General features: G+C 39.3%; 2 protein-coding genes and 1 long non-coding RNA gene across 4 annotated transcripts; 1 reads left to right on the forward strand and 2 right to left on the reverse strand.

Moving 5' to 3' along the window:
* Positions 1 to 17,346: 17,346 nt before the first annotated feature.
* LOC124387600 lies at positions 17,347 to 18,516 on the reverse strand. Of its 2 annotated transcripts, none has more exons than XR_006926179.1 (4): positions 18,377 to 18,516; positions 18,232 to 18,296; positions 18,077 to 18,152; positions 17,347 to 17,574 (listed from the first exon to the last, which is right to left on the reverse strand). It is a non-coding gene; the product is annotated as an uncharacterized LOC124387600 (long non-coding RNA). The 2 variants fall into 2 exon arrangements; XR_006926178.1 differs by lacking the exon at positions 17,347 to 17,574 and adding an exon at positions 17,773 to 17,986.
* Positions 18,517 to 23,315: 4,799 nt separating this feature from the next.
* On the forward strand, positions 23,316 to 41,869 carry LOC124386749 (CD48 antigen-like). Its single transcript, XM_046850704.1, has 7 exons — positions 23,316 to 23,486; positions 25,194 to 25,508; positions 25,774 to 26,034; positions 27,871 to 27,972; positions 41,015 to 41,091; positions 41,328 to 41,402; positions 41,560 to 41,869. The coding sequence occupies exons 1-7, from the start codon at positions 23,423 to 23,425 to the stop codon at positions 41,635 to 41,637; spliced, it is 972 nt and encodes a 323-aa protein (XP_046706660.1). The 5' UTR covers positions 23,316 to 23,422; the 3' UTR covers positions 41,638 to 41,869.
* Positions 41,870 to 45,103: 3,234 nt separating this feature from the next.
* LOC124386733 lies at positions 45,104 to 54,381 on the reverse strand. The gene is made up of 8 exons (XM_046850684.1): positions 54,245 to 54,381; positions 54,024 to 54,190; positions 49,624 to 49,947; positions 49,109 to 49,384; positions 48,362 to 48,505; positions 47,823 to 47,861; positions 46,920 to 46,968; positions 45,104 to 46,832 (listed from the first exon to the last, which is right to left on the reverse strand). The coding sequence occupies exons 2-8, from the start codon at positions 54,076 to 54,078 to the stop codon at positions 46,829 to 46,831; spliced, it is 891 nt and encodes a 296-aa protein (XP_046706640.1). The 5' UTR covers positions 54,079 to 54,190; positions 54,245 to 54,381; the 3' UTR covers positions 45,104 to 46,828.
* Between the last annotated feature and the right edge of the window lie 10,539 nt (positions 54,382 to 64,920).

Below are 64,920 nucleotides of genomic sequence, written 5' to 3' on the forward strand. Positions count from 1 at the left end.
TAATATGCATTTTCACTACATCATACTCTGAGGGTGGCAAGCGCCTGTACCGCTGCCGAACCGGAACGTCATCTGTAAGGGGAATGTCGTGTGAAATCAAGTTTGTACAGCCCAAGTCACTCTCATGAGCTGAAAACACAGACTGATATTTCTGTAACAGGGTCCTAACCCTATCCTGCTCCTTAATCTCCAAGGCGGATAAATCAACCGTATCAATCCGCTGCTGTAGCGAAGGTTCTAACACACACTCTTGAGCCCCTACCATTGCAATGGTCTCCTTCACCTCAGTGACCCCAGGAGGCAAACTTACAACAAACACCCCATGTAGGGTACCCAGCAGGGTATTTGGATAGAGTACCACATCTAACAACCCTACATTTACAACTGGAATGTAGACTGTACCTCGAACTGATGGCACCAAGGCAGGTGAGGCCAGAAGGCCAGCCGGGAGTCCCGACTCAAGCGGCTCAAACAACACCGTGCCCTGAGAGTACTGCTCGGAACAGGTGGCAGCCACAATCTTCATGGTGCCACCTGGAATACGACACTGACGACACCCTCGCACCTTTACTCGCCCTACCTGTCCAAGTCCTGGCTGACATGTGTCCTTGTGACACTGCTGCAAAGCCTGCATCACAAAATCAGGAACCTCTACTACCGGTGGAGAGTCAAACAACGCTTGGCCATGTTGACCAAACAGTTCCTGGTAACACCGGCTCAACACATTCATTCCCAGTATTCCTGGGACCTGAGCACACGTATCGCCGGGGGGATCCTTTACTACCAATATCCCACACCCTGGCACTATCTTACCACACAGCTCAACATCCAATTCCATATAACCAAGATATGGAATAGCGAGCCCATTAGCTGCCCGCAGTTGGAGCCATTGGCAAAGTTTTAGACGCTCCTGACCCCAAGGTTCAAAATGGCTTAAAAACAGCTCTCGGTTATTGTAGACACCATAGAGCCTGTGTCAATCAAGCACGGCACCCCAACTCCTCCCATCCTGACCACCAATTGTGGGCAGCCAGACATTAAATGAGACATCGAGCCCCCCATTACCCCTGCCGAGCTGTGGCTCAACAGCCCGGCGGGCACTAGTTTCCCGACGGCTGGCTTGGATGCCGTTGCCCCCTCGCTAATGACGACGTGGTAGGGTCATGACGCGAGCGATCAGAAGACGATGAATCAGAAGCCGAATTAGCCGGCAGTGACAAATTACACTCCCTGGCAAAATGGCCAGGTTGATGGCACCGCCTACAAACCCCCGGTCCATAACGCGGAGAATGACTACGCGAACGTACGCCCTGAAACTGGGCGAAACTTTGAGTCAGCTGATTTAACTGATTCTGTTGAGCTTTTAACATTTCTCGTAATTTGCGCAATTCGGACGATGAAGACTCATTTGTAACAGAACGCTGACCCCCCTGCACACCATATTGAATCCCATATGAAAACGGGACAGACTGGCTACGAGCCCGCGCACCCCCTGGCAAACCCTCCTGCTCCCACCGTATCGCCTCACTACGTACTTCCAATAGCGTGGCACTTGGTTGACGGCGAACTAACTGTTTAAGTTCACGCCGGAGGGCATTATCAACAACATGCTCGACGAACTGGTCACGCAGCAATATTGGAGCATTTAAAACAGCCCCAGGAAATCGCTGTTTAACTTTTTCCATAAGACCCATCAGAGCAAGAGAAAACTCCAAAGACTTTCCCCTCCAACTGTCGCCTGGAAAGAACGCTTCCTGTAATGCTACGTGGGACTGCGAGCAGCCAAAAACCTCACGTAGAGCGGAGAAAATCTTTTCCGGATCCCCTCGTTCAGCCTCGGAACGATATCGGATTTCGTCTCAGGCCTCCCCCTCTAAATGATCGAAAAGAAAGAACGCCTGCTCGCCCACCGATAAATGACGGGTCCGAATACAAGCCTGTGCCTCCTCAATCCATTCACTGATGCCAATACCAGATCTACCATTGAACCGGGGACACTTCCGGTCACGAGGCACAAACAAATCTTCGGATGGATTGGCACCAGCAATGCCTGGAGGAGGCACAACCCGCTCTGGATCGGGCACATGGGAAGATGATGCGCTGGGGCCAGGCAACGCGAAAGCACTTTCTTGGCGCAAACGCTCATTATCCGCCCTCAACTGGATGACCAATTCTCTAAGTTCCCCAAGTTCTTCTTCCATTTCTTTGAATCACGACTTACCACTACGATGGGGTCACAAAAATAGGAAGCTGCTCACCACACTCCAGCAGACACTGTTGCTTTGCCTAAAAACACTAAACACAACAAAACAATAGCAAAAACAATAACAAAAACAATAACACAAAACAATTATAATTCACCTTAACAGAAAACTACTAAATACCCGTCTTCACCTAAATAAACACTGATCCTGCCGACTACGCCAAAATGTGGCATGACACACCGAGGGCTGACACAGGTTCGTGTATAAGAATCAGCGGAAGACGTGGGTAAAATTAGTATGGATTTTTATTAATGATAAAAGTATCTGATGCACCTAATGAAAACCAAAACAGAAATTACTCAACCATAACACAGATAACTTCAATAATCAGACACCTTTATAGATGTGAATGCAGGAGCCAAGGCGTAACAACGGGATCAAGGGCACTAATCGGCCTCCACAGCACCACACAACTTTTGGTTGCACCTGTGTAGACACTCACACACACCACTGCACACAGCACAGCACTCGTGAAGCAAAACCACCACCACAATCCGCCCGCCTTGCACTCAGCTCCTGTAACCACAAACAGATGAAGTTACACATAAGAAGGTCAAAAGGCCACTGATGGGATACTGTGCAGGTCACAAACATATGAATAGTGTGCACAAGTAACACACAGGAGGTGAGGGCAGCTTTAGCTCTTTTAACTCAAGATACAAAATGTAAAAATAATAACAAAATAGTTCAAGAAACATTAAACAAAACAAAACCAACCTTTAACATTTAAATGTAAACACAAAAGAAAAAGGGCCACAAAACCCAAAAGCAACCAATAAGCTTCAGACACACACACACACACACACACACACACACACACACACACACACACACACACGCTAAATTATAGGCAAAGCAACAGCGCCTCCTGGGCGATAATTCCACGTTAGTCACCCATAGAAGCGCAAATCTGTAATAAAATTAAAATAAACGTTAAACAACTCACCATACATGCGAAATGTTTATTACCTTTAAAACACATACCTTGGGATGAGTGATCCGAAACACAGGTTACTATAAGGGTAAGCCCGAAGCTGCAGGCTCGTTCTGTAGATCTGAGATTATAGTGCACAGGGGAACAAGAACCGCCGATGAGACAACCGATCTATAATCCATTTAACAAGATAATACAACCCACTATTTGGAAATGTAGCACGGTTAGAACTTAAAACATACCGTGTGGGGTCTTCCCAGAAATCACAGACACAGCACTTCTGTGCACCCGTAGGCTCACTCGATTTAATAGCTCTACCACACCATAGTACAATGTGTAAAGGCAGGCACTGTCGGTATTATTAACGCCGCTCTCTCTCCGGCTCACCTCGGACTATACACTAACACAGACGCATAGAATTACATACGCAGTCTTCCACAAGAAATAAAAGTATTATAGCCGTTTCACTTACCTGCCGCGAGGAAACACGTCAACCCAACACCAGCCGCAAGGTTTACCTAAACAGACAGCTCTGACTGGCGACTCGTGATGACGCAGACAGGGGCGTAGCACCCGTGACAACAAAATGCTCCCCAGCCAAATTTATACATCCCCCTTGCCCAAGGATAGGACAATCAATGAGCACATCAACCGACCAATCCGGAAGCAGGAAGGGACTCGCCAATCCTATCACATTTAGATGTAACTTTGCAAACCTAAAAATCCTGCCATGTTTTTTTTTTTTGGGAGCAACCCTTCCAAACATGTCATACTTGTTTATTCTTGAGCTTCTCATGAAGTTTCACATTTAATATGCTAACTAAGGCCTAGAGTTGTAGGTGATAATTGTTACAACTTTTCTGAGCAGGGATGGAAGGTTGCTGGTAAAAATTGCTTCAACTGCTAAAACTTCAGCTTTTATAGAGACCGTCACCCTCGATAATTATCAGTTAATTAAGGGCATTTAATTATCAGCACCTGGCTGCTTCTTACCCCTAACTCCTATTGAAACATTAATTGGCATACCTAATTTTTCACTCATAGTTTCTCTTTTTTCAAAAAATAAAACATGCAGTATGTGCCGTTTTTCATCTTAATGTTATATTTACATAATTAGAAACCTGATAAGAACCAAGCTATTTTTATTTTGTCCTGATAATTAAAACCATAAAATTCAAAAAGGGTGTATGTTATTTTTCAGGTGACTGTAACTCTCTAAGCTTTTTATTGTCTATGTGCAGAAAAAAGATAAGAATGGGTACAGGAAACTCAACAGGTTCAATTGTAAAAAATTAAATAATTTGTGTTTGTGAATGACATGCACACTGTATCACCTATTTGGCTAATTTTTGTCTAATGAAATAAATTTATAAATGATTAGTTGAAATGTACTTGCAAGGTATACAGGTCTAGCAAGACTGTGGGTAATAAGAAACAGTATAACTAAAAATTATCCTTTAGAATTAAACATACAGTAAATGGCATAAATTATTTTACATATTTGTCATGTTGACCTGATATGTTCTTCAAATTCTCTGAAATTGTACATATATGGGCTTAGTATATCTTAAGTAATGTACAATAACAGAATAAACTGTAAGTGGTGTGTATTTGACATTGTAATTGTAGTCTGATATTAATTGTTTTCCCCTGCTGCAGGTATGTGTGCTGTTTTAGCTGATACACAGTGATGGTGCTTAAACGTGAAAGTTCCCTGAATCTAACACTCACACATCCAAAAAATTCAGTGTCATTTGTTCATTGGGACTTTAATGACAAATGTTTTGCTGAATATTCTCCAAGCAGTAATTATGCACTTTAGGGATCTCAATTCAGGGGAAGAGTAAAAGGTTTCCATGACATTGTTGGAGTAACTTTACAAGATCGTCAACTCCAAGATTCTGGAACATTCACAACTGTTGCATTTGGACCTGATGAACAGTATCCAACACAAAAAAATCCAAGTTTATATTCAAAGTAAGTTTCCATTTGCTGAAGAGTCAAATGAGTAACCTCATCTACATCATTATGATTATTGTATATACAATGGAACCCCGTTGTACGAGCAACCTATAGTACGAGCAAACGGAGATACGAGCAACCTCGCTCGCAAAATTTTACCCTGTTTCACAAGCAAATTTCGAAGGCACGAGCAAACTCACGCTGCCGGTTCCCCGTTTTCGGCGGAGGGTCGCATCAGTCGCTTAGTTGATGACGTATCACTCAGTCGCTCTCGCTGTTCAGTGCAGCAAAAATACGTAACTGTGGCAGACGGGGCGTGGCCAAGCGGCGGTTTGTGAATGGAGGGCGGGTCCGGGAGCAGATAGGCAGTGGATTGCCTCACCTGAAGTTAATGTGACCTAATGATTGTTCTCGCTTTTCGGAGTGATCGGAGGGTGCATTTAAGGAGGAGACTGGGTGTGTGTGTGTGTGCGTGCGTGGGCGCGTGCTTGCGCCTGAGACGTGCTGCGTGGGGCACTAAGAAGACCGACACAAAAAAATTATAAAAATAAAAGTGGATGTGAAGCCTTTGCACCTGACCTGTTGTGGCGTCCTTATTCCCGTATTCATACGCTCTCCCACAGTAACTTTTTTAGTTTTATATTTTTATTTTACTAGAAATCTTGAAAAATGTCTCCCAAGAAAATCAGTGATGGTGCTGTGAAAACGAAAGTAAATAGAATTACATGGAAACGAAGAAGGTTATGAGCGTTTTGTGCGTCTCACACTCGCAATCAACCACTATCACATGAGTAAGTGTTAAATTATGTTTATATTACGGTCATTCGCTGTGTAATTGTTTTTAAAAATAGGCTACAAATACTTTTTAAGTGCAGAAATAAGCGGTCGGATGAGGTCTCGGAACGGATTAAATCACTTTTACATTCATTCCTATGGGGAAAATCAGTTCGAACATACGAGCAAATGGACACACGAGCAATTTTCAAGAACTGATTATGCTCATACAACAGGGTTCCACTGTAATACATTAAAGAACAGCAACAGGAAGGTTTGGATAGAAGGCTTTGCGTTAAGCATAGACATAGACAAACAGGCCGGTTGATTTATTGCTTGATTAATTGCTTGATTGATTGATTGATTGATTGATTGATTGATTATTTGGTTGGTTGGTTGGTTCGTTCGTTGAGGTGATCTTAAACATTTTGCAGCTAGAAACTCTGCCCAACTCAGTACAATATCCAGCAATATCCAACAGTACAATATCCAACATCCATGATATATGAAATGTAATCTATTGATTTATGTTTTCCACCTTTTATTTTCCATGTCACTGAAGATGACTTTCCATGTAATGGATTTCAATAGGAGTTTTTTTGTGCCTTCGCAAAAGTTTTCTTTCTGCCACTGGATACCACAGACGCTGTATTGTTTTTTCTCATTTGTTATTGATTTTTCAAGCTTCAAGCACCCTTACTCAACATTTATTTATTAAATTTTATCCTTGTTTTTATTGGTTTATATTTAGTAAACTATTTGCTATTATAAACTATCCTCAGTGGTTCCTTCCAGTCGAAATACAGTGAATATATTCTTTTGATTAATTAAGGAGACTGTGTTAATTAGAGACACACACACATTTATTACAGTATAGAAACTATAAAATATATTTTCTGCTTTATTCTCTGATAAAAATGGGGGAAAAAAGATTACCTTTGGCATTTCTATAAGCATTACCCATGATCCTCTGCCTCCTCTGATTGTTGCAATATCAGAACTATTCAGATTATTAGGCTGATTATTTTTAGACTTAAAAATCTACTTCTTTACTGAAGGTCAGATACATGTTAACTATACTAAATTCATCAGACCAGTCAGACAGGATAATTTAATACTAAAAATAATATACATCAATAGCTATAACATTTAAACCACCTACCAAGTATTTAATATTGTAAGGGCTCTGCTTCAGTCTCCATAACAGCTCTAATTACTTAAGGCCAGGACTCCATAATATCTCAAAATTTGTGTTGTGTTGTCTTGCACCACAAGATTCAGTATTATACTTTTTATATTTTGTAAGTAGCAAAGTGGGGCCTCGTGCCAGGGATCCACCTGCCATGCCCCCTTTGGTGGCTCTCTATGCCTCCGCTCTCCCTGGAGCTCCAGGCATAACCACGCACACCTGGAGCTCGTTGTCACTCATGCCTCCGCTCTCTCTGAAGCTCCAGACTTAACGATGCACACCTGAAGCTTATCATCACTCCACCGCGCTATTGTATGTGTTGGTCTCAACGTACGGTCTATGTTTTCATGTCCAGGTCTTCACACAGGACTCCTTCAGTCCGTTCCATTCGGACTCCACAATCCCGTACCGGCTGCGCTTCTCCTCCCCTTCTCCCAAAGCGCACCTCGGACTTACTGAAGGACTGCCGTGCGCATGTGTGTGCGCGTGTGTGTGTGTGTGTATCTCCCTCCTTCACACTTGTCATTAAAACCCGAGCGAGATGTACTCCTTCTGCACGACTTCCGCCTTCTGTTTCGCTCGCACCATGACACCTCGATTGATCATTATTGTTTTACAGCAAATACCAAATATGCTCAATCAACAGCACCATTTCTAGGCATAGATAAACTAGGCAGCCGTTCAGTAATTTTTGCTAAATTGTGTTTTCATGAACATAAACATTTAACATGCTTGCAGAGGCCTATAGGTGATATTATATAGCTCTTTTTTTAATAATCGCTGAGCAATGGTATAACATTGGACTGGTTTTGCTGGAAGATTGGAAACTGCCTTAAAAGCTACTTATTTGACCCATGATACTTTGAATCACTCAGAGCAAGCCATGGCACTGTGGCAAGGAAAAACTCCCTTAGCTGTTATGAGAAAGAAACCTTGAGAGGAACCAGACTCAAAAGGGGAACCCATCCTCATTTGGTCATCCCAGGTGATTCCTCTCCAGGTCAATATCTCCAAATAACACTTCATGACTCTCTGCTTCCCCCTTCAGACACTGCTTGTAACCTTGGGGTAACTTCTTGTAACCTTGGGGTAATTTCTTCTCTACAACATCTGAAGAATTCGACCATTTCTGTCCACACAGGCTGCCCAGGTGCTTGTTCAGTCTCTTGTCATTTCAAGACTTAACTACAGCAACTCTTTGCTGGCGGGTCTTCCCCTGAATGCTATTCGTCCACTGCAAATGATCCAAAATGCAGCTGCTCGGCTTGTGTTCAATCAGCCCAAGTTCTCCCACACCACCCCACTGCTGCGCTCCCCTCACTGGCTTCCAGTAGCTGCACATATCAGATTCAAAACACTGATGCTTGCCTACAAGGCCAAAAATGGACCAGGGCCCTCTTACCTCAGTGACCTCATCACATCTTGCACTGCACTACGCTGTCTGAGATCCTCCAGCACTGCTCGATTGGTACCACCTTCTCACAAAATAAGAGGTAAGTACACTTCAAGGCTCTTCTTTGTTCTTGCACCGAGGTGGTGGAATTAACTTCCCCTAGATGTCCATACAGCGGAGTCCCTGACTATCTTCAAGCATCGAATGAAGACCTACCTCTTCCTGAAACACTTAAATTAGCACTTTCCAAGTTTGCCTTGTAGAATTTAAGAGTTATATTTATATCAAGTTTGTAATCTTGTGTACCAGTGTAAATTTATTCATTGCTTGAGACTCAAAGCAGTTTTATACGTCACTCTGGATAAGGGCATCTGCAAAATGCTGCAAATGTAAATGTAAATGTATATCTTAGTTCCCTTTCAGAAACTTCAGCTGCATCAAAACACACGTTTAAAATCCGGCCAATACGCAAGTCGTGACGTCATCGGCGGGCACGTCGCGTAAACCAGGAAGCTACAAAATTGCTGAATGATGGTAGCTACATTAGCTTCTGTTGTTCAGGTAAGCACTTTGTGTGTGAATCTGTGCAGCCATGAGCTTTACATGCAAGCAGAATTCCAACTGTGCATTCCTTCTTGCCCTGCTTCATTCGGGGGGGATACACACAGCTGATGTGTTGTTTGCTTAGCTTAGGAGCATGCTTAAATGGCTCTTGATAAAGTCAACTGTTAGCATTTTTAGCCGTGCAGCTATGCGCTCCTGGCTCAGATCCCGCTCAGCCGTCAGCCGAAGGTCGCAGGGCTCGCAGGCTGACCTAGCAGAAAACATGGAGAAGGATGTGTCCTCTCCAGCCTCTCTTGCTGGGCTGAGCTCCCTTTACATTTTAGTGGTACTTCCCCACCGCTCTCATGGGGCTGTTTGGCGGGCGTAGCCCCAGCCCGGCACGGGCATCGTGAAGCCCAGAAACAGAGAGTTGCCATCCGGCCCAAGTTGTAGGAGTCGGCCAACCTGAGGGTGGTCCTCTCCTCGAACAAACGATTGGTGGTGAAGCCGCCCTGACAACCAGAGCGCCCTGCATCGAGGAGGACGGTCTACACCTTGCGCGGTGAACGTACCTCCTAGTCACCACCAGGAGGCCAGGTTGTTAGTTCTGCCACATGATATAAGATAAGATAAGATAAGATAAGATAAGATAAGATAAGATAAGATAAGATATACCTTTATTCGTCCCACAGTGAGGAAATTTCTCTGTTACAGCAGCAAAGAAAAAATAAATGCAAATATATAAAGAAGACACATACTGTAGTATACAGTATATACACAACACAATGTATAAATACAAATAAGGGAAAAAAAAAAGGAGACCACTAGTAATTGGTTACGCACGTATTGCAGGTAATATTGCACACAGGTGGTATTGCACGTATTGCAGGTAATATTGCACACAGGTATTATTATTAAGTATATAAGTATTATTACACAGTTGAACATGAATAACTGTGTATTTTGGTGACTGGTTCACTGGGAGCAGCTTTGATTGTAAAGTCTAATAGCAGCAGGGAGAAAAGACCTTATATAACGGTCCTTCAGACACTTGTAACAGTCTGTCACTGAAGGAGCTGCTCAATGATGAAACGGTTTTATACAGGGGTGAGAGACATTCTCCAGCAATGATGATAGTTTTGCTACCATCCTCCTTTCTCCCACCTCCTGTACAGTGTCCAGAGGAATCCCCAGGACTGAGCTGGCCTTCCTGACTAGCTTGTCCATTCTCTTCCTGTCTGCAGTAAAGATGCTGCTGCACCGACAGACCACACCATAGAATATGTCTGAGGCCACCACAGAGTCACAAAAGGTCTTCAGTAGATCTCCCTGCACTCCAAAAGACCTTAGTCTCCTCAGCAGAAAGAGTCTGCTCTGCCCTTTTTTTATAAATTGCCTCAGTGTTATCTGTCCAGTCCAGTTTGCTGTTTAGATGAACACCCAGGTATTTGTAAGAGTCCACTCTCACAATGTCCTTTCCCTGAATGTTCACTGATGGTAATAATGAAGTGTGTTTGTGTCTATGGAAATCCACCACCAGTTCTTTGGTTTTTCCTGCATTTATCTGGAGGCGGCTCCATTAGCATCAGTCCACAAAGTTCTGTATCAGTCCTCTCTACTCCCTTTCATCATCATCCATGATCAGACCGATGATGGTAGAGTCATCAAAATGCGTTCATTAATACATATTACAATGCATTCATTAATACATTCCAGGTGATTTCTCTTATATTTCAGTACATTTTGTACATTTCTTACATTCTGTAATAATAAAAAAGAAAACACAGGTGCTCTGAAAATTGTGTTTAAAATTGCATTGCATACATATAACCATGGAATCTTAATTTATACCAAAGGTATTTTATAAAAAAATGGAACCATAACCTGAGTCTTATTCAAGTAAAACAAATTTAAGGTAGATTAAGTATGGAAATGTCTGCCTGTTTTACTTTATTTAAATTTATGCAACTTTGTAACTTCAGTATTGTCCATGCATTCAAAATATAACTGCCTTTTACACACACACACACACACACACACACACACACACACACACACACACACACAAACACCATAGCAGGATATTACCATCACCATGCTTCACTATATATATATATATATATATATATATATATATATATATATATAGAGAGAGAGAGAGAGAGAGAGAGAGAGAGAGAGAGGAAAATAAGTATTTGAACACCCTGCTATTTTGCAAGTTCTCCCACTTAGAAATCATGGAGGGTTCTAATATTGTCATCGTAGGTGCATGTCCACTGTGAGAGACATAATCAAAAAAAAAATCCAGAAATCACAATATATGATTTTTAAACTATTTACTTGTATTATACAGCTGCAAATAAGTATTTGAACACCCGAGAAAGTCAATGGTAATATTTGGTACAGTAGCCTTTGTTTGCAATTACAGAGGTCAAACGTTTCCTGTAGTTTTTCACCAGGTTTGCACACACTGCAGGAGGGATTTTGGCCCACTTCTCCACACAGATCTTCTCTAGATCAATCAGGTTTCTGGCCTGTCGCTAAGAAACAAAAGATTCTCTATTGGGTTTAGGTCTGGAGACTGGCTAGGCCACGCCAGAACCTTGATATGCTTCTTACAGAGCCACTCCTTGGTTATCCTGGCTGTGTGCTTGGTCATTGTCATGTTGGAAGACCCAGCCTCGACCCATCTTCAATGCTCTAACTGAGGGAAGGAGGTTGTTCCCCAAAATCTTGCAATACATGGCCCCGGTCATCCTCTCCTTAATACAGTGCAGTCGCCCTGTCCCATGTGCAGAAAAAACACCCCCCAAAGCATGATGCTACCACCCCCATGCTTCACAGTAGGGATGGTGTTCTTGGCATGGTACTCATCATTCTTCTTCCTCCAAACACGTTTAGTGGAATTATGACCCAAAAGATCTATTTTGGTCTCATCTGACCACATGACTTTCTCCCATGACTCCTCTAGATCATCCAAATGGTCATTGGCGAACTTAAGACGTGCCTGGACATGTGCTGGTTTAAGCAGGGGAACCTTCCGTGCCATGCATGATTTCAAACCATGACGTCTTAGTGTATTACCAACAGTAACCTTGGAAACGGTGGTCCCAGCTCTTTTCAGGTTATTGACCAGCTCCTCCAGTGTAGCTCTGGGCTGATTTCTCACTTTCCTTAGGATCATTGAGACCCCACGAGGTGAGATCTTGCATGGAGCCCCAGTCCGAGGGAGATTGACAGTCATGTTTAGCTTCTTCCTGTGTAGCCACCTTTTGCTTAGATTATTGATTTGCATACTCTTGGCATTCTCTTGATGCCTACTTTGAAGAACCTACAATATGACATATTTTCAGTTCAATTTTGTGTTAATTCATAGTTTTGATGCCTTCAGTGTGACTATACAATTTTCATAGTCATGAAAATAAAGAAAACTCTTTGAATGAGAAGGTGTGTCCAAACTTTTGGTCTGTACTGTATATATAATATATATAAACCTTTGGTCTGTACTGTATATATAATATATATACAGTACAGACCAAAGGTTTGGACACACAAGGTGTGTGCCGCTGTAAATATGGCAACCCTCCCACCTCTATGTGGCATTCTTTCAACTCTAAAGAAAGAAACATGTGTTGTCAGTTTTACAATACAGTAACAACTGATTTGAAACCAATAGACTACTTTCACAGGCTTGTAAAATTGTATTGTGACAAAGAAAGCAATAGAGTACAATACCTGTTGTGTTGTCTGAATGCCCTGATAATGGTGGCCACGGTGAACCTACTCAGGTTTGGACGGACTCGTAGTCCTGCTTCAGCCATTGTCATGCCATGGACAATGACATGGTCAATGACTATTGCTCGCATCTCGTCCGTAATGATGGTGCGAGGTTGTCTTGCTCTCCCTCCTGGACCTTCTCCTCTCCCTTGTTGGCCTGCTCCTCTTACTCCTCTGATTTGAACTCCTCTTCCTCGTTGGCCTGCTCCTCTTCCTCCTCTGATTTGAACTCCTCTTCCTCGTTGGCCTGCTCCTCTTCCTCCACTGATTTGAACTCCTCTTCCTTGTTGGCCTGCTCCTCTTCTTCCATGGCCAGCTCTTCTCCCTCCTCTGACTCGAATTCCTCTTCCCCTGACTCTGCCTTCATCCATTGAGTTTGTTTGGAATTTCAGCAAACTGTGCACTCTGAACTTGCTTTTGTACATGTGGTCACAGCATTAGCAACAAGTGTCTTCAATTTTGAGTCGTTGTGTGTAATGAATGACACCAGGTGTGTTCATTGTGTTCAAATATTGCTGACTGTGGCAAGCATTTTGCATCACATGAGCTTTCATTTGAGAATATGAGCAGAGTTCTTTTGCAACTTGTGTTTTAGCAAAAAAAATGTGTTAAGATTTATGAGAACGGAGGATTGTGTTTTGTGAATTGTGTCTTCATGTGAAATGTGTTTATGATATTGGAAAATGATGGCTAGATTTAGTAAATGTGTTTACAACTGGTCATTTGGTTTAGAGGATTGGCTTTTGTGTTTTAGCATTTAAGAAAAACTGTAATATGATGTGAGGTCTAGTTAACAGCTAAAACGGGTAGAAGTAATAACTACTTTTTACTTAAGTACATGTCAGAGCCAAGACTTCTTTACTTTCACTTAAGTAAAAAGGTATAATCAGTACTTCAACTTTTACCCTAGTATTTTAAAACATGAGTATCTGTACTTCTACTTAAGTAATGGATGTGTGTACTTTTGCCACCTCTGCGTCATTAATAAACAAGCTTCAGTTAGTCCAGAATGCAGCAGCCAGAGTTCTTACAAGGTCAAGAAAATATGATCACATAACCCCGATCTTATCTTCCCTACATTGGCTTCCTGTTAAGTTTCGAATAGACTACAAACTACTGCTACTCACTTATAAAGCACTAAATGGTTTGGCTCCCATGTATCTATCCAGTCTTTTAACTTGCTACAATCCGCCATGCTCCCTAATATCTCAAAACTCTGGGCTTTTAGTAGTTCCTAGAATAGCAAAGTCCACTAAAGGTGGTAGAGCATTTTCACATTTAGCTCTAAACTCTGGAATAGTCTTCCTGACAGTGTTCGGGGCTCAGACACACTCACCCAGTTTAAGTGTAGATTAAAAACATATCTTTTTAGCAAAGCCTATACATAACACATATCACATATCATAACCTTGTGCTCCAGAACATCTGATCACATGCACATTATCAACTTGTGCTGTTAATATCATGAACAGCAGCTACGCTAATTCTCTCCACTGCTTCTCTTCTCTCCCCATCCCGAGACACCCTGAGGTTTGGCCAGCTCCAGTCACCTCCCACCATCTTGATGATTACGGACCTTTGAAGAAGTAGATGCCGAACTCGCAAACATCCCGAACCATCTAGAGACGTACCAGTGCCATTTGGATCCCGCTACATGTGTGGAGTTTGACATTGGACCTCCTGGAGTGTTTAAAGGCTCTGGCATGGAGAAGCTGATGCTGGATCTGTGATGATCACAAATGCTGAGCTTATAAAACTAGGAGCTACTAACCATATAGACTGTATAAGACTGCAGAAAGAACATCACTTATAATCTTATACTCCAGTAATCATGTTAGTTCTCACTCCAGTGTTCTGTATTGTTGAAAGATTTATGATCAAACTCTTGATGTCACCCAAATGAGGATGGGTTCCCCTTTTGAGTCTGGTTCCTCTCAAGGTTTCTTCCTCATAACATCTAAGGGAGTTTTTCCTTGCCACAGTCGCCACGGCTTGCTCATCAGGGACAAATTCCAACCATTCACCTTAACTGTTGATTTGTGTAAAGCTGCATTGAGACAATGTCTGTTGTGAAAAGCGCTATACAAAGAAACCTGACTTGACTTGACTTGACTCTGCTGGTTTGGGAACTGCAACCCACTGTCTCAGATTGCAAGACCCTACAGAGGATAGTAAGGACAGCTGGGTCAGCGGCCATCTTGCCGTTTTTCCCGTGCCTCCCGGTATATAAGGACAATCAAGACTTTAGCTCCTGGCCAGATTATCTTACCGGTTTCCTAGCCCCTGAGATCATTCTTGCCATATTGCCTGCGCTGTATCCTGATCCTGATCCTGACCCTGATCCCTGTTCTTCTCTGCCACCCTAGTTTCCTGGTTTGGACTTTGGACTGTTTTTGGTTTGTGTTTTGTTCTGCCCTGTATTGCTCTGTTTGCTGGTATTTGGATTTTCTGGACTGTTTTTGTTTTTTTGGTTTTGCTTCCCTGTATTGCCCTATTGCCTGTGCCTAGACCCTGGACTGTTTTTGGATTCTGTTTTTGCCTTTGCCCCTTTGCTTTACTTAATATATTAAATTCAGTTTTTTTCCCATAACCTTGTGTGCATCCTGCATTTGGGTCCTCCCATCCAGTCACTCTGCACCTACCCCTGCACCTGAATTTCTGACAGTTCAGAAGCATTCGGGCTGCCACATCCATACTGTGTAACAGCGTCTTTCCTCAAGCCATCAGGCTTCTTAACAAATAACTGAACTGGAACTGAACTCTCTCACACACACACACACACACACACACACACACACACACACACACACAACTGTGTTACTGATCTGTACAACCCCGACTTAACACTTGTCTTGTGTTGTCTTTGCACTGTCTTGTGTTGTCTTAGACTTGAAGAATGGCCAGGCCACTCCAGGACCTTGAAATGCTTCTTACAGAGCCACTCTTTAGTTGCCCTGGCTGTGTGTTTTATGGTCATTGTCATGCTGAAAGACCCAGCCACGACCCATCTTCAATGCGCTTACTGAGGGCGGCACGACGTCCCGTTCGCGGCCGAGCGGCGGCACAGAGTCCTTCTTGCAACTAGGCGGTGGCACGATGTCCCTGTCGCGGCCAGGCGGCGGCATGACGTCCCTTTCACGGCCTTGGGGCTGCGCTGAGTGCTCTGGGGAGCTCTGCGGTGGAACGGAGCTGTCCTGGAGATCTGGGAGCGGAACTGAGCTCGCCTAAAAACCTTGGAGCGGAGAGGATCTCTCGGGGACGCTGTGGAGCGGAGAGGAGCTCTCATGGAGGTCCTGGGAAGGAGCTGAGCTCTCCTGGACACACTGGAGTGGGGTGAAGCTCTCGGGGAAACCCTGAAGCATAGCGGAGCTCACCGGGATGTTTTTGGAACAGAGAGGAGCTCACCAGGAGGTCCTGGGGCAGAGCTGCGCTCACCTACAGGCCCTGGGGTGGAGCTGTGCTCTCTTGGAGGTCCTGAGGCAGGCTGAGGATCTCCTGGAGGCCCTGGGGCGGAGTGGAGCCATCCTGAAGGGCCTGGAGCAGGACGAAGATCTCCTGGAGGTCCTGGGGCGGAGCAGAGCCATCTTGGAGAAACACTGGAGCAGATCCGTGCTCTCGGTAGCGATGGTGGAGATCTGCGGTGACCATCCCTAGTTTTCTGGTGAGAAGCCGGATAAACCGGGCGCACGAGCCGAATTCCCCACCAGACGCGCTCCACAACTCACTGGCCAAAAAGAGGGATTCTCCAGACAGCAGATAAATGTGAAGTGCGGTCTTGTCTGCTTCAGTGGGGTAAGAGGATGAATAAAAGTCCATGTATTCACCGATGCTCCGTATAAATCCGCCCCACTCAGCCCTGTCGCCGGAGAAGCGAGCCGGGAAATCCATGACATCATCACGGGGGCATGGCGCTGCCAAGCATGATCCGCGTGAAATGGCAGCGGACTTCCGGGTTTTCTCCGAGGCGAAGCTTGGCTGCCGCTTCATCGCGGCAGAGCGAATCCTACCTCTGAGGTTTGGTTCGCGCCTGGACCACAACGATAAGCCGATCATTTTCCTTAACTATTTTTTATTTTTATTTATTTTTTTTTTTTGGATATTCCTTTTCAGGGGTTTGTTATTCTGTCAGGGTGTGAGTGAAACAGGAGGCGGAGGCAACGGTGAAGCCATGCAGCAGTATGTGGCGCGAGGGGTGCGGATGGTGCAGGGAGGGAGAGCCGAAGGGCTCGTCACACCCAAGCTCAACTTTATATACTAACCAAGTCGACTACGCCACCTGGGAGGGTTATACCCAGGAAATAAAAGTAAACCCCAGAGTTTATTAGGTCACACAAGTTCGATTCCCTTATTATTGAGTGTAGGCAGGAAACGTGGGCATCGTATAAAACAATACAGAGTTTATTGAAAACTTAGCTTTAAAATATAAAAACAAAAAGAAAATGTTCTCACTGGTGAATATGGTCCGGTGACAATTACACAAATAACAAAAAATAAACAATCGGACACAAAGTATTAAACAATAAATTTACACAACTTCCAAATGAACAAAACAACATAAAATCATTGCATACAGGGCTGGAGTTACCCACCGGAGTGATCAGCACTAATTATCAAAAAGCACACTTCCACACACACCTCACCGTGAACTCAAAACACCCACTCATACACGTCAAAAGTGTCGTACAGCAAATGTAGAAATAGCACCACCAAAGACCTTTCACCCGTGGGACCCCAGCTCCTGAAAGAAACCAAAAGCAAAATAAATCTCAGACAGAAAGGAAGGAAACAGCGAATTAAGGTCACAATTCCACCGTAATATGATGGATAGTCACCAAGCACAATATGATTCACCATATACACCGCTTAAACAAAAACCAATGAAGAACTTGATTAAAAGGTTGAGGAAGCAAAACCCAAAAGGAGCGGCCACGTCGTCTTCAAGCCAGCCCGATACTTGCACGTTGCTCGACCCCACAGTAGACCAGACAATACCGGTTAAAACAAATCACAGAAGCCAAATGGCAGCAGCAGAATTCCCCTTTTAAATAGTTGTAAGCCGAGGTTGTTCACTCGGCACGCAGCGAGGGAAAAGTCGAATCGCAGCAATAATCACCCAGGACGAAAAAGAAGAAAAGGAGAGAAGGAGGATCCTATAATACAAACAATGATACAAGATATAAATGACACAAGTAATTGCGCAACTACATGCTGTAATTCCCCTAACAAACCAAGCAACTTACCAAACGCGGATAGATAAGTTCCTGAGAATCAATTCACCGCTCAGGATACGCAGCCTTCAAATAACCTGCTGTTAAACTGAAGTTCAAGGACTGCACATTACTCACGCCACCTGACACGCGTTAAAGCTAAACATTGCTAAACAACTTCCTCATACCTGCAGGGAGGGCAATAAACAGATCCAAAGCAGCATCCAACAGGGACACACACTGAAAAGACAGGCTAAGGATACACAAACGAGCCATTAGTGCAATGAGCAAAGAAAAACTTATTAGCCAACGCTACGTACTAGCAGCACATACCTGAAATGTCTTTAGCAACCGCAAAAGGGGAGGATCCGGGCGTGACACATGCCAGGCTCAAACCAACCCACTCTAAATAGTGCCTGCTCGCTACTGATTGGTGGTCAGGAGTGTCAATCACCACCTGAACCTCATTCATTCTGTCACAAGTACATAACATCTAACACATACAATAACGAACGCTGGGTGAATGTGAGAGAGTGGTTTATGTAGGAGCGGGGTGGAGTGATGAGGAGCTTGAGGTGTTCGGATTAGACCTGGAGTTCTAGGTAGAGCGGAGGCATAGAGAGCCACCAAAGGGGGCGTGGCAGGTGGATCCCTGACATCTTCAGTGCTCAACAGCATGTCTATACCATGCTACCAGAACACCGCTACCAGAACACCGTTTCCACAAATTAACTAAGGCATTTAAAAAAAAACAAACACACAAATCTGCGGCCACTGGACAGCACTAGTCTCTCACACTGCTCTGGTGTGATTTTGGTCCACTCTTCTTCCAGTCTCCTCCAAAGTTTGGTGACTGTAGTGGGTTTCTTGGCTATTACTTTGTCACCAAGGATTTTCCAGATGTTCTCTATTGGGTTGAGATCAGGACTCTGGGCAGGCCATGTCATTATTTCAATGTTTTCATTTTCAAGGAACTGCTTTACCCGTTTTGCTGTGTGACATGGAGCGTTGTCCTGCATGAACACTGCGGGCTGATTGGGTGATGAACGCATGGAAAGAACCATATGTTGTTGAAGAAGGTTCTGATAAACATTTGCATTCACTCTGCCATGTAGCTGTATAAGAGGCCCAACTCCTGCTGCAGAAAACATGCCCCAAACCATGACACTTCCTCCTCCACTTTTCACTGACTTCTTTACACACTTTGGGTTCAGTCTTTCTCCAGTTTGTCGCCAAACATAATGTTTCCCATCGGACCCAAATAAATTAAACTTGCTTTCATCACTGAAGTGAACTTTGGACCAGTTCTCCTCTGTCCACACAACATGCTTAGTCTAGCCTTTTGATTCTTTCTGCTAATGAGAGGTTTGGTCACTGCCGAGTGGGCTTTCAGTCCAAATGCTCTTAAACGTCGAGACACTGTATGACGAGACAGATCTTACCTTACCCTGTTCAGCGCTGAACTGGTGAGCAATTCCAGCTGCAGTGTGGAAACGATTGCCCATTGAGATCCTCCGCAGTATCCTGTCCTCTCTTGTATTTGTCTTCCGTGGACGACCAGCCTTCTTGGCAGACTTGAATGAGTTTGTGATGTTGTAAAGATTCAATATTCTTGAAATCACAGATTTGTAATGACCAACTTGTCTTGCTATGGCTGATAGCTTTGGCTTCATCCCTTTGGCCTTCATCTGGACAACGTGCTGCCGGAGGCTTTCAGTCACTTTAGAACCATCTTGCAGAGGCAGTGAAACTGAAAGTTAGGCTGCCAGTTAAATAGGGGTTGACAGATAATCAAGGAAATTAGCACCAGGTACCAGATTAACACCAATAACTGGGAGGTATCTGAAAGTGTTCTCTAATTTTGATCAGTGTGTTTTCTGCAAAATAATGTTTTTTTTTAATGCCTTAGTTATTTTGTGGAAAAGGTGTTCTGGTAGCATGGTATAGACAAGACAAGAACTCCTTCAACTGTTGAGGAGTGAAGATGACATTATTTCAGAATTTTTCAAGTGTTTATAAATTGTTCTCTAATTTTGATCGCCAGTGTGTATGTGTATATATATATATATATATATATATATATATATATATATATATATATATATATATACAGGAGTGCAGAATTATTAGGCAATGAGTATTTTGACCACATCATCCTCGTTATGCATGTTGTCTTACTCCAAGCTGTATAGGCTGGAAAGCCTACTACCAATTAAGCATATTAGGTGATGTGCATCTCTGTAATGAGAAGGGTGTGGTCTAATGACATCAACACCCTATATCAGGTGTGCATAATTATTAGGCAACTTCCTTTCCTTTGGCAAAATGGGTCAAAGAAGGACTTGACAGGCTCAGAAAAGTCAAAAATAGTGAGATATATTGCAGAGGATGCAGCAGTCTTAAAATAGCCAAGCTTCTGAAGCGTGATCATCGAACAATCAAGCGTTTCATTCAAAATAGTCGACAGGGTCGCAAGAAGCGTGTGGAAAAACCAAGGCGCAAAATAACTGCCCGTGAACTGAGAAAAGTCAAGCGTGCAGCTGCCAAGATGCCACTTGCCACCAGTTTGGCCATATTTCAGAGCTGCAACATCACTGAGTGCCCAAAAGCACAAGGTGTGCAATACTCAGAGACATGGCCAAGGTAAGAAAGGCAGAAAGTCGACCACCACTGAACAAGACACACAAGCTGAAAGCGTCAAGACTGGGCCAAGAAATATCTCAAGACTGATTTTCTAAGGTTTTATGGACTGATGAAATGAGTGAGTCTTGATGGGCCAGATGGATGGGCCCGTGGCTGGATTGGTAAGGGCAGAGAGCTCCAGTCCGACTCAGGCGCCAGCAAGGTGGAGGTGGAGTACTGGTTTGGGCTGGTATCATCAAAGATGAGCTTGTGGGGCCTTTTCGGGTTGAGGATGGAGTCAAGCTGAACTCCCAGTCCTACTGCCAGTTTCTGGAAGACACCTTCTTCAAGCAGTGGTACAGGAAGAAGTCTGCATCCTTCAAGAAAAACATGATTTTCATGCAGGACAATGCTCCATCACACACGTCCAAGTACTCCACAGCGTGGCTGGCAAGAAAGGGTATAAAGAAGAAAATCTAATGATATGGCCTCCTTGTTCACCTGATCTGAACCCCATTGAGAACCTGTGGTCCATCATCAAATGCGATTTACAAGGAGGAAAACAGTACACCTCTCTGAACAGTGTCTGGGAGGCTGTGGTTGCTGCTGCACGCAATGTTGATGGTGAACAGATCAAAACACTGACAGAATCCATGGATGGCAGGCTTTTGAGTGTCCTTGCAAAGAAAGGTGGCTATATTGGTCACTGATTTGTTTTGTTTGGTTTTGAATGTCAGAAATGTATATTTGTGAATGTTGAGATGTTATATTGGTTTCACTGGTAAAATAAATAATTGAAATGGGTATGAATTTGTTTTTTGTTAAGTTGCCTAATAATTATGCACAGTAATAGTCACCTGCACACACAGATATCCCCCTAAAATAGCTAAAACTAAAAACTACTTCCAAAAATATTCAGCTTTGATATTAATGAGTTTTTTGTGTTCATTGAGAACATGGTTGTTGTTCAAATTAAATCCTCAAATAAAATTAATCCTCAAAAATACAACTTGCCTAATAATTCTGCACTCCCTGTATATATATATCTTACACTGCATGCATAGCAATGTGTAAAGCCTTGTGGTCACATATGCAGCGTTCACTTGATATGCACAGAAACCTTGTAGCAGCACTTAACAGGAAGTGAGACAGCACACGTCCCACTGGTTAATCCACTAAACAGATCAGTTTAGAGAAATTATCATTCAATTTAAAAGCATTATCAAAGGTATGGAAGTCTGCTTTTAAGGTATGGAAGTCTGCTTGTTTTGCCACTTTTGAAAGGAGGTTACCCCACCTTGCTAAATAATTATAGACCTATTTCCAAACTTTGAGCTTTGGCCAAAGTGTTGGAATCTTTGGTTAGTGAACAAGTGAAAGAGTATTTAAATGCTCAGTCAATTTGATCTAAGTATCAATCTGGTTTTAGAAAAAAACACAGCACTACAACTGCTGCTATAAAAGTAATTAATTATATAGTCAAAGCACTTGATAATAAGAAGCACTGTGTGTCTATGTTCATTGATTTGTCCAAAGCATTTTACACTGTTGACCATAGTATATTAGTGCAGAGACTGATCAGTATAAGTTTATCTCAGCACTCTCTGGGCTGGTTTATTAACTACCTTGCTGATAGTACTCAAGCTACACAAGTTGATGGCCTAACGTCAAAATATTTATCAATCTCTAAAGGGGTCCCGAAAGCTCCATTCTAGGGCCACTTTTATTCACTATTTATATAAACTGTCTACGGGAAAATGTTCAACATGCATCTTTCCATTTTTATGCAGATGATACGGTCATTTATTGTTGGGCAGCTACCATTAGGAAGGCGTATGAATGCTTGCAAACTGATTTTGATAGAGTGCAAGCACAGCCTTATCATTTAAAGCTTGTGCTTAATGCAGAGAAGACCAAAGTAATGGTCTTTTCAAACCCAAGGAAAAAAGAGTTAGACCTGAATATTGTTACTGACCAGGGTAAAACAATTGAGGAAGTTTCATCTTATAAATATTTAGGATTTTTAATTGATGAGCACCTTTCTTTTGAGCTTCATATACAGAATTTAGTAAAAAAGTTGAAATTGAAGCTAGGTTTTTTCTTTAGAAACAGATCTTGTTTTACCTTTTCTGCTAGAAAAAGGCTAGTTGATGCCACATTTATTCATCTATTATTGATTATGGTGATCTGTTGTATATGAATGCCCCATCAAAGTGTCTTCAGATGTTGGATGCTTTAAGCTTTAAGGTTTATTTCAACATACATATTACATATTAATTTATAAAAAATAAAAAAATTCTCCTCATCTGCTTGCTTACTATATGTCGATGAAGTTAATTTACTGGCATTCAGAGAGGAACAAAGGCCAATGATGTGAAAGAGTTTATCCACAGAGTCACACAGGAGTCATGCCAATAAAAGAGAATTAAAAAAATAACATTATAACGGTACAGTAAACATGCCCACCTTCATTGGGCTACTGCAATTTAGCTTTATCCACTTTAAAAGTGCGATATTTTGTCAGAACCACAGTAAGTTTCCTTGACACAGTATAGGAAGTGAGAAAAACTTCTAAACCACTTTACATGTGAAAATATTTTAAGCCTTTACTGCCACCCACAGCAAACAGTTTATAGACCATGAGATCAGACACTGAGCAGTCAGGAAGTGTTTTGGTGTCTTGGACTGACTACTTTTGTATCAGAAATCTACACCGAGTTGCAGCAGGACAAAAACAGGACTAAGACTAGAACAGCAATGCTGGACTACCGTGCATGTCGTGTTTTCATCTTTAAAGCGCTAATGTTTGTGATTTTTAAGGGTATGTACAGGGATGAATCTGGGATTTTTAATGCATACTGTACTTAATAATTTCATTTTAATGAACTGTTTTAATGGTGTATGTCAAAGACCATAATAATTGTTTGCAAATTTACTGAGCTTTCATAATGTTGTAAGTGAGGGCAGAGAATTCATTTATTGTCTTTGACATTAAACATTATAAGCTACATAGCATAGGTGAAAGTATAAATTAGATGCTTTGCAACTTATATTGTATAAAGTTTCCAAATATAAAAATTCATAAAAAAGTTTAAATTGTAAATGTTTTTCTGTGGATACATTTGAAAAAGTTTGAGCTAACTATTTTACTAAATGGACTGTTAGAACTGTTGAACATTAAATGTGCTGTTCACTTTGTATTCAGTAAATTTAAAAATCTTCTGTAACAGTTTTATTGCCTAAAATTTTCTGCTATTTTGTATTTGTCCTGACAATCACAGGGCCCAACTGCATTTTATTAATTTTTCATATAACTGCCTACTCTTATCATTCTTTATCTGCTTTGGTTATATTTAGAAAACCTCTGTAAAAAATGAGTGGATTGCATAGTGAATACATTTTAGTAGTTGGCTACTGTCATAATGACAAGGGGTAAACAGAATTCTAGAAATTAATGTAAATTTGTAAAAATAATAACAATCACATGCACATAAGAATTCAATCCCTTTACTCAGTATTTAGTTGAAGCAATTTTGGCAGCATTTACAGCCTCAAGTCCTTTAGGCTTTAACACAACAAATTTTGTACACTTGGATTGGGGGATTTTATGCTATTCTTTAGAGTAAATCCGGTCAAGCTGGGTCAGGTTGGATGGGGTTTGTCAGTGGACAGCCTCTTTCAGGTCTCTCCAAGAGATGTTAATAGAGTTCATGTCAGAGCTCAAGCTGGGCCACTCTAGTACATTCACAGAGTTGTCTCTAAGCCACTCCTGTGTTGTTTTAACTTTTCTCTTAGGGTCGTCATGTAGGAAGAACCCATGGCCCAGAATGAGGTCCTGATCGCTGTGGAGCAGGTTTTTATTGGGAATATCTCTGTACTTTACTCTACTGAGCATTCCCACAATCTTGACCATTTGCACAGTCCCTGTTGCAGGAAAATACCTCCACAGCATGATGTTGTCACTGTCATGCTTCACTTTTGAGATCTGTTTGGGCAGGTGATGAGCGGTGCCCGGTTTCCGTCTAACGTCTAGAATTCAGACCAAACAGTTAAATCTTGGTTTCATCAGACCAGAGAATCTTGTTCCACACAGTCTGAGAGTCCTTCAGGTACCTGTGGGTTTCCATGGGTTTTGCCCCAAGGAGAGACTTTTAGCCACTCTGCCATTTAGCCAGTCTGCCATAAAATTCTCTGTTCTTGAGGGAACTCAGATTTGAACTATGTTCCACATTTAAAAATGGATTGCATTCAGTCAATGTGCGACGAACCAAAAGCCCTGTACCAAAATAATTTGTTTAAAAATGCTGTTGGTGCCAGTTTGAATTTGCAAAGGATTACTGCTTTGATATATGTTAGAATACTATTATATTATATACTATATATGATTGATGGCACGGTTGTAACATTGTCCTTGGTTGTGGCATTGTGTAATTGCGTTGTGTAGAATCAACATAATATACACACGGTTCCATATATATACACACATATTTATTGCGCACACTGATTGTTATATTTTCCTCTGCTGCAGGTGTGTATGTTGCTTTGGCTGACACAGTGATGGTGCTCAAAGTTGGGAGCTCCTTGGATCTTCCTTTTAATAACCCAATAGAATCAGGGTTAACAGTTCAGTGGAAGTTCAATAGAAACACTTTTTTTGAATACAGAACAGACCAAAATTTCACATTTCTAGAATCCCAGTTCAGTGGAAGATTAAAGGAGAACTATAATCCATTTGGAGTCACTGTACAAGATCTTCAGCTCCAAGACACTGGGACATTCTCAGTGGTTGCAAAAAGCATTAGCAGACAGTATACAACTCAAATATTTAAAGTTTATGTTCAAAGTAAGTATGATTTACATTATGAATTTAATTTTAATATGTAGAATTCATTACTTAAATATATTTATTGGGAATTGTTTAAACTCTCTGAAGGCAACATGTTTATTATTTTGCATTGCTAAATTATAAATTAAGCTTTTTGAATCGATTTGTTTCAACAATTCGTTTTAGATGTCTTTTCGTGTGTGTGTGTGTGTGTGTGTGTGTGTGTGTGTGTGTGTGTGCTTTTTATTTTTTTTGTTTGTTTGTTTTGTAAATGTACGAATAGGTCCCATAACCTCTGTACAGATTGAGAAGTCACAAACATGGCCGGTGTCCACAAACAGCTGTAATGTTGATGTGAAGTGTGCAGCGCTCGGAGCTGAAAATGTCTCCTACCAATGGAGTGGTTATAAAACAGCGCGTGGAGCTCAGCTGCAGTTGAGTCTCTCACCAGCAGAAGGAGCTGTTACACTGAACTGCACTGCATCTAACAACGTCAGCTCAAGTTCTGCCTCAGAGACACTGAGCTGTGAACAGACCAGAACAAGTATATTTTACACCTACACGTACCTACTTTGTGTTCAGTGTGCTATAGCACTATGTAATCAATTACAACTATAGGCTTACAAGTGTTTAGGTGTGTCATTAAAAAAATGTCTTGTAATGTAATTTTATTCATAGATACGAATTTCCCTCTTTTTTCGTGTCACTGAGCACGACTTTCTATGTGATGTATTTCAATAGAAAGTATTTTTGGTGCTTCCGCCATCTTTTCTTTCTTCCACTGGCCACAACACAAACGCTGTATTGTTTTTTTTCTCGTTTGTTATTGATTTTTCAATCTTTAAGCACTAATACTAAGCAGGAGATTTTGTCCTTGTTTTTATTGCTTTATATTCTGTAAGCTACTCTCTATTATAAACCGTCACTGGTTTCTTCTTAATTAAGAAGACTGTGTTAATTAGTGACACACACATTAATTACAATATTACCCTCACCCTTACATTTGCTGTATATTCTCTGCATAATTCTCTGATAAAAATTTGGAAAAAAATTACCTTTAGCATTTCTATCAGCATTACCCATGGTCCTCTGTCTCCATTGCTATAGAGACAGAGACAAACGGCGGCAGTTGTGCTGAGTGACACGAAAAAAGAGGGAAATTGGTGTCCATGAACACAAATCAATAGATTCGAATTTGTGACTATATCAGAAAATGCTGTGAGACTGGGTTGAATGGGAACCTTAAATCTGGAATTTCACTTCCATATGAGAAAAAATTAAGTGTAAAATTGAGTCAGAATTCAATTATAATAAAATGTAATTATTTTCTTTTTAAAAAACATTTACTCACAGGAGCATATATACAGCTAGTTATTCCTAATATTCCAGATCCACTGTGGAATTATTTGATATATTTGTAGAATCTAGTATTTCTAGGATAATCCCGCAGTAGAATGTAGTGAGAATTGGTGGTATGAGCTTTCCTCACCTTTCAGAGAAAGTAGAGATTCTGCTGGACTTTGTTTGTTATGGTGCCGCTATTAAGGCATTAAGTGAGGTTGTCAATGAATTCTTGATAATCTACATAGAGGAGCCATTGATATACAGTGGAGTAGTTGCTATGTGTCCTTCTGAAGTCATCAACCATCTTTATGTTTTATCCAGATTTAGAGACAGGTTGTTAGCGTTACACGACTCCATAACCTCTGCACTTTCTCTCTGTATGTGCACTTGTCATTCTTGCTAATGAGATCGACCATGGTCATGTCAATGACAAACTTGATGATGTTATTTGACCTGTGCATTGGTACACAATTATGTGTCAGCATTGTGAACAGCAGTAGACTGAGCACACCACCATGAGGGGCCCAGTCCTCAGTGTGGTGGTGGTGCTGGGGATGATGTCTCCTGAGGACCAGAATCCAGTTGCAGAGGGAAGCTCATGCCTAACATGCCCAACACTTCCCAATAAGATGCTGAGGAATTATGATTTTGAGTGCTTAGCTAATGTCGATAAACAGCTTTGTAACAATTATTGGATATATTGTATGAGTGGTCACTTTTGTGGGTTGTTTGAGGACATTTTTGTTATCATGTTGAGTTGCAAAGTAAAGTTGATACAGACAATTGGACAGTGTGTCTGCTTATGTTCATCATGAACACTTACAATGTAAAGAGTGCAAATAATCATCTGTCAAACAAAAAATAATGGTTTTAAATTCAGAAGAAAGATATATATAAAAATTGTAGTTGAATAATTTGTCCAAACAGTTAAGTTAGTATATAGTATATAATATAAAGTGCACAGTAGTTGAGGCATTACAATGAGCCAAAATGGAACAATTTGGATTTCTATATAAATCATATGATGTGTTTGCAGGTACCATACCATTGTACATCTGGATTACCACAGCAGGAGGAGGTCTTCTTTTACTTTTTGCTGTTATTGCTGCACTGATTTATTGTTGGAAATCTCGTAAAAGTGAGTTAAATGTTAACATACACAAGCACACACAAAGTACATTATACATTTATCGAATGTTCCGAATAAATGATAAATCTGTTGCTCTGAAATTTAAAGTACAGTCAGTTAAACTGCAGTAAAAATACCAGATCAATATATGTTTTAGCTTAACGCCTAATCCACAAGCACACACACAAACACATAGTATATACAGTAAGGAAAATAAGTATTTGAACACCCTGCTATTTTGCAAGTTCTCCCATTTAGAAATCATGGAGGGGTCTGAAATTGTCATCGTTGGTGCATGTCCACTGTGAGAGACATAATCTAAAAAAAAAAAAATCCAGAAATCACTATATATGATTTTTAAACAATTTATTTGTATGATACAGCTGCAAATAAGTATTTGAACACCTGTCTATCAGCTAGAATTCTGACCCTCAAAGACCTGTTAGTCTGCCTTTAAAATGTCCTCCTCCACTACATTTATTATCCTAAATTAAATGCACCTGTTTGAGGTCGTTAGCTGCATAAAGACACCTGTCCACCCCATACAATCAGTAAGAGTCCAACTACTAACATGGCCAAGACCAAAGAGCTGTCCAAAGACACTAGAGACAAAATTGTACACCTCCACAGGGCTGGAAAGGGCTTTGGGGAAGGGGCTCCATGCAAGATCTCACCTCGTGGGGTCTCAATGATCCTAAGGAAGGTGAGAAATCAGCCCAGAACTACATGAGAGGAGCTGGTCAATGACCTGAAAAGAGCTGGGTCCACCGTTTCCAAGGTTACTGTTGGTAATACACTAAGACGTCATGGTTTGAAATCATGCATGGCACGGAAGGTTCCCCTGCTTAAACCAGCACATGTCCAGGCACATCTTAAGTTTGCCAATGACCATTTCGATGATCCAGAGGAGTCATGGGAGAAAGTCATGTGGTCAGATGAGACCAAAATAGAACTTCTGGGTCATAATTCCACTAAACGTGTTTGGAGGAAGAAGAATGATGAGTACCATCCCAAGAACACCATCCCTACTGTAAAGCATGGGGGTGGTAGCATCATGCTTTGGGGGTGTTTTTCTGCACATGGGACAGGGCGACTGCAGTGTATTAAGAAGAGGATGACCGGGGCCATGTATTGCAAGATTTTGGGGAACAACCTCCTTCCCCTTAGAGCATTGAAGATGGGTCGAGGCTGGGTCTTCCAACATGACAATGACCCGAAGCACACAGCGAGGATAACCAAGGAGTGGCTCTGTAAGAAGAATATCAAGGTTCTGGCATGGCCTAGCCAGTCTCCAGACCTAAACCCAATAGAGAATCTTTGGCGGGAGCTCAAACTTTGTGTTTCCCAGCGACAGGCCAGAAACCTGACTGATCTGGAGAAGATCTGTGTGGAGGAGTGGGCCAAAATCCCTCCTGCAGTGTGTACAAACCTGGTGAAAAACTACAGGAAACGTTTGACCTCTGTAATTGCAAACAAGGGCTACTGTACCAAATATTAACATTGACTTTCTCAGGTGTTCAAATACTTATTTGCAGCTGTATCATACAAATAAATAGTTAAAAAATCATACATTGTGATTTCTGGATTTTTTTTTTTAGATTATGTCTCTCACAGTGGACATGCACCTACGATGACAATTTCAGACCCATTCATGATTTCTAAGTGGGAGAACTTGCAAAATAGCAGGGTGTTCAAATACTTATTTTCCTCACTGTATAGGAGAAGCAGTTTGCAGGAAATAGCATCACAGAGACTATTATTATATCTTTACATACTCTTCTATTATGTTTTTATACAATATTTGTTATTTAGATATGTATTTTCCTTATTTAATAATATGAAACATAAAAATAGGGTGCCATTTTGAGGGTTGGAACGGATTAAGGGCATTTTAAGTACAAGGGAACCCGGTTAGGTCGATGTCCTAGGGGGTTGACAAAAAGCGTCGAGATAACCGATGATCAAGATAAACAAAAACCAATATGGCGGCAATATATTAACATGCTTGAGATTTCTTTATGTACATGTGCGTTAATAAATAAGAATGTACATGCACGTGTTTTTGGAGGTCTTTTTACACAACAGCGTTGCAGTGAATTGTTTGATGAAGGCATGCTATAAAAATGTACATACATGTTTGTTAACTGTCAGGAAACCACCTGCCATGCCCCCTTCGGCGGCTGTCAAACCTCCGCTTTCTCTGAAGCTCCCGGCTTCAATTGCGCACATTCAACACTCATCACCAGCTCCTATTTAAACCCCTCACTTCCACACGCTCACCTCTCGCCATTATTGTTGGTATATGTTGCTTCACGGCAGCCGTTGTTATCGTGCATGCGTATTCTGGTACGTGCCTTCGCACTCGGACTCCGCACTCTCTCATCCTGGATTCCGCCGATCATGCCTTTGTTACTTCTATGCTTTTTCTGCTAAACCCATGTTTTCCAACATTGCAAACACAAAGATCACTCACAAAATCACAAAAAATTTGTGGGGTGTAGTTCGTTTTTACAAAAAGCTAACCAGTGTCAATATTTAATTTCTCGAGTCATTTCACTCTGACACACAGCTCTGAAAAGTGTCCTACACCTGTAGCATCTGTAAGGCTTGATTTTTCCGACACTTCTGCGAGTTCTTCTGCGGCTGCACAGCGCTGATCGAGATAACCGACGTTAAGTGGCAAATTATTCCCCCCTTGTGCTTGAGATATTAGGGTTTGGCAACATAAAAGAATCGACATAACCGATTAAAAAATGCTAAAACAAAGCGAGAATTTGGTGGTTTCACTTCAAAAACGTCGACTTAATAGGGTTGGCGAGTTAACCGAGGTCGAGATAAGTGGGTTTGACTGTATTTTCAATGGGGAAAATTGATTTGATGTGCGAGCAAATTGAGCTACGAGCTCGGCGCGGAACTAATTAAACTCATGGGTCAAGGTACCACTGTATATACAGTATATATAATGTTGTGACGGCGCAATTAAATATTTTGTTTTCAATACAGTTAATGAGAAAAAAACAGCCACAAGCAATAACTGTGGAAGAAAATAATTCAGTCTGATGTTGCAAAAAGCTAACAATGCAAAAATGTTAGTTTGTTTACTAATCTTTGACACATCCAAGACTGTGGTAAATGGTTAAAGAAAATCCAGTCCATGATCACTTTATATATTAAAATTAATATTATTTTTAAAAAGAAAACAATATTGAGCCGAAATACTTTATTTTTTTGTATATTTTAACAGACGTGCCACCAATTTTGCATACAGAGAATCGCTGACATAGCAACATTTTTAAAATCATGGTTGGAAAATATATGTCAAAATAAGTTTATCCACTGAGACAGACTCATTGATGTTAAGATCTGGGCACTGTGGGGCCCAAAACTATTACTTCCAGGACTCCTTGTTCTTCTTTACACTGAAGAAAGTTCTAATTACATTGGCTGCATGTTTGGGCTTGGTGTCCTGCTGCTGGATAAATTTAGGGCCATTAGATGCCTTCCTGATGGTATTGCACGATAGATAAGTATCTGCCTGTATTTTTCAGCATTGCGAACACCATTAATCTTGACCAAATCTCCAAACTTATTTGCAGATATGCAGCCCAAACTTTCAAGAAACTCCACTGTGCATCACTGTTGCCTGCAGAGACTCTGCAGAGATTATTGTATCATACTCAAAATAGTTTTTTGCTACAGACAAATATTTTAGATTTTGTCTCATCAGTCCAGAGCACCTGCTGCCATTTTTATATATGTTTTAATGCATAGTTGAGTCACTTATACATGTTTCAGTGTCAGAGGTATAGCTTTTCATCCATAATTCTATGTTCTATGAAGATTACTTCTGGACAGGTGGCACTGTTGGAAATCCACCAATATCAAAGGGAAGTAAACATGATGTGTCTTTCATCTGCTGCATTAAAATTCATTGGCTTACCACTTTTTTGTGCTTTTTCAAAATAGCGTGAACAGTACATCTTAAAACCCTAGTCTGCTTTAAAAATCTTTTCCTGAGAGAGACATTGTTGATGCAATATATCTACCTTGTATCTGGGGGGTGCAAGATGGCGGACAGGGAGTAGCAGTGGTTTCCTTTAGTTCCCGCACCAATCAGCTAATTACTTAAATATTTTTCATTTATTTGAGACTCAACACCACAGTTTTGGTTATGCTAAGTAGCATTATGTCTTTGGAAACTTTTTTGGCCACACTCATTTTTAAAAATGCCCCGTGCTGCAAAAAAAAATTAGAAGAAGGACAATTTGTGAGGGTGATGCTAGTGGCGATCTTGAGTTAAGTCCGGCCATGATGAAGGCGCGTAAACACATGACTGAGACGATTTCGAAAACAATAAACACCAAACTCGACCCTCTAGCTGAGCTTGTACATATTCATTCTCAGCAATTGGAGAACTGTAAGACTCACCTGGATGAGGCTTAACGAAGAAGTGCCTCATGGGAGGAGTTAGCAAAGAGTTGGCAGGCTCGTGTTTTGGCCCTTGAAAGTCAAACTGCATTACTCGTTGATAATGTAGATTATTTAGTGAACAAAGGACAGGGCAAAAATGTTTGCATTCTCGGCTTAACAAAAGGGGCAGGAGGTCCTAACACAATGTAATCTATTCAAAAATGTATCCCGGAGTTTCTGCATTTGCAGAATAAAGGTGATTTCTTCAAGAGTTAAAGGGCTCAGCGCACTCTAGCTTCCAAACCAGGTGTCAAGGAGAGACCCAGACCATTGGTGGTGCGCATGCATAACTTCGGAGACAAGTTATGCATGCGCACATTGTGAATAGAAATGTAATTTTTAAGATCTTGAATAGTGTTAAGGATATGCGAGGCTGTTATTTTGTTGTGAGAGGGTTATTGAATGGAGAGAAGATAATGTGAGAGAAGATAATGTGTACCTGCTGAGCTTTGCTCCTGAGTTTCTTACTAAGGCTTTTTATTTTTAGATCTGTTGGACATTGCATCCGGCACAGTGATTATAGAGGGGAGTTTAACTGTTTGTTGAATTCTTTATTGAATAGACTCCCTTTTAAGAATTGCCCTCCCACTAAGCAATCTAAATCTTTATCTGCTTTGTGTGAAGAGTTGGGCTACAGTGATGTCTGGCATACTCTTAACCCACTGTAAACAGAATTTGCATTTTACTCCCCTCCTCATAAGCCATATTCTAGGATTTTTTTCTTTTTTTTGTTCCTAGCAATTTTGCAATATATCTCCAGTTGTACAATAAGTAATACTGTTGTTTAAGATCATTCTATGGTAATACTGGACATGTTAGTGGGAAGACCTTCAAAATCTACTAAGCGATGGAGATTCAACACGTTATTGCTCAAAGATTTTTTTTATTTATTTAATATCTTTATTCTGAATTTAAGATTTTTTTGGTCACTTAATTCGGTCAATTGAAGGTCATTTGATTTGTCCCTGTTGTGGGAGTCTTGTAAAGCCTACATCAAAAGATTGGCTATACCCTGTTCTATTAGAAAAAATGGAATCAGAACTCAGAATGGCAACCAAAGATTTAAAGGGAGAACAATCACTTGATTCTGGGGTTATAAATTCTACATTTAAGCAGTTTTACTCAGATTTATATCAGTCTGAATATTCTCCTCAACATGATACAGATATAAAACGTATTTTTGACAGGTTAACACTCCCACTTATATTGGATGAACAAAAAATAGTCTTAAATGCCCCCATTTTAAAGAAGCCTTAGTGACTTTACATAGGCTACAATCTGGTAAATCTCCTGGTATGAAGTGTATAAAGAATTTGTGCTCTTTTTTGTTAGCTATGTATGACCATTCATTTATGATAAATAGGTTGCCTCAGTCACTGAGAGAGCCCAGTGTCTCTTTTATTTAAAAAAAGGAAAAGATCCAGAGAGTTGTGGGTCCTACAGATCGATCTCTTTTCGAACATAGATTTAAAGCTGCTCTCCAAAATCATCGCATTGCGAACAGAGAAAATACTTCCCTCTATAATTGACTAAGACCAAACAGGTTTCATTAAGGGTAGAAGTTCCAGTAACAATATTAGGCGACTTCTTAATGTCCTTAAGCTTTCTCACAATTGCAATACTGACACCCTTGTCTTATCTTTAGATGCGGAGAAGGCCTTCGACCGAGTGGAGTGACCTTATTTTTTTACAGTCTAGAAAGTTTTGGCCTTCGTAATAACTTTATTCAATGGGTTTGTCTACTTTACTCTGCACCTCTTGCAGCCATTGTCACAAACGGCCACATCTTGGACAAGTTCAATCTGTTTTAGGGCACTAGACAGGGATGTCCCCTCTCCCCGCTGCTTTTTGCCTTAGCGATAGAGCCACTGGCTCAGGCACTTAGGGGGGACACGATCGTGTCTGGAGTGTCGGTGGTGCTAAAGAACAAAACTATTTTTAGAGTGCTCTCTGTTCGTACACCAAGCAGCTTAAAAGACTATGGGAGAGGGAGTTACTTTTAACCATCACAGAGGAGGAATGGGAACTGATCTGGAGTCAGGCAAATAAGATATCTATTTACAACAGGGCCAAAGCTATTCAGCTCAGGATTGTGCATAGATTGCATATTACACCACTTCTTAGAAGCAAGTTTGAATCAAATAATTCACCATTATGTGTTAAATGTAAGGTGGAAATGGGAGATTACACCCACTAAATTTGGAATTGTCCTGTAATTATAACTTATTGGTTAAAAGTTGTTGTTTTTATGAGCAGTATGTTTGGACTGGAGATACAGATAGACCCATTGTCTTTGATTTTGGGTCTCCCAGTCAGACACCTGCGGAACAAATTTAATAGCCATTTATTTGATATTCTAGCCATTGCTGCTAGAAAAAATTTATTACTAACCTAGGTCAATCTTTGAAAGGATGGTACAAGATTATTAGATAAATGATTCTCTTAGTTCTTGACCCGTGTTACTCATCAGACTACTGAAGCTTTTCACCAAGTTTGGACTCCATACCTCGATTATATCGATGTCTTTTTAAGTAATATTTTGAGTTTTGGCATGATTTGTTATTATTATTATTATTACTAATATTATTATTATTATTATAACTACCTAAAATCCAGTGTAAACACAAACATACAGAGAGAGAGAGAGAGAGAGAGAGAGAGAGAGAAAACACAGATTAGTATTCATTATTTAAATTAAATAGAGATTGATACTTGCTACAAAAAAGTTACTAAGAAAGCTAAGAAGATTATTCAGTCAGGAGCAGTAAGTGATTTTATCCTGAGTGTCTGTCATGCCACCCGTGGGTAAATTAGAAGTCCTTATTGTCAAGCCCTGTATCATTTCAGGTTTATCTAAACACACTAACTAGGGTAAGCTGGTAAAAACACTTAAGGTGTTTAGCTTTTCATAAATTTTAGGAAGAGCCATCTGCATATAGTACTTCAAGTTTGTGGTGATTTTTACAAAGATTTTTACTCCACACGGTTTACAAATGTTCTTTTTTATCCACATTTCTGTTGTTCTCTTTCTACGGGATAATGAGATTTTGAAAGTTTTGTGCAGCATGTGTATGTGTGGCGGGTAGATCAGTGCACATGTGTGCACCTGAAGCTATCACAGAGGAGCTTCGTTTTTATTTGATCTCTTATTCATTACTCCCTAACATTTTGTCTGGTTTTTTTTCATTGACAAAAGTGTCAATTAATTTACCTTATTGTTTTCAATACCTCATTAACAACTGATTTTTATTTAGTTTTCTTCTTATTTTGGTCAGTAAAAAAATATCATTGACGAAAATTATGACGGAATTTATTATTCAACGAATTAACACTGCTTGGTTCAACCTCCATATAAGATAAAATATATATTAATTGGTCAAACAGTGGGGAAATTTCTAAAATGTATGATAATTAGCACCTCCCCTGATCCTACAAAATATCCCTGACAAAAAAAAAACAACAAAAAAAGGATCAAATGTAATAAAACGATAATCAAATGGGACAAAACCACGTGATATTATATTTTGCTGCTTTAAAATCTGCTACAATTTTAATTTTTTTAGGAAAAAAATACTAATGACTAATATATCTGTAATTGCACTGCAATTCCACGGTTGGTTTTATGATGTAATGTTAGATCAGGACTTTTCTACCTCTTGTATCATACATCACTAAATGTTCTGATAATGCTGTGTTGGGTGGGTGGAAATGGCACAGGAACACAGCCTTCTTAGAAATGTTTAATTTGTTCTTGAGAATTGACTGAAGAATCTTTTGAAAGTCAGCCCTCGCTGATGTTTCTTTCATGTGTGGCATCCTAAAGGAAGTCTTGCCCTCCCTGTGTACAATTTTGATAGCCCCTTTTCTATTTTTTTTCTCGTTTTTTGCAGAGAGCAGTAGATAAGCTTAAATACATTGAGGATTTAATATCAACCCCTTACAAAGCAAATCTAGGTCAAAGAATATTGTTCCAGGTCTCAAACAATTTTATCTCTTAGATTGGTTTATAGGAAAGCAAGAACTGCTATTCTACAAAGTTCTACCATCTATTATAACACTTTAAAGCCATAAGTTGTATTGGTTTTGATTATCTTAAGTAAAATTTGATAACGTATAAACTACAGGTTTATATGAGTTAACCAGGTTGAGTACAGACAAAATACATCAGAGTATTCTGCATCAGGTTTCTCTGAAATCTGAGTTTATCTGTTAGTGTCTATAAGTTTATCTCTAATGGGAATGCCATTGGATGACCGTGGCAAGAAAAACTCCCTGAGATAGAATGAGAAGAAAACAATGAGAGGAACCAGACTCAAAAACGGATCCCATCCTCATCTGGGTGGCACAGAATATCCATTGATTGTGAAAAAGTGTTTGCCCCCTTCCTGTTTTCTTGTTTTTTTTGCATGTTTGTCACACTTTAAACTTCATATCATCAAACAAATTAAAATATTAGTAAAAGATAACACAAGTGAACACAACATGCAGTTTTTAAATGAAGGATTTTATTATTGAGGGAAAACACAATCCAAAACTACATGGCCCTGTGTGAAAAAGTGTTTGCCCCCTGTTAAAACTGTGGTTTATCACACCTGCGTTCAACTTCTCTAGCTACACCCAGGCCTGATTACTGCCACACCGGTTCGCAATTAACAACTCTCTTAAATAGGACCTGGCTGACAAAGTGAAGTAGACCAAAAGATCCTCAAAAGCTAGACATCATGCCGAGATCTAAGAAATTCAGTCTGGAAAAGGTTATAAAGCCATTTATAATGCTTTGGGACTCCAGCAAACCACAGTGAGAGCCATTATTCACAAATGGCAAAAACATGGAAGAGTGGAAAACCTTCCCTGGAGTGGCCGGCCGACTAAAACTACCCCAAGAGCACAACGACTACTCATCCAAGAGGTCACAAAACATTTTTTTGCTGAGCAAAAAGAACATAAAGGCTTGTCTCAGTTTTGCCACATCTTGATGAGCCCCAACACTTTTGGGAAAATACTCTGTGGACTGACGAGACTAAAGTTTAACCTTTTTGTAATGTGTGTGTCCCATTACGTCTGGCGTAAAAGTAACACCACATTTCAGAAAAAAACATCATACCAACAGTAAAATATGATGGTGGCAGTGAAGTTGCTGCTTCAGGACCTGGAAGACTTGTTGTGATATACGGAACCATGAATTCTGCTGTTTACCAAAAGATTTTAAAGGAGAATGTCCGGCCATCTATTCCTGACCTCAAGCTGAAGCAAACTTGGGTTCTGCAGCAGGACAATGATCCAAAACACACCAGCAGGTCCACCTCTAAATGGCTGAAGAAAAACAAAATGAAGACTTTGGAGTGGCCTAGTCAAAGTCCTGACCTGACTCTTATTGAGATGCTGTGGCATGACCTTAAAAAGGCGGTTCATGCTCTAAAACCCTTCAGTGTGGGCGAATTACAACAATTCTGCATAGATGAGTGACCAAAATTCCTCCACAGTGCTGTGACAGACTCATTGCAAGTTATCGCAAACGCTCGATTGCACTTGTTGCTGCCAAGAGTGGCCCATCCAGTTATTAGGTTTAGGGGGCAAACCCTTTTTTTTACACAGGGCCATGTAGTTTTGGATTTTGTTTTCCCTCAATAATAAAAACCTTCATTTCAAAACTGCATGTTGTGCTCACTTGTGTTCTGTTACTGTTATTTAAATTAGCTTGATGATCTGAAACAGTGTGAAAACCTTGCAAAGAAGAAGAAATCAGAAAGAGGGCACACACACACACATATATATATATATATATATATATATATATATATATATATATATATATATATATATATATATATAGTGCCTTGCAAAAGTATTGACCCCCTTGGCGTTTTCCTATTTTGTTGCCTTACAACTTGGAATTAAAATTGATTTTTATTTGGATTTCATGTAATGGACATACACAAAATAGTCCAAATTGGTGAAGTGCAATGAAAAAAATAACTTGTTTCAAAAAATTTTTAAAAATAAATAATGGAAAAGTGGTGCGTGCATATGTATTCACCCCCTTTGCTATTAAGCCTCTAAATAAGATCTGGTGCAACCAATTACCTTCAGAAGTCACGTAATTACTTAAATAAAGTCCACCTGTGTGCAATCTAAGTGTCACATGATCTCAGTATATATATATATATATATATATATATATATATATATATATATATATATATATATATATATATATACCTGTTCTGAAAGGCCCCAGAGTCTGCAACACCACTAAGCAAGGGGCACCACCAAGCAAGCGGCACCATGAAGACCAAGGAGCTCGCCAAACAGGTCAGGGACAAAGTTGTGGAGAAGTACAGGTCAGGGTTGGGTTATAAAAAAATATCCACAACTTTGAACATCCCACGGAGCACCATTAAAGCCATTTTTAAAAACCACAACAAACCTGGCAAGAGAGGGCCGCCCACCAAAACTCACGGACCAGGCAAGGAGGGCATTAATCAGAGAGGCAACAAAGAGACCAAAGATAACCCTGAAGGAGCTGCAAAGCCCCACAGCGGAGATTGGAGTATCTGTCCATAGGACCACTTTAAGCCGTACACTCCACAAAGCTGGGCTTTACGGAAGAGTGGACAGAAAAAGCCATTGCTTAAAGAAAAAATAATCAAACACGTTTGGTGTTCGCCAAAAGGCATGTGGGAGACTCCCCAAACATATGGAAGAAGGTACTCTGGTCAGATGAGACTAAAATTGAGCTTTTGCCCATCAAGGAAAACGCTATGTCTGGCGCAAACCCAACACCTCTCATCACCCGAGAACACCATCCCACAGTGAAGCATGGTGGTGGCAGCATCATGCTGTGGGATGTTTTCATCAGCAGGGACTGGGAAACTGGTCAGAATTGAAGGAATGATGGATGGCGCTAAATACAGGGAAATTCTTGAGGAAACCTGTTTCAGTCTTCCAGAGATTTGAGACTGGGACGGAGGTTCACCTTCCAGCAGGACAATGACCCTAAGCATACTGCTAAAGCAACACTCGAGTGGTTTAAGGAAACATTTAAATGTCTTGGAATGGCCTAGTCAAAGCCCAGACTTCAATCCAATTGAGAATCTGTGGTATGACTTAAAGATTGCTGTACACCAGCGGAACCCATCCTGCTTGAAGTTGCTGGAGCAGTTTTGCCTTGAAGAATGGGCAAAATCCCAGTGGCTAGATGTGCCAAGCTTATAGATACATACCCCAAGAGACTCGCACCTGTAATTGCTGCAAAAGGTGGCTCTACAAAGTATTGACTTTGGGGGGGTGAATAGTTATGCACGCTCAACTTTTCTGTTTTTTTGTCTTATTTCTTGTTTGTTTCACAATAAAAAATATTTTGCATCTTCAAAGTGGTAGGCATGTTGTGTTAATCAAATGATACAAACCCCCAAAAGATCCATTTTAATTCCAGGTTGTAAGACAACAAAATAGGAAAAACCCCAAGGGGGGTCAATACTTTTGCAAGGCACTGATATGCACTGATATGCACTGATATATAGTGGTGATCAAAATTAGAGTATACAATGTATAAACAATTGAACAATTCTGAAATAATGTCATCTTCACTGCTCAACAGTTGAAGGAGTTTTTGTTCTGTCTATACCATGCTACCAGAACACCTTTTCCACAAAATAACTAAGGCATTTCCAAAAAAAACATTATTTTGCAGAAAACACACTGATCAAAATTAGAGAACAACAATGACTGTAGCATGGAAAAAGATTACAACATAATTTTCTGAAGGTTACAACAGTCAGCAATTAGTAGGAAGTGTACAGGCCTCTGCTCTGAATGACTTCAGCACATCTGCGGCCACAGGACAGCACTAGTCTCTCACACTGCTCTGGTGTGATTCTGGTCCACTCTTCTCCGTCTTCTCCACAGTTCGGTGACTGTAGTGGGTTTCTTGGCCATAACTTTGTCACCAAGGATTTTCCAGAGGTTCTCTATTGGGTTGAGATCAAGATTTGCTGTGTGACATGGAGCATTGTCCTGCATGAACACTGTGGGCTGATTGGGTGATGAACGCAGGAAAGGAACCATATGTTGTTGAATAAGGTTCTGATAAACATTTGCATTGCCATGTAGCTGCCATATAGCTGTATAAGAGGCCCAACTCCTGCTGCAGAAAACATGTCCCAAACCATGACCATGACCTCCACTTTTCACCGAATTCTTTACACACTTTGGGTTCAGTCTTTCTCCAGTTTGTCGCCAAACATAATGTTTCCCATCGGACCCAAATAAATTAAACTTGCTTTCATCACTAAAGTGAACTTTGGACCAGTTTTTCTCTGTCCACACAACATGCTCCTCAGCAAAGCTTAGTCTAGCCTTTTGATTATTTCTGCTAATAAGAGGTTTGGTCACTGCAGAGTGGGCTTTCAGTCCAAATGCTATTAAACGTCGAGACACTGTATGCCGAGACAGATCCTTACCCTGTTCAGCGCTAAACTGGTGAGAAATTCCAGCTGCAGTGTGGAAACGATTGCCCATTGAGATCCTCCGCAATTTTTTATTTATTTTTTTTATTTTATTTAATTTTTTTTTTTATTAGATATCATTCCCCATGAAGGTGGTAATACAGTGTATGCAGATGTTGATGTCAACGCAGGACACTCGGGGCAGAAGAATGTAAGTATGCATTTATGCTTCTGGGTATTTTGCTTTGTGGTTACATTCCTAGATTTTAGCAATTTCCCATCTAGCAAACAAATAATTGTTCATAAATGTTATCAAATACCCTTGAAGTAATGTATTTTCCAAATAGCAAACCTACATATACTTTTTTAAACAGACAGTTAGTTAGATTGAATACAAATTGGCTTTATATGGTTGTAATGTACATTGAGTTTCTATTTGCATTACAGAAGCGCTCTGACAGTGTTGTAAATGGAATGACAGTTTATGAAACTGTGGATGATCTCAGAACAGACCCAGAAATGGTAGGTTTTGGTAAACATAGACATATGTCATAAAATGTTTTATTTTTATTATTATTATTATTATTAATAATAATATTATTATTATTATTAAAGCTAAGCTTAATTGTATTCTTTATATATTGTGTTAAAAAAATTTTTTGGACATTTTCTATTACAGACCATTTATGCAAAAGTAACACTTCCACAACAAACAAATGTCAGTGCCACTTCCTCTCCCTACCAGAAAGTCCTCTGAACCATTAAGACATTAAGCAACTTTAATTATTTAATTGTTCCTTGATTTTTTTTTTCTTTTAGTATATTTTATGTTCATTATATGTTATTGTATATGTCCATGTAACCTACTGACTATTATTTTTTACAGTTATTTAGTTATAAGCAATGTAGATAATAATAATAAAAATGATAGAATTCTGCATATTTGTAAAACCCTCAAATGTTAATAAAGTCTGAAGTTATATTTAGAAGTTGTGTAAAATATTGTAGCTTCAATAAGTGCACAAATTACTGTTGAAACAGCATACAAAAAATGTATATACATATGTAAAATGTAGAAATGTATTTTATCGAGTGCTACTCAATAAGCTGTCTGGTAATATGATTATAATACACCAAAATTGTAGTGATTTTAATAGGAAATCACAACAAGATGTATTAATATTTTAGAAAAGTAACTGAACTCAAAGAAATATATAAACTTCAGGTCTTGCCATCTTTTCATTCATGTAGTAATTTTTTAATCATCTAACATTTTTTTTTCTTTAAGCACTCATATATCATTGTCAAAGTTTACAAACAATAAAAACCATTATGACTGTGAGAACAGAAAGATGGTTCACTGTCCATAGGACTATTGATATAAAACATACTGTGAAAGCAACCCAAGAGCTGCTAAAAGCCAATAAACTAAAATTGGCAGCTACTAAAGGAAGTAAAGGGCTTGAAAAGCATCTCAAGGGAGAAAACTAGCGCATGGTAAAATTCACACAATCCAGATTTTTAGACAGACAATCTTAAGAAATTTCCCCACTGTGGAACAAACAAAGGTATATCTAAAATTAATATTAGCAGTTTTTATATATATATTATATATAATATATATATATATATAATATATATATATATATATATATATATATATATATATATGTATATATATATATATATGTATATATATATATATATATATATATATATATATATATATATATATACACACACACACACACACACACTGGCGATCAAAATTAGAGAACAATGTATAAACAATTGAACAATTCTGAAATAATGTCATCTTCACTGCTCAACAGTTGAAGGAGTTTTTGTCCTGTCTATACCATGCTACCAGAACACCTTTTCCACAAAATAACTAAGGCACTATAAATTGTTCTCTAATTTTGATCGCCAGTGTATATATACACTGCCCCTCACATACCTCTCTGCCACACCTTACTTCCTAATACAATACCACAACTCCACTCTCGGCAGCCTGTTGTATGCTTTCTCTAAATCCACAAACACAAACGGAACTCCTTCTGACCTTCTCTATACTTCTTATATATGAGTTAAATTTGTATTAAGTTTGTAATCTAGCGTACCAATGTAGATTTGTTAATTGCTAGAGACTCAAAGCACGTTTGCAGGTCGCGCTGAACAAGGGTGTCTGCTAAATGCTGCAAATGCTATTTGCTCGTTGCACAACATTTTGTTTACATTTTTGTTACTTTTCACTTTATGTCTCTTCACAACAGGTTTACCAACGGAGCTATTTTTTATTTTGTGTTTAGTGTATTTGTCTTGCACTGTCCTGTGTTGTCTTTGCACTGTTTGCACCAGGTTGCACACATGCACTTTATGTGGCGAGGACACCTACTAGTCTTTAGCCCTGTGTTTTCTGTTTTCTGTGATTGTTGTTGTACGTAGCACCAGAGATCAGGAGGAACATTGTTTTATTTCACTGTGTAATGCGTCAGCAATATATGGTTGAAATGACAATAAAAGCTCCTTGACTTGACTTGACTTGAAAACCATACTGGTGCTCACAGATGGTCACCTCTTCTCTCAGCCTGGCTTCCACTACTCTTTCCCATAACTTCATTGTGTGAACGATCAACTTTATTCCCCTGTAGTTGCCGCAGGTCTGCAGATTTCCCTTATTCTAAATTTTGTTGAACACTCAGGTTAAAAACTGCACTGCCATTTCTCCTAAACATCTCCACGCTTCTACCGGTGTGTCATCTGGTCCAACCGACTTTCCACTCTTCATCCTCTTAATAGCTGCTCTCACTTCCTCCTTACTAATTCTATCCACTTCCTGCTTCACCATCACCACATCATCCAAACTTCTCTTGCCACATCCCTCTTCACCTGCTGCTACATCTCCTGCCTACTTTTCTCATCACAATGATCCCAATCCTGTTTTGCCAACCTCTTTTTCCTTATACTTTTTTTGCACTTCCTCATTCTACCACCACGTCTCTTTGTTTTCTTTTCTAAATCCAGATGTCACACCAAGTACCTTTCTAGCTGTCTCCCTTATCACTTCTGCAGTATTTGCCCAATGATTCCGCACCTCTTCACCACCACGAAGCCCCTGTCTGACCTCTTCCCTGAATCTCTCACTACAGTCTTCCTCCTTTAGTTTCCACCATCTTATACTTTTTTTAGTACTCACTCTCCTCCTTTTTCTTCACATCCAAAACCATCCTACAGACCACCATCCGAAGCTGTCTAGCTACATTGTCCCCTGCCAACAACATACAGTCTCCAATCTCCTTCAGGTTGCATCTCCTACATAGAACATAATCCACCTGTGTGCACCTTCCTCCACTCTTATACGTCACCCTATGTTCCACCTTCTTCTTTAAATAAGTATTCACCAGTGCCATTAACATCCTTTCAGCAAAAGAGGATGATGGTCATGTGATCTGGAATGTCTCTGTTCTCAGTCATGTTTACATAGTTGACTCCCTCTGTCTCATCCCAGACTTCTTGTTGCCTTCTGCTGTGCTTATAGTTTGCTTCATAAACTAGTCTTTGTCTGTGGTGTGTGAGCGCCAGGAAACAATACAACAGTGGTAGGTTAAAAAAAAGCCACGAAATGACATAAAAGTTGATGGTCTGAAAATGGCATGCAATAAGGAAAAGAAATATTGAAATTTCACCAAATTTATAGATTTAAATAGCGAGGCTGTTTTGAAAATGTAAGGAGTAAAACGTTCAGATAAATTGTTTAAAAAATGTATGAGTGAAAGTAAAAAGTTGTCTGAAAAATAAATAGTGAAGTAAAGTACTGATACCAGAAAAATCTACTTAAAAAAGTATTCAAGATTTAAAAAAGTAAAGTAAAGATATCACCAATCTCTAACACCCACTGAAGTCTCAGATCTGATCCAGTTTGTTCCTGGAACTAATTTTTTTAATAAATTTAATTCACATATCATTTTTACGTGCTTTATAACATTTTTGCATAAAGGTTAATAGCCTAATGGGTGGTAGTAATGGGCCAAATTCAACAAGCAATGTTATTTCTTAGGAAAAAACTACCCTGCATTGGCTACCTAGGAAACAAAAAAACAAGACACACCGATTAAATATTTTTCACAAAAAAGGGACCAGGAGACTTACAAAAAAATACATTTTTATTGAATATAAACAAACAAAAAATAAATAAATTAAGAAAAAAAGAATAGAATGTCTCAACACAGTATACTGTACAATACAGTAATTGACACGTTGGACCATAGACGTGACACTATATTTCGTAATGTCCATTGGATTTTTCTTGACAGAAAACTTTCTTAATGTGGCACCCAAAGCAAAGAATTGAGATGGAGCAATGGCAAAGTAAAGACATGGAAGATGGTTTTATCATGGTCAGCCACCTTTTCCTGTTGTTCTTACATCAAGCTGTTCCTCTGTATGAGGTCCTCTTAGTTGATAGCAGATGCTGACTGGCTTGCTAATTGTTTTCTGTTAGTATAAACATTTTATTTACTTGAAACAAAACAAACAAGAACTGGATACAAATGGACAGCACAACATGGGCTGAATGACATGCAATGTAACCCAAAAGACAAACGTTTGACAAAGAGACCATGTTACCTACCATTGTTGTTTTCCAGTCAGGGGGAATCCAATAGATTAGACACAGTTCAATGCCAATTGAGCAAAACTACAAAAAATGTTCTAACAAATATTAATAATAATAATAATAACTCCTCATAAATATCCTACTTCATCATAATATATTAGAAATAACAATTCCGAATACACAAAATATTTTGACAAAAATAACTTTTAAGCATCTTTTGTTGGGACAGAGCAAAAAAGTCTAGAAAATAAAATTAAACAGTAGGAGAAACATTTGCAACTAATGAGGTTAATTAACAACTGCATAATAAGATGATTGGGTATAAAAAGTGTATTTTAGAGAAGTAGGGTCTCTCAGGAGTAAAGATATGCAGAGCTTCACGAATCTGAGAAAGACTGTTTACAAATTCTGAAAAAGTTTCAGAATAATATTTTTCAACATAAAATGCCAATAAATTCAATATTACATCATTTATAGAACATAATATCATCCAAAATTTCAAAGAATTTGTAGAAATCTCTGCACAATGGACAAGACAGAAAATCAATACTGTATGCCTGTGATCCTCCTGTGATCAGGAGGCACAGCATTTAAAACAGTCATGCTTCTGTAATGCAATTTATTGTGTGGGCTCATTATCACCTCCAGAAATCATTGTCTGTGAACACAGTTTTCTATGTCAGCCACAAATACAGGTTAAATTCTATCATGTAAAGGAGGCAAAGTTAATTTAAAATGTACTGAGGTGAAGACGAATCGAAATTTACCTTTCTTTTTAGAAACCATGGACACCACATACTCCTGGCTAAAGCGGAGAGGGACCATCTGGCTTTGTTATCAGTGCTCAGTTCAAAAAACATTGCATATTTGAGCAAGACAATGTTAACTGCATATACAATAGCATGACTTCCTGCTCTCCTTTAGCTGTCCAACTGTAGGCCAATATCAAACCTCCCCTTTATCTCCAAGATTCTTGAAAGGGTTGTAACACAACAGTTACACTCAACTACAGAGAACAACATTTATGAAATCTATCAGTCAGGATTTAGGCCTCACCATGGCACAGAGGCAGCACTGGTCAAACTGGTAAATTACCTGCATGTTATCAGGGTTGTGTCTCCTTACTTGTGTAGCTTGTTCTTACTGTAGCTTTTATCACCATGATCATAATCTCATAGTTTTTCTAGTACCACATGCAGCTAGAAGTAAACTTTCAGATGTAGCATACATGTATGTATTCCATCTCCATGTGTACAGCAGTCAAAGACTCCAGCGTGATTATTGACTCTTTCCTTAGAGGGTCACGTGAAAACCATTACCAGCATCCCATTTTTCACCTTAGAAATATTGCTAACATTAGTTATACCAGAATCAGAAGAATCAGAATCAAAAAGAGCTTTATTGCAAAGTATGTTTGCACTTACAAGGAATTTGTATTGGTGAGAGAAGCAGAAGCATCCAGTTGAACATTTTCTAAAGGAAGTAAAAAAAAAAGCAAAATAAATAAAAAAGAATAAAAGTACTAAAATGGAAGTCTGGGTGTACTATTAAGTCCATAAGTAAGCACAGTTAGCACAGAATGCAACAGAAGAAGTCCTTGCCATATTACAAAATATTCCTACTGATGTATAAAGCGTAAAATGGTCTCATGCCACAGTAGCGGGCAAACATTTGTTACATTATGGTCCCCTACACCTACTTAAATAAAAAAAAACAATGCAGGGTATTTGTTACTACTTCAAATAAGATTGACTACAGCAGTGGGCAGAGCTTTCACTTACAAAGCCATAAAATTATGAAACAACCTTCCAATTACTGTTTGGAATTCAGACACAGTCTCTGTGTTCAAGTCTAGGCTGAAAACATTTATTTAGTCAAGCGTTTTGTTTAGTTTTGGTGAAATTTGAAATGTGGATGCTGTCATCCCCCTACTCTTACTCATCCACTCAGGTTTGTTTGGCAGTGGTGTGTTGGGACATCTCTTATCCATTATTATTACAAAAGGTAACACAGACATGAGGGATCTATCCCTCATGTCTCTGTTACCTTTTGTCTCTCCCTTTTAGTTTTTCTGCCATAGCTTGTCATGCCAGAGTCCCTACTTACACCCTGATCACACTTACGTGTCTTAAAACATTTAAGAAACAATGAGAATGCTTAACTATCCTTATTTCTATCCCCCTGTCACCCTTCTTGCTTTTTCTCTCTCTCTCTCATTAAACATGTGCCTGAGGTACCAGCAACCAGTGTTCCTTTTCTCTCTTCAGAGCTGCCTGATTCTTTCCGACACCCCACCTCTGGATGGAGTTCTCTTTTTCTCTACTGACCTTGAGCTGGGGTGCTGTCATCTGGTTCATTCCCTCCACCTTTTTTGATAAAGAACAACATTAATCAACCACAATGCAATGCAATCCTCAAAGGATTATAAATGTAAAATTTTTAATTTCTGACAAGTAAAATTTTTATTTAGAGACTATAAATTATATACAATAGTTTATAAGGTATAATTTATCCTCTATAAAAGATGCCATTTAAAACAGAAAAACATTTCATTGGCCATATAAAAAATATTTTTCTAGTTACATATATGTAACTACATTAGTAAATTAAATTATTTAATTAGTGCAAAGTCACTATCCAAATAGACCAGTATTGAGAATTAATGTTTGCCACATTTGACTTATATTAACACATTTTTTCCTTTTGGTCTATAATATATATATTATATATAATTTTTTTTTTTTATTTTATTAATTTGCTAGCGCAATTGCAGGAAAAAGACAACATATTAACTCAATCAGTCTGGTCTTACTATACTCTTCTATATTTTAAACCACTTCAAAGCATGAAAATGTAAATAACTCACCCTGGTTTTTATATATTATCACCAGTGCAACATTGAATCCAATAACAATAAATAGTAAAAAAGTAAAACAGATTCCGATTCTTAATCTTTCACATATTAATACAGTGGGTCCAGGCTGAGTGTTATTTCCTTGAGGTTCTGGCTCTAAAAAAGTAAGACACATATGAAAAAGTTTACATACACCGATTCTAAAACAATAGTGCTTAAATCTCTTAGTATCTTAAGGGTTATTCAGGACTTTACAAAAAACAGCATCCTTATTGTAACATTTCTGTAATAATAAAGAAGTCAAAACACATCATATCCTAAAAAGATGGCCACAACAAACTACCAACAAGTGTCAGTGCCTACAGAAATGGCTGCCACTGCTACCAAGACCAAACACACAAACTCTTTTAAAATCTCTGTTGCCATCTTGCTAATCTCACATATTTTTTACCTTATCTTATATAACACTTTTTTTGCAATGTATCTGCTCACTGTATTTTTGCCTGACATTGCAAAGCTTTTTATTATGTGTGTTTTTGAAATCCCAGATTTTAATTCTCATCACTTGCAAAGATTTAGTCACTGCCTCTGACAATGCTTAAAGTCTCACAGCTATTATAAAAAATAATTGGTTTAAGACCGCTAAAAAGCAATAGTAAATGCATGCAATTTATCATATTTAGACATTTTTAAATATTGATTATGATTGAAATCATTTTGATGTTCACAATCTTTTTTCATAAACAAAATAAATCATACCTTGACATGTTACATTCTTTTCTCTTAATTCTCTTTGACTGCCACCAACAGCAATGCAGGTGAAAGTTACTACTCGGTTGGGTGTGAAAGCTGTCCACAACACTGATTCTCCAGCCTGTCCCTGCTGGCCACTCCAGAAGGGCTCATTGAAGCCAGGCTTGGATTCCCAAGACAGAGAAACTGTATTGTTCGTTGAAACACAGCCAAGCGAGATCACACAGTATCCTGAATCCAGAATACTGTGGCGTAGACGTATGCTTGGTTTAATGAGTCGTACTGAAATTACAACAAAATTGCTAATTATAATGAAATCCCAATAAATAATATTTGAATCTTTAATAGCTAATGTCCCTGATATGTTTCCAAAACTTAAAACCTATCACTGGTTTAAAATTAAAATTCTATATTTTAAGAAATAAAAGATCTGTAAATGTAATTTCTTTTTTTGTGTAAATGGATGAATATCATATAATATTAAATCATGTATTTAATGTAGAGTACAATTAATTTCTTACCCTGAACAGAAAGGTCAAAATATCTGGTCCTCCTTTGACTGGGTCCTTTGCCTATCAGTTCTACTGTGTATTTTAAAGCATGAATGAATGATAAGTTTTTAATTGTTAAATCTCCTGAAGTTGTGTTCAGCTCAAGGCGTCCAGTGAATAAGTAAAAACGGTCAACATTCTTTTTGTTGCTTTGTGAAATTGCAATAGATGTGTCGTTCTCATAGATAGACCAACTAATTTCATTAAGATTCCATGAGGGATCAGCATCCGCCCGCAAGTCAACTGACTCGCCGAGGTAGCCTGTAACGGTCCTTACATCCTCACCCCTGATTCCTGAGAGGAACAAAATGAGAAACATAAAAAAAACTAAACAAAATCTTTCAAAATTAAAAGATTTTAAAAGATATCCACTGACTTTCTAAATTAAATCTATGGCATAATAAAATGTATGCATAACATTTTAACTGTTTATAGTTACAGTGAGGAAAATAAGTATTTGAACACCCTGCTATTTTGCAAGTTCTCCCACTTAGAAATCATGGAGGGGTCTGAAATTGTCATCGTAGGTGCATGTCCAGAGAGATATAATCTAAAAAAAAAAAATCCAGAAATCACAATATATGATTTTTTAACTATTTATTTGTATGATACAGCTGCAAATAAGTATTTGAACACCTGAGAAAGTCAATGTTAATATTTGGTACAGTAGCCTTTGTTTGCAATTACAGAGGTCAAACGTTTCCTGTAGTTTTCACCAGGTTTGCACACACTGCAGGAGGATTTTGGCCCACCTCCACACAGATCTTCTCTAGATCAGTCAGGTTTCTGGCCTGTCGCTGAGAAACACGGAGTTTGAGCTCCTCCAAAGATTCTCTATTGGGTTTAGGTCTGAGACTGGCTAGGCCACGCCAGAACCTTGATATGCTTCTTACAGAGCCACTCCTTGGTTATCCTGGCTGTGTGCTTGGTCATTGTCATGTTGGAAGACCCAGCCTCGACCCATCTTCAATGCTCTAACTGAGGGAAGGAGGTTGTTCCCAAAATCTCGCAATACATGGCCCCGGTCATCCTCTCCTTAATACAGTGCAGTCGCCTGTCCCATGTGCAGAAAAACACCCCAAAGCATGATGCTACCACCCCATGCTTCACAGTAGGGATGGTGTTCTTGGGATGGTACTCATCATTCTTCTTCCTCCAAACATGTTTAGTGGAATTATGACCCAAATGTTGTATTTTGGTCTCATCTGACCACATGACTTTCTCCCATGACTCCTCTGGATCATCCAAATGGTCATTGGCAAACTTAAGACGTGCCTGGACATGTGCTGGTTTAAGCAGGGGAACCTTCCGTGCCATGCATGATTTCAAACCATGACGCCTTAGTGTATTACCAACAGTAACCTTGGAAACGGTGGTCCCAGCTCTTTTCAGGTCATTGACCAGCTCCTCCCGTGTAGTTCTGGGCTGATTTATCACCTTCCTTAGGATCATTGAGACCTCACGAGGTGAGATCTTGCATGGAGCCCCAGTCCGAGGGAGATTGACAGTCATGTTTAGCTTCTTCCATTTTCTAATGATTGCTCCAACAGTGGACCTTTTTTCACCAAGCTGCTTGCCAATTTCCCCCCGTAGCCCTTTCCAGCCTTGTGGAGGTGTACAATTTTGTCTCTAGTGTCTTTGGACAGCTCTTTGGTCTTGGCCATGTTAGTAGTTGGATTCTTACTGATTGTATGGGGTGGACAGGTGTCTTTATGCAGCTAACGACCTCAAACAGGTGCATCTGTTTAGGATAATAAATGTAGTGGAGGTGGACATTTTAAAGGCAGACTAACAGGTCTTTGAGGGGCAGAATTCTAGCTGATAGACAGGTGTTCAAATATCTGTATCATACAAATAAATAGTTTAAAAATCATACATTGTAATTTCTGGATATTTTTTTTTAGATTATGTCTCTCACAGTGGACATGCACCTACGATAACATTTTCAGACCCCTTCATGATTTCTAAGTGGGACAGCTTGCAAAATAGCAGGGTGTTCAAATACTTATTTTCCTCCTTGTATAGAACACACAACATTAACTTTTCTGTTCCAAAAGGTTTCCTATAATGGGAAATTTTGCAAAGCCCTTTGACAAATTATAAACATTCCAGATCCAGTCATGGCTGACTGATCAACCATTTGCTGAATAGCTGACATTATCCATAATTGTAATGAAAATTTATGTAAGCAAAGGTAACTTACATAAAAGGTGCCAAGAACAAAACTATATACCCCTTTATTTAATTATTAAATAACTGCTTAAAATGCATTTACTATAAGGAGGTCAATTGGATATAATATTAAGGTCAACTGAAGAAAATTTTTATATATAATATGTGGGGATAGCATTCAATGTGCAAATTGTACTAGAAGAGCTACAAAGTGCTTTTTTGTATGCAAACGCTGCATGTGCATTTGTCATGCAAACAAACAGTGCTCTGTCTTCTGTGATGTCTGTGCTGGCACGCTAATGCTATAATCCAAACAGGCATAGCATTATGACCACCTACCTAATATTGTGTTCGTCCCTCTTCTGCTGCCAAAAAAGTTCTAAACTATCGAGCATTAACAGCATTAACTTCTACAGCAGTTTGAGCTTCAGGAGCTCGTTTGTTGAATCAGACCACACGGAACAGCCTTCACTCCCAACGTGCATCAATGAACCTCAACAACCCATGACCCTGTCGCCGGTTCACCATTGTTCCTTTGTTGAACCTTGAACCTTGTCAAACTCACTCAAATCCATACACTTGCCCATTTTTCCTGCTTCTAACACATCAACTTTGAGGACAAACTGTTCACTTGCTGCCTAATAAATCCCACCCACTAACAGGTACCATGATGAGGAGATCATCAGAATTATTCACTTCACCAGTCATAATGTTATAATGTAATCATGCAATGCCTGGTCAGTGTATAACTATATTTGATTATATTAAACTAGATTAGATTCAACTTTATTGTCATTGTGCAGAGAACAAGTAAATATTGATTAGTAAAACTAATAAAAAAAATATTGGCAACTATGTTGCTATATATATTTGATGTCACCAATTGCATGTTATAATACATTAACATATTGATTGTTACTCATGAAGGTTGACATTCATTTTAAGTTGTCTTATACACACTAATGCAGACCTGGGCATTTTATGGCATTTTACTGACATACCTCGGGCCGGACAGGGATGCCCAAAGGGCCGCATGTGGGCCGCGCTATGTCAGTCATAAACACGCATGAACAAGTATTTATGCTGTCCATGCAATACAACTGTGTTGCTTTTCTTTTGAAAAAACATGACATTATTTACGTATGGTCACGCGTATCTGTCTGTACCTGTCTGTCGCAGGTAAAGCTAGCCAGCTACCAGCTAGAAAAGATGATTCTGAATGCCGCTTTTTTACAAGACATGGACTGCTTAATATTTCTTTACAGAAGTCAAAGGTAAAGCTGTGTGCTTAGTTTGTGGTACAGAAGTCGCTGTGTTAAAGGATTACAATCTGAATCGCCACTACGTGACCAAACACGAGGAGAAATATAAGAGCTTATCTGACGAAGAGCACGCAAAGGTAAACTTCTTACTCCACACGTGAGGAGACACGCTCAGAAGATTCTAGTCCTCTTTGGATCTACCTACGTATGTGAACAGATATTCTCAGTGATAAAGTTCAACAAATCCAGATACAGATCCTCTATAACTGATTTAAACTGTTTATTAGTTTTAGAGAATAATTTTACTCTTTGACCTACACCACAATTCATACATTTAAATAAATATTTATAGAGCATTCTTAAACTTATGATTAGCAGTAGCAGCTTATCAAAATATATAATTTACTGCTTTTTACAATGGGAGGAAATTAATATTGAGCAGAATTAAGTTATCATTGGTTCAGCCCTCCAACACAGTTCAGATTTTTTATGTGGCCCCCATAGACATTAATTGCCCAGCGCTGCACTAATGCTATGCATCAATTACTATATATAGTCATGGCTCTAAAATGGAGTAGCAATTTCTTATCTGGTACAGCTCTCAACAGTTTCCTAACAACTGCTGACTTTATGGTTCTGTCTTTCTATGTTTTATAGTCATTTTAAAGTGGTTTAAAATATTACAACTATTATTTAGCGATTTCTTGTCATTCTCATTTTTGTGTTTAATTAATTTATTAGATAATCAAGTCATAATTAAATCAATGACATTTTAATAAAAAAAAAACAAACACACAAGAACTGAATAGTTATTTTGTTGAGTTACTTTTTCCAACAGTCACTATTCACTTCCTCCTTAACTAAAAACATTAAGAAAATTACACTATACATTCATAGTTAGTAGCTAAATAATGTTATTTATTATGTTTCACTTACCTTGGTGAAGAAAGACCACCAAACAGATAACCGGAAAGGGCACACCCTCAAACATTGCTTTTTCAGTAATAAGAAAAGAGTTTTCAAAAACGCCAAAACTCACAGTGTGTCTGTAGGAACTAGTTTCTACCACCCTGTTTCCCCGAAATGTGACGTGATAAAAAAAAAAACTCAAATATTACCAAGATGTGATAAACAAAATAAGTTTCATATTTGAAAAATAAAGATGTGCTATTATTTTAATAAAATAAAAATGCTAAATTCTGAAAATCTGTTATACATAAAACCTATTATACATAGAACCTAAAAACCTATTAAAGCAGAAGTGTTATGGTAAAATATAGTAAAGCTTATTATACGGAAGTAGCGCAGGAAATGACGTTTCCTGTGAGGTTTGTTAGAAGAGTAACCCATTGATTTATACAGTTGTGTTCAAAATTATTCAACCCCCAATGCTGTAAATGGTTTTAGGGAATTTAGTGTACATTTGTAATTGTATTCAGAATGAAATCCTACAAGGACTTCTTAAAGAACCATATGCAACTAAAATGACATCAATTAGTTTTGTAATACAGTAGTAAATGTTTCTTTTGTGAATTCTTCATTGACATAATTATTCAACCCCTTAAAGACTGCCACTCTGAAGAACAGAGGTTCAATGATGTGTTTTCAATCAGGTATTGAAAACACCTGTGGATATCAGTGAGCAGCAATAAAGCCTAATAAGCACCAATTAGGCAGCTTTAAAATGACTGTGATACTCAGCTCCTTCTAGACATTTACTGGTGTGGTTACAAACATGGTGAGGTCAAGAGAATGGTCCAGGAAGACAAGAGAACAGGTGATTACTCTTCACAGGAAGGGCAATGGCTATAAGAAGATTGCAAAGATGTTTAACATACCAAGAGACACCATAGGAAGCATCATTCGCAAATTCAAGGCAAAGGGCACTGTTGAAACGCTACCTGGTCGTGGCAGAAAGAAGATGCTGACTTCGACTGCTGTGCGCTACCTGAAGCGTAGAGTGGAGAAAAGTCCCCGTGTGACTGCTGAGGAACTGAGAAAAGATTTGTCAGATGTGGGTACTGAAGTTTCTGCTCAGACAATACGGCGCACCCTGCGTAATGAAGGCCTCCATGCCAGAACTCCCAGGCGCACCCCCTTGCTGTCCCCAAAGAATAAGAAGAGTCGACTGCAGTATGCCAAAAGTCATGTGGACAAACCACAGAAGTTTTGGGATAGTGTTCTGTGGACTGATGAAACAAAATTAGAACTGTTTGGGCCCATGGATCAACGCTATGTTTGGAGGAGGAAGAACAAGGCCTATGAAGAAAAGAACACCTTGCCTACTGTGAAGCATGGCGGGGGGTCAATCATGCTTTGGGGCTGTTTTGCTTCTGCAGGTACTGGGAAGCTTCAGCGTGTGCAAGGTACCATGAATTCTCTTCAGTACCAGGAGATATTGGATGACAATGTGATGCAGTCCGTCACAAACCTGAGGCTTGGAAGGCGTTGGACCTTTCAACAGGACAATGATCCCAAGCATACCTCCAAGTCCACTAGAGCATGGTTGCAGATTAAAGGCTGGAACATTTTGAAGTGGCCATCGCAGTCACCAGACTTAAATCCGATTGAGAACCTCTGGTGGGACTTAAAGAAAGCAGTTGCAGTGCGCAAGCCTAAGAATGTGACTGAACTGGAGGCTTTTGCCCATGATGAATGGGCGAAGATACCCGTAGATCGCTGCAAGACACTTGTGTCAAGCTATGCTTCACGTTTAAAAGCTGTTATTACTGTAAAAGGATGTTGTACTAAGTACTAAGATTGAATGTCACTTGGGGGTTGAATAAAACTGATAATGATGTGAGCTCAGAAAAGACATTTGTGGTTATTTCATTATAAATGTTATGTTATATTTGTCTGACCTACACGTGCCTCTTTGATTTAATTGTAAGCAGGATGACTGAATGATCATAATCAATGTCAAACCGACCAAAACAATCAATTTCAGTGGGGGTTGAATAATTTTGAACACAACTGTAGGTGTTCCAGTCAACTCTGTGAGTAAAACTCATTACTCATTAACTGCATTAGCTCCTGTGGATGTATGTTTAACATTGTAATGTGGAGAGGTAGATATACTATGATTGAGGCAGATTTTAACCTGTTACCCGGTGCCCACCTTTTGGGTCTCACAGCTGAAAATGACCTACCTAAATTCAAATGTTAACAGTTCCTGACAACAGTATGCTGCATGCAAACTTTTGATATCTTTGAAAAGAAGACACTTTTGGGATTGAGCAATCATAATCCAGAGTTAATATTGCTCAAAAAGATAATAAAAACTTCCTTAATCGATCTGTTTTTTTTTTTTTTATTTCATATATAAAATACATGAAATCAGTCCTGGAGCAATCCACTGGGTTTAAAGCCACATTTGCATTTCAAATTGAATAAAGATATCATGAAAAAGAGATTCCTGAAACAATTACCTGAGACTATGTCCTCCTCTCCCTCGCCCTGTTGAAAAGCCTGCTAAATTCAGGTGGCCATTCATACAGACTGCATTAAGACTCACATAATAATCCATATCCTTCTCTTCCTGTTAACCCTCTTCTCCCTCTCCCTCCCTCTCCCTCTCTCTTTCGCTCTCTCTCTCTCTCTCTCTCTCTCTCTCTGTCAAGTTAAACATGCTCCTGAGGCTCCAGTGACCACTGTTCCTGCCCTTCTTCCCTTTGTGGATCTTCCCACTTCGTCCAGGCCTGCCTCTGGATAGTGTTCTCTTCGACTGGAGGCCACTCTGTGCACCTTGGGACGGTTTCTCATCAACGTCCTGGGTGGTTCCATGAAATTCCGGAGTAAGAAGGAGAGCTTTGAGGATGGATTTGGACTGTAGTTAATGCCAACAGTCTGCTACACTGACTCAGGACTACAGTTTTCTTCTGATCACCATCACTGTACCCCGCAACATAGTATATCTGCTATAAATAGACATTCAGTGCAACCCAGATGAGGATGGGTTCCCTCTTGAGTCTGGTTCCTCTAAAGGTTTCTTTCTTAAGCCGTCTCGGAGAGTTTTTCCTTGCCATAGTTGCTTGCTCATCAGGGACAAACTTACACTTATAAAGAGCATATTAATTTTTTATCATCACATTATCTGTGTAAAGCTGCTTTGAGATAATATTCCTTGTTAAAAGTGCTATACAAATAAAAATGAATTGAATTGAATTGAATTGAATTACAGTGGAACCCACTTATCTCGTCCTCGGGTAACTCTGCAACCCTATTAAGTCAATGTTTTTGAAGTGGAACCGCCAAATTCTCTCTTTGTCTTAGCATTTTCTCATCGGTTATGTCGATTATTTTATGTCGCCAAACCCTAATATCTCGAGCACAAGGGGGGGAAATTTGCCACTTAACGTCGGTTATCTCGATCCCCGTGACCAATCGCCGGCTTTTGAAAATGTTAGTTATCGATGCCACTTCACCATCTCACTACCTTATTTTCGCGTATATAAGACGTGTCTTATACATACGTACCCCTCACCCAGGGTGCGTCTTATATTAGAGATCAGCCTGGAATGACGTGAACATGGAAACAATCTCAAACTGCTGGATGCACTGCGTCATTCAGGATATTTCCGATGATGAGTTTTAGGCACAGTGCCGTGCAGCCGCAGAAGAACTCGCGGAAGTGCCGGAAAAATCAAGCTTTACAGATGCTATATGTTGGAAGAGGAGGCACAGGAGTGTAGGATACTTTTCAGAGCTGTGTGTCAGAGTGAAATGACTCACCAATTTTATTTTGACACTGGTTAGCTTTTTGTAAAAACTGACTACACCCTGCACGTTTTTTGGCATTTTGTGAGTAATCTTTGTGTTTGCAATGTTGGAGAATATAATAAAGGTTTTATGGAGAATCGATGGTGGTTTGTATTGTATACTGGTAAATCCCTTCTGTTAGTTGGTGCACATATGCCTTTTGGTGTAAACAAACATGTACAGTACAAGTTTGGACACACCTTCTCATTCAAAGAGTTTTCTTTATTTTCATGACTATGAAAATTGTAGAGTCACACTGAAGGCATCAAGGGCTATTTGACCAAGAAGGAGAGTGATGGGGTGCTGCGCCAGATGACCTGGCCTCCACAGTCACCGGACCTGAACCCAATCGAGATGGTTTAGGGGTGAGCTGGACCGCAGAGTGAAGGCAAAAGGCCAACAAGTGCCAAGCATCTCGGGAACTCCTTCAAGACTGTTGGAAGACCATTTCAGGTGACTACCTCTTGAAGCTCATCAAGAGAATGCCAAGAGTGTGCAAAGCAGTAATCAAAGCAAAAGGTGGCTACTTTGAAGAACCTAGAATATGACATTTTTCAGTTGTTTCACACTTTTTTGTTATGTATATAATTCCATATATAATTCCACATGTGATAATTCATAGTTTTGATGCCTTCAGTGTGAATCTACAATTTTCATAGTCATGAAAAAAAAGAAAACTCTTATAGTATGCCTTCATCAAACAAATTGCGGCAACGCTGTTGTGTAAAAAACCTCCAAAAACACGTGCATGCACATTCTCATTTATTGACGCACATCATGTACATAAAGAAATTTCAAGCACGTTAATATACTGCCGCCATATTGATTTTCGTTTATCTCGATCATCGGTTACCTCAAAGCGTTTTTGGCAAACGCCTAGACCCTCGACATAACCAGGTTCAACAGTATTATTAATAGTTGGCCTTTCAGACTATTGTTATACATGTCTGGCTATTCATACAGACTGCATTCATATTGATGGCCAGGTAGTGAGACAAGCTATTGTTATACAGTTATGGTGATTCCTACAGACTGCATGTATGCTGATGACCAGCCTCTCAAACAGGCAGGAATGTGCCCAACAACAAACACACACACACACATTTTTTAAGCATTTCTCTTATAAAAACAAAAGGAAAGATCATATAAAGCTGTAAAGGAAGATGTATTGTAATTCACAAATGTAAAAGGACAACAATATTTCATGCAATCTCCAATAAAAAAAACTTTTTTTGACTATCCACTTTTTCTTCCCTTTTTTATTTTTGCAAACAAATCCCTCAACTGTTTGTTGTAAGAGCCGAGTGATGCATTTCTCTTCCTGTCAGGTGTCACAGTGCATGTGATATGTATAGCATGATATAGCATGCCTTCATCAAACAAATCGCGGCAAAGCTATTGTGTAAAAAACCTCCAAAAACGCGTGCATGCACATTCTCATTTATTAACGCACATCATGTACATAAAGAAATTTCAAGCACGTTAATATATATTGATTTTCGTTTATCTCGATCATCGGTTACCTCGATGCTTTTTGGCGACCCCCTAGGACATCGACATAACCGGGTTCCACTGTATTATTAATAGTTGGCCTTTCAGACTATTGTTATACATGTCTGGCTATTCATACAGACTGCATTCATATTGATGGCCAGGTAGTGAGGCAAGCTATTGTTATACAGTTATGGTGATTCCTACAGACTGCATGTATGCTGATGACCAGCCTCTCAAACAGGCAGGAATGTGCCCAACAACAAACACACACACACACACATTTTTCAAGCATTTCTCTTATAAAAACAAATGCAAATATCATATAAAGCTGTAAAGGAAGATGTATTGTAATTCACAAATGTAAAATAGGCTCAGATTTGCCATCCACATGGAGCTCACCGTTGCTGTCATCACTCAGGACAACATTTCATGCAATCTCCAATAAAAAAAACTTTTTTTGACTATCCACTTTTTCTTCCCTTTTTTATTTTTGCAAACAAATCCCTCAACTGTTTGTTGTAAGAGCCGAGTGATGCATTTCTCTTCCTGTCAGGTGTCACAGTGCATGTGATATGTGCTCTTTAGCCACTAAGAGTTTCTAAAGAGTAATAAATCTAAGAACTCGCCCACGTGGGGAATAAAATTCTCCCATATATCGTTATAATCCTGCACTCATTGGCTACATTTACATTTTTTCCATAATGCTACTGGATGGAAATAATAGGTTTGAAATGATAGGTGATGCATAACAAAACATCACCCCACCTACAGAGTTTTTGTTTAGGGACAATATTTCGCCTGTCTGTGACTTTTTATTGAATTACATTTTTTGTGTGTTTTGAGTGAAAGTTATTCCGTAACGAATACAAACATTACCTTCCCCCAAATTACCTTGATGTAAACAAAGTAATAATCATCCATATTACATTGTTACTATTTTATTGGACTAAATGTGCTTCTTGGCATGTTGCCCTCCTTGAGAACACAGCATGGATGCCCGAGAGGGCAGGTTTTGGGCCAGGGTGTGTGCCCTGTAGATGCCCGAAGCAACAAGGACATCAAAAGAACTCTTTATGACACAACACGTTTCCTCCAGGACTCACGGCAGGGGACCAAGACCCCGCAACCCCCTCGAGAACCAGAACATTTCCTGGAATACAGTAGGCTCCCGGAGAGCTACCCTTGGTCTTGACCACCACATCTCCATACAAATGGTGGATCTGCAGACAAGTGTCTGACCCTCTTCCCTCCTTTTCCTGTTACATCCTCAACACAGGACATTCTACAGCACACCAGATGATTATGTGTAAGAAAGGTCATATCACATGTAAATAACGACGGAAAATGTTCATGTTTCATTTCTTTACAAAGGTTTATCGCGACTGGTACACAGGTCCCATTCCCACAGCAATAGAACAAATAATAAAAAGGTTTTAATAAAGTTAAAGAAAACATAACTCTATACAAGGCGTGCCCACTACAGATGTATACAGGCGAGGTGCCTCCCACAGGTCTGTAAGAACCAATCAATGCAAACTTCCATGACTAAATAATGTTTACATAATGCTTACTCTATCTGGGTATTTAAGGAGAACTGACCAACAATTCAGGGAATCTGTAAACAGATATCCCGCACGATTACTGTGTGTAGTCTTTACCAGGTATGAAAGGTTTTATATTTCCTGTTTAAATGTAAATACTATTGGTTTGTATTTATGTTATATTTTAATTGAACTATAAATTGGCTTTGAATTGTGATTTTCTTACCTGGTTAATAAATTGTTATGTTTGATTTTATTCTGTGTTGCTCGGTAAATGTTGACACTGCAAGTAATAACGTTGCATCCGCAGTTACCGTAAGGACTGAAATCAGGCTAGGATCGGCCTAAATCCCAGTTAGATAGTGAATAATACATCAGCTGAGGATTTTAGAGATACGACTAGCACTTGGCGTTAGTTTAAGTGTACTTAGAAGCGTGGAGGCTAACAATATGTATTTCCGTTTAGAGTAACATTTCTAATCACTCTAAATAGGGTCAGCCTCAACCTCTGATTATTTCAATATTATTCTATTCATTATCTGTGGTTAGAAATAATTATTGTAATAATTAAGTGTCACCTCTAAGGGGACTAAATAAAGTATGTTTAAAGTTGAGCACGCAGAGAGCGGCCGCTTAAGCATATAGTCCAACCTCTGGCAGCGACCAATACTGATTCGCTTATGACCGTTGACCAGTATATTCATTATAGGGCCCATACTAGGATCTTGTGCGACTGTGTGAACCGAATGAACGAGTGTAATGCCTGAGCTTAATCAGAATAACTAGACAAACATCCATCAAAATTATACTATTAGTAAAATAACAACCTATGCAAATATTTATTATGTTTTATCTAAATGGAGTCAGATAAGAGGTCAATAACAAAAATGAAGCAGTACTTTAATCCAAATCTTATTATCTAATGTGAAAGGAAAGATTAGAATGCGCGAGAATCCTTCACCACGCCTCTGGAGACCGCCATTCGAACAGTGGGTGGTTCCCCCGCCTTACAGGTACAATTTCGCTACAGTTGGAGGGAAAGATTGCAAAACCTAAAATTTGTAAACATCAACAGTTAACATTCATAAAAAAAATTAAATAAAATGTCTGCTTGGTTAAATCATATGTAAAATAATGTTTAAAAATAAAATAATAAATCAAATTAATGCAATACATTTTCTATTATTTTGATTACATTGGCACATTAAATTGATATAAATTAAAAAGAAAATGTACAATTAAAAAAAAGTGTTTTTTTTTTTTTTACATATAGTTTTCTAAAGCTATGATGTAAACTGTTCTACTTAATTCCCTCCATGCTTCAATCACTCACTTGAACAAAATTTGAACAAAACTCACTTAAAAAGATTAAATTATTAGATATCATAAATTCAAAAATACTATGTCATGTATAAATTAAGTTGTATGTTAAATAATTTTTTTTTTTTAATGTTCTGATTGCACGTGAACACTGCAGTCTTCTTTTATAAGCCTAGTTTTTGGATAATAAAGTAGTCAGAAGCTAAACTATGGAAATATAATGTTGCAACCTAACCGATTATTCTGTAAGGTCATTTATCTTCAGATATCTTTGCAGAAGGGGTGGTACAAAATCAACATGACGAAAGTAGCAAATTTTTGACAGCTACTCATGTTACTCTTTAAGCTACCAATAAAAATAAATGCATCAATAAATGTGTCTGTCTCCATATATGCATGAATAAATGTTTCAAGGTCCACAACAGACTGATTTAGGGTTGGTGGGGCCATTTGTCTTTTTTACTAACTTGATGGCTTTTTTCTTTTATATGGATCGGGACGAGGGAGAGCAATACGTATATGATTTGGGAGCAAAACGTTTTTTTGGTCATGCATGCCCTCAGTAGGGTTGCAATGTGCTATGACTTCTGTGTTTAACCAGCTGTTGTGGGCTGAGCTCAAAATATTCCCATTTATTTGACGTCAGCAATATGTCTGTTACTAAATATAGTCATGAATCAAAAAAATATTTATTACTTGGTACGGCAACTGACGCAATATTTATGGCTCAGTCTTTCTGCTAAATTTTTGTCCCTTTAAAGTTTTTTCTTATTTTAGCAGATACAGTATTGTTCAAAATAATAGCAGTACAGTGTGACTAACCAGAATAATCCAGGTTTTTAGTATATTTTTATTGTTACGTGGCAAACAAGTTACCAGTAGGTGCAGTAGATTCTCAGAAAACAAACAAGACCCAGCATTCATGATATGCACGCTCTTAAGGCTGTGCAATTGGGCAATTAGTTGAAAGGGGTGTGTTCAAAAAAATAGCAGTGTATGCCGTTGACTGTACAAACTCAAAACTATTTTGTACAAACATTTTTGTTTCTAGAATTTAGCAATCCTGTGAATCACTAAACTAATATTTAGTTGTATGACCACAGTTTTTTAAAACTGCTTCACATCTGTGTGGCATGGAGTCAACCAACTTGTGGCACCTCTCAGCTGGTATTCCACTCCATGATTCTTTAGCAACATTCCACAGTTAATTTACATTTCTTGGTTTTGCTTTAGAAACAGCATTTTTGATATCACCCCACAAGTTCTCGATTGGATTAAGGTCCGGGATTGGGCTGGCTCCATAACATTAATTTTGTTGGTATGGAACCAAGACTTTGCTCGTTTACTAGTGTGTTTGGGGTCATTGTCTTGTTGAAACAACCATTTCAAGGGCATGTCCTCTTCAGCATAAGGCAACATGACCTCTTCAAGTATTTTGACATATGCAAACTGATCCATGATCCCTGGTATGCGATAAATATGCCCAACACCATAGTAGGAGAAACATGCCCATATCATGATGCTTGCACCACCATGCTTCACTGTCTTCACTGTGTACTGTGGCTTGAATTCAGAGTTTGGGGTCGTCTCACAAACTGTCTGTGGCCCTTGGACCCAAAAGAACAATTTTACTCTCATCAGTCCACAAAATGTTCCTCCATTTCTCTTTAGGCCAGTTGATGTGTTCTTTGGCAAATTGTAACCTCTTCTGCACATGCCTTTTTTAACAGAGGGACTTTGGGGATTCTTGAAAATAGATTAGCTTCACACAGACGTCTTCTAACTGTCACAGTACTTACAGGTAACTCCAGACTGTCTTTGATCATCCTGGAGCTGATCATTGGCTGAGCCTTTGCCATTCTGGTTATTCTTGATCCATTTTGATGGTTGTCTTCCGTTTTCTTCCACGTCTCTCTGGTTTTGCTCTCCATTTTAAGGCATTGGAGATCATTTTAGCTGAACAGCCTATAATTTTTGCACCTCTTTATAGGTTTTCCCTCTCCAATCAACTTTTTAATCAAAGTCGCTGTTCTTCTGAACAATGTCTTGAACGACCCATTTTCCTCAGGCTTTCAAATGCATGTTCAACAAGTGCTGGCTTCATCCTTAAATAGGGGCCACCTGATTCACACCTGTTTTTCACAAAATTGATGACCTCAGTGATTGAATGCCACACTGCTATTTTTTTAACACACCCTTTCAACTAATTGCCCAATTGCACAGCCTTAAGGCGTGCATATCATGAATGCTGGGTCTTGTTTGTTTTCTGAGAATCTACTGCACCTACTGGTAACTTGTTTGCCACGTAGCAATAAAAATATACTAAAACCTGGATTATTCTGGTTAGTCACATTGTACTGCTATTATTTTGAACAATACTGTATAGGCTGGAAAGCCTACAATTAAGCATATGGTGATGTGCATCTCATTGAGAATGTGGTCTAATGCATCAACACTATATCAGGTGTGCATAATTGCAACTTCCTTTCCTTTGGCAAATGGGTCAAAGAAGGACTTGACAGGCTCAGAAAGTCTGTGAGATATATTGCAGAGGGATGCAGCAGTCTTATGTGCTTCTAAAGCGTGATCAGAATCAAGCGTTTCATTCAAAATAGTCAACAGGGTCATGAGTGTGGAACGTGCATAACTGCCCGTGAACAGGAAAAGTCAACTTCTGAAGATGGAACCAGTTTGGATTTCAGGTGCAACATCACTGAGTT

Source organism: Silurus meridionalis, chromosome 6 (assembly GCF_014805685.1).
Source record: "Silurus meridionalis isolate SWU-2019-XX chromosome 6, ASM1480568v1, whole genome shotgun sequence".
Classification (NCBI taxonomy): Eukaryota; Metazoa; Chordata; class Actinopteri; order Siluriformes; family Siluridae; genus Silurus; species Silurus meridionalis.

Excerpts from the sequence above, each read along its gene's own strand:
- LOC124386733 (XM_046850684.1), bottom strand. The coding sequence starts at position 54,078 with ATGTTTGAGGGTGTGCCCTTTCCGGTTATCTGTTTGGTGGTCTTTCTT. Across the intron at positions 49,385-49,623 it reads TTTTGACCTTTCTGTTCAGG|TACGACTCATTAAACCAAGC; the intron begins GTAAGAAATTAA and ends TTGTAATTTCAG. Across the intron at positions 48,506-49,108 it reads AAAGAATGTAACATGTCAAG|AGCCAGAACCTCAAGGAAAT; the intron begins GTATGATTTATT and ends TTACTTTTTTAG.
- LOC124386749 (XM_046850704.1), top strand. The coding sequence starts at position 23,423 with ATGCTGGACTACCGTGCATGTCGTGTTTTCATCTTTAAAGCGCTAATG. Across the intron at positions 23,487-25,193 it reads AATGTTTGTGATTTTTAAGG|GTGTGTATGTTGCTTTGGCT; the intron begins GTATGTACAGGG and ends CCTCTGCTGCAG. Across the intron at positions 27,973-41,014 it reads TTGTTGGAAATCTCGTAAAA|ATATCATTCCCCATGAAGGT; the intron begins GTGAGTTAAATG and ends TTTTTTTATTAG.